Source organism: Cololabis saira, chromosome 23 (genome assembly GCF_033807715.1).
Source record: "Cololabis saira isolate AMF1-May2022 chromosome 23, fColSai1.1, whole genome shotgun sequence".
NCBI classification, from domain to species: domain Eukaryota; kingdom Metazoa; phylum Chordata; class Actinopteri; order Beloniformes; family Belonidae; genus Cololabis; species Cololabis saira.
In genome coordinates, this window is record NC_084609.1 from 23,697,261 (window position 1) to 23,769,349 (window position 72,089).

Here is a 72,089-nt window from a genome sequence, read left to right on the forward strand (position 1 = left end):
CCAATACAAAATGTTTACGCGCATTTTCAGCCCAAGATAAACTAAAATCAACAGCCACAAGGATTTCCTGGGGTGGAAAAAATGGAAAATAAAAGGTTTTGGTTTGACCGGTTAAAAACAAGGGATCGGTTCACATTATGAATGATTTTGGAGCAGCATGCAGATAATGAATGGAGTTATTTACTAAACGGAGGCCACTGTAGAGCAGTAAGAGGAAATAGCAGAGAAGCTGGCAGGTATGTGTGTGTAAGGATGGGTTTGTTTAGCTCAGGGCCACAGCGACACTCGTGCAGAGAATGAGAGAGGGAGAAAGTACTGCTTGACATAACACCTCCCGGGCACATGGAATTGCGCACACACACACGCGCACACACACACACACACACACACACACACACACACACACACACACACACACACACACACACACACACACTCTCAGAAGCACACTCCTACGCAGCATCTGTCCTCTGCAGGATGAAGCAGCCCAGGAGCTGCAGCACTGATGAGTGACTCCAGCAGCAACTTACCTGAATTGACAGTAGAAAGTGTGCATCAACAGCTTTGTTCATGTTTTAAAATCTGTGTATGCACAAGAAAAATATGTAACAGGACCATCTTTCCTTGCTTTGGTTTAATGCAGCAAGTACTGTATCTTATTTGTGTTTCCAGGTCTGTTTGTTGTTGGCTTTTGCCCAGCAGTAGACCATTTGGATCCTGGAGCAAGACATGTTAAACGTTACAAGAATGGACGGCACAGTTGTACTGTTTTAGCTCTGTTTACTCCATTATTGAGGCTCACAGAAAAGACGCTGCCAGCTCGCCTGCGTTGCTGTACATGCACCATAGCAACCACAGAAGCACTTCAACTCTGTCTTCTAGTGTTTCAAATGAACATGCTGGTTTATGTGAAAGAGATGGGGAAGGTTGATAGGTCATGTGAAGATTGTTGTAAAGGTTTTTTTCTCCTTTACAGACATCATTCCAATATCTTTTTATCCATCTTATTTGAATGACAACATCCTTTGTTTCTTGGGTCAATCTCATCTTTAAAACCTTGCCCTCCACTTACAGTTGAATTTTGAAACTATTCTAGATGCGTTTAACCTCATACATCTACTATAATGGAACTCCAGCTTCATTAAAAAAAAAAAATGGTTTAAACACAAAACTTTTTCCCCTTGATGATTTTATGATGTTAATGCTTAATCTTATCTATCAAATCTGCCATAGGCCATGGACATCATAGTTCATTGCATGGCTGACTTCTTTCTGTGTGGAGTTTGCATACCATTTTGGTCATTAAAAATGACGACAATTCATTTTGAATGATTTGTTGTCAATCACTGACTCTTGAGATTCTGCCATCCTGATCGTTCTTGATCTTACAGCTGCATTTGACACTGTAGATCACGGCATATTAATCTCCCGTCTGGAATACTGTGTTGGCATCAGAGGCACTGCTCTGAAATGGTTTACATCCTACCTAACAGACAGAAGTTTTTCTGTCTGCCTGGAGGGATCGGTATCCCCCTCTGCTCCTCTCCCTTTTGGCATTCCTCAAGGGTCTATTCTGGGGCCTATACTCCTTTCCCTGTAAATGCTCCCCCTGGGATCCATTCTTAGAAAATATACATTAACATCTCTTTTCACTGCTATGCCGATGACACGCAAATTTACTTACCCATAAAATACAACGACCCCCACTCTTTTAAAAGTTTACTCCACTGTCTGGAGGACATCAAAGTCTGGATGGCTTTAAACTTTAATGAAAATTAAAGCTGCAAGCAGCGATGAACGGGCCCTCGCACTCACGGCCACCGCCCCCCATAAGCATATCAGAAAAGACACCACCCACGACTTCCTATGTCAAACCATTCAAAAGTTATAGCAGAAAAAAGGGACAACCAATCAGAAGAAGGGGCGGGGCTAATTCAGGCCAATGAAGGTCAAGGACTCCATACAGAATCTGATGACACCACCCACAACTCTCTATGTCAAACCATTCCAAAGTTATAGCAGAAAATCGGGACAACTAATCAGAAGAAGGGGCGGGGCTAATTAATGCCAACGAAGCTTAAGAACTCATTAAAGAGTCCCATGACACCACCCACGACTTCCTATGTCAAACCATTCAAAAGTTATAGCAGAAAAAAGGGACAACCAATCAGAAGAAGGGGCGGGGCTAATTCTGGCCAATGAAGGTCAAGGACTCCATAAAGAATCTGATGATACCACCCAGGACTCTCTATGTCAAACCATTCCAATGTTATAGCAGAAAATCGGGACAACCAATCAGAAAAAGGGGCGGGGCTAATTAAGGCCAACGAAGCTTAAGGACTCATTACCGAGTCCCATGACACCACCCACAACTTCCTATGTCAAACCATTCAAAAGTTATGGCAGATAAAAGTATTCTAGGGGGCGCTGTTGAGCCGTTAGGCCACGCCCATTAATGCAAACCATGAAATATCAAATTTATCGCCAGGCCTGGCTTGCATGCAAAATTTGGTGACTTTTGGAGAACTATCAAATATGGACCAGTCACATGAAGGGGGGGGCGCGCCTTTTGGCGTCTAGCGTCGCCACGGTAACACTTTTGAAAGAGAAAAGTAATGCGTGGTGTCGCAGGATGTAGACGCACATTTTGTTGTATAACACACCTGGGTGCACGTTACGGTTCGGGCTGAATTAACTGCCGAAGGAATGGCATAAATTTCGCCAAAATGACACAATTTATTCAAAATGGCCGACATCCTGTTCGGTTTCGGCCATGGCTCCAAGAGACTTTTCTTTAAGTTGTGCCATGATACAGGTGTGTAGCGATTTTCGTGCATGTACGTCAAACCGTATTGTGGGGCTTGAGGCACAAAGTTTTCCGGGGGGCGCTGTTGAGCCATTTTGCCACGCCCATGAATGCAAACCATGAAATATCAAATTTATCGCCAGGCCTGGCTTGCATGCCAAATTTGGTGCCTTTTGGGGAACTATCAAATATGGACCAATCAGATGAAGGGGGGGTGCGCTTGTTGGCTTCTAGCGTCGCCACGGTAACACTTTTGAAAGAGAAAAGTAATGCGTGTAGTCGCAGGATGGAGACGCACATTTTGATGTATAACACATCTGGGTTCACGATACGGTTCGGGCTGAATTAACTCTCGAAGGAATGGCATATATTGCTCCAAAATTACGCAATTAATTCAGAATGTTTAAAATGGCCGACTTCCTGTTCGGTTTCGGCCATGGCGCCAAGAGACTTTTCTTTTAGTTGCGACATGATACAGGTGTGTACCGATTTTCGTTCATGTACGTCAAACCGTATTATGGGGCTTGAGGCGCAAAGTTTTTTCTGTCTGAACCAACCAGATGAAGGGTGGGCGCGCTTTTTGGCGTCTAGCGTCGCCACGGTAACGCTTTTGAAAGAGAAAAGTAATGCGTGTTGTCGCAGGGTGGAGACGCACATTTTGATGTATAACACACCTGGGTGCACGTTACGGTTCGGGCCTTATTAACTGCCGAAGGAATGGCATAAATTGCGCCAAAGTGACACGATTAATTCAAAATGGCTGACTTCCTGTTCGGTTTCGGCCATGTCGCCAAGAGACTTTTCTTTAGGTTGTGTACTGATACAGGTGTGTAGCGATTTTCGTGCATGTACGTCAAACCGTATTGTGGGGCTTGAGGCACAAAGTTTTCCGGGGGGCGCTATTGAGCCATTTTGCCACGCCCATTAATGTAAACCATTAAATATCAAATTTTTCGCCAGGCCTGACTTGCATGCAAAATTTGGTGACTTTATGGGCACGTTTAGGGGGGCAAAAAGGCCCTCCTTTCGTCAGAAGAAAGAAAGAAAGAAAGAAAAATTCCTACAGATACAATAGGGCCTTCGCACTGAAGGTGCTCGGGCCCTAATAAAACTGAGGTGCTGCCTGTGACACATATGTAGATCTAGGACCCCTAGAGCCACATGTTAAAGATACTGCCAAAAACCTTGGTGTAATTTTGGACTCTAACTTTAAAATGGAGAAACAAATTAACTGTAAAAATATAGTTTTTCTAGTTGAGGCTCTTGTCCAAGGTTAAACCATTTTAAAGGGGACATATTATGAAAAACACGTTTTTTCTTGTTTTAACATATATAAAGTGGTCTCCCCTCACCCTGCCAGCAGAGGGGAGACAAAATACCATGAATTTCTGCAAGGTCTGTGACCCCCGCCTTACAAAATCCCCCAGTGTCACGTGATTTCTTTTGAGCTGATTAGAATCTGCGCCTAGGGCAGTGTTTCTCAATCCTGGTCCTCGTGGGCCCCTGTCCTGCATGTTTTAGATGCTACCCTGCTTCAGCACACCGTACCTGTGTCATCAACAGAGCTGTGCAGACCTTGGTGACAAGCTAATTAGGACCTTTAATTAGAATCAGGTGTGTTGATGCAAGGAAACATCTAAAACATGCAGGACAGGGGCCCACGAGGACCAGGATTGAGAAGCACTGGCCTAGGGTGACGTCACCCGAGGCGCAGACGTTCGGCCTCCGCTGCTGAAACCACGCCCACAACCAGCTCTCTCCGCCGGCTGGAGCGTCCGCCATTGTTTAGAAGCGGTGGCTGTTTCAACAGCGAGGGAGAGTTAAAATGAGGTTTTGCATTGACATTTACCTTCATAAAAGGATCAGTTCCACGGACCCGTCAACTGCACACGAGTCAGCGGTAAGTTCCTTTTTTTTAATGTTATTTATATTTGTATGATCTTTGCATGGGCTAAGTATTTAGCTTAGCTCCGGAGCCCCGGCGCCGCATACGGAGCTGCGGGGGCTGCTCACGGACCGGCCCGGCTCCAGTGTTCCCTAACGGAGCCACTCACTCGTTAGGTAAATTAGTAATACATTTTTTCTGTCTGGTTTCAGATCTTGCATAAATGTTATTTATATACAACTCATATTTTATTTTTTTAACAATAAAGTTGCCATTTGTGAAAATTCAGTGTTGTGATTTATTTACAGTTAACATGATTCATCTGTCTTGTAACATAAATGATGAGAAATCTTCCTCTGTGAAGACGAGGTGACTAAAGGCTGATTTATGGTTCCGCGTTACACCAACGCAGAGCCTACGGCGTAGGGTACGCGTCGATTTAACGCAGAACCGTAAATCAGGCTTTAAGATCCGTTTACAGCGTGTAACTGAATGAGAGTGTCCGCTATCAGGTCGAGCTGCGTGACATCGGACGCTCTCTGTCCACACTGAAACTGTTAAACTCGCGGCCAGTTAGGACAGTCTAATACAAAAAAAATAAAGCCATGGAATTGATTCTGTCGCAGAAGCTTCTCGCATGGGACACGTTTTGTGTACGCCGCAGCCGGCTGCTCTGGCCGGAGCCAGGCTTATTCTCCTCCCCTCCTACACGTCATTCAACCAGCCAATCAGCGCAGAGCCTCATTATCATAGCCCCCCCCCGCCCTGAAAATGAAGCACAGAAAAAGGCTTTAGAAGCGGAAAAAATAAAAACATGGCCCAGAGACTGAATTTCTGATTTATGTAGAAAAAACAAGCTTTAGATTGTTTTTAAGACATTCAAGGCCTGTTTAAAATATACATTAAATGCCATAATATGTCCCCTTTAATCTTTCGAAAACTTTGAGAAAGTTATACACGCCCATGTGTCATCCCTCCTAGACTACTGCAATGCACTGTATGCAGGTATTAGCTGTTCTTCCATGTCCTGTCTGCAGCTGGTTCAAAATGCTGCAGCTCGCCTCCTCCTCAGAACGCGAAGGCGGGACCATATTACGCCTGTGCTCGCAGCTATTCATTGGCTCCCCGTCCGTTATAGGAGCAATTTTAAAATTCCTTTATTTGTTTTTAAATCTATACATGGTCTTGCCCCTTCATATCTTATATCTCAGGTCTTTTAAATGTCCATAGACCTTCTCGGGCTCTTAGGTCAGCTGACCAACTCCGCCTAACAGTTCCCCCATCCTGGCTAAAGAGCAGGGGTGACCAGGCCTTTGCAGTAATTGGCCCCAAACTCTGGAACGAGCCGCCAATGTACATACGCCTGGCTCCTTCCATGACTGTTTTTAAATCTCATCTTAAAACTCATTTTTACTCACTAGCATTTAACTTACCATGATTGTTTTATTTTATGTATGTGTTTTACGTTGTCCTGTTTTGTTTTTATTTTCCTTTTGCTTGTCCAGCACTTATGTACGCTGTTGTTGTTTTTAAAGTGCTTTACAAGTAAACTTGAACATGAACTTGAACTTGCATGTTGCTTGTGTTTTCTTCGAATACTACGGCTTCTTCCCACAGTTTAAAATCATGTATGTTAGGTTGATCAAGACTGGCGACTTGTCCAGGGTGTACACCTGCCTTTCGCCTGTAATGAGCTGGGATAGGCTACAGCAGAGCCCTGTGACCCTGCAAAGGATAATGCAGAAAATGGATGGATGGATGGAGGGATGGATGGATGGATGAATGGATGGATGGATGGAAAGGTTGATCGGTAATGCTAAATCACTCATAGGTATGAGTGTGTATGGTTGTTTGACTCAATATGTGGCCTTGTGATCAACTTGCAACCTGTCCTATAATGAGCTGGGATAGGCTCCAGCAGACCCCTCTGATTAAGCGAGTAGGGTTATGTGGGTAAAGAGGATGGATGGTTGAGTGTATGCAAAAAACAAGGGTGGTTGGATTTTGTCAGCTAAAGAAACTTCCCAGGCCCATATTTCCCTTTTTGTTTGAGAAGATAAGCTAATCACACTTTAAGTGACTCCTGAAAGTTGTACCGGTGTTTCATAACACTTTGATTTACACTCTCAAAGTCTCCTTTTATTTTTTTTCAGTAGCCCCTCTCAGCCTCTGTTTGCTGACCTGCTCTTTCCCCCTCCCACACCCGAAATTTACAGAAGGGGAGGTGGTGCATTTTATCGACAGAGAGCTCCGCTTCTCAGCTTTTCAGAATCGGTTGAAATTACGTCGATAGTGCACATAGTTGAGAAAGTTCTGATAATTTGAAATGCACCGTTATCTCCTGTCGGTGCTGACACCTCTGGGGATAAAGGCGAACGACGGTCGATGTTAAATACAACCGCTGATCACATGTTGATAGTGAATGACACCCGTGTGACTTGCTGGAGCATATTTCCCAAGTAGGTAAATTAATTTTGATAACAGTAAATATGCATTTTATGAAGAATTGAGGAAGAAGGAATAATAGAAAGACCAGGAGGATCAGTGTTGAAGAGGGATGAAGATGAGAGGGGGACAAAAGCAAACAGTGCAGAGAAAGCTGATGATAGAGAGGACGAAAACTCAGAGTCAGGGAATCCGCCTTATTTTCAGGACTGAACCCCACTCTAGGTGCATATGTAAAAAGGTGTGTAAACGTGATAGCACATGCAAAAATGCATTGCAAATGATTTACTATTTGGAGGCACCAAGGATTGCGTCCCTGAAACTGATTGGACTCGCTATTTTTGTGTCATTTAGCACAGGGGTTCTTAACCTTTCTGACCTTGGGGCCCAATTTTTTCAGTACAGAGTGGCCCGGGGCCCATTAAATATTAACACTTTATAGCAGGGGTATTCAACTAAAACTTTAAGAGGTCCATTTAGAGAAAATGTACTCAAGCGAAGGTCCAGAACATCATTTTATATATATATATATATATTCAAGTAGCCTCATAGTTGTATCAACATCTGCATCTGACTGTTATATTAAAAAAAGGAGTCATTCCGATGCTTTTGAGAAAGCCCGAACAGTCCAGTCCAGCAGACACGACAGCCCACGCATTTACATGTACAATCCTTCAGCAGTAAACGACGGAGCCCGCAAGCCCGAGCGGCACTAACCGCCCGGCCGCGGGGACGCGTCAGGATAAATGATCACGCCGCGCTCGCTCGCTCTGGGCGTAGACCCAAGTAATCTATCCCTGATCCTGGCGGATCTAAACCTACTCTGTGCAAAATGAAGGATTTACTCTGTAAATACACACCATTTATCTTACTATTACACGTACAGCTAGCTGAGTGTCTTCTCCTCATTTGGTCGGGAGTTGCTATGCAGTCCTGCGGCCCCCGCAGCCCACATGTACAAAACTGAATTTTTTTTGCGGCCCACTAGGTGGCGCTTGCGGCCCAAGTGTGGGCCGCGGCCCTATGGTTAAGAATCACTGATTTAGCACATCTGAAAGGCAGAGTTAATCGGCACAACTTACATACAACTTGATGCAGTTATTGTTGCAAGGAGGACAGGTGACAGAGAGAGAGCATCTTTCCTGCTTGTGTAAACATTTTTGGAATGCCAGAGGCAAAGGCTATTGAGACATATCGCCTATTCAGGGTTGCAATGTTGGAGCTTCTGGATGAATTGTCATGCCATACCTTGATGGGCACATTCAATTCCCACACACTCATGATGCTTTAAATGACACCAAGCATGGCTTTTATGTGGTTGCTGGCTTTCCCAGACTCAACAGCAGTCCCCACCTCCCGGAAGTTCTCACTCTGCTTCGATGGTGACTCTGTCACTTCCTCCCCCCTGGTCAGAAACCTTGGCATCTACATGGACCCCCCACTCTCCTTCAAGTCACACATAAACCATCTCACCAAAACATCCTTCTTCCACCTTTGGAACATGCCTTCGACCCATTCTCACCTTCTCAGCTGCTGAAACACTAATTCATGCCTTTATCACCTCCAGACTCAACTACTGCAATAGCATCCTATATGGTCTACCCTCCACTGTTCTTCAAAAACCGCAATATGTTCAAAACCCCACTGCCCGACTGCTCACCCACACCCCGTCCAGAGAAGACATCATGCCCATCCTCTGTCGTCACTGGCTTCACATAAAATGACGCATACATTTCAAGATCCTCCTCACCACCTACAGAGCCCTAAGCAACCTTGCCCATCATACCTGACAGATCTCCTCCATCGCCCCATTCTGATGCCAACACCCTCACCCCCATCACCAGGACCAAATACTGCACCATAACGTACAGAGCCCCTACCCTCTAGAACTCTATCCTCCTAACCATCTGTGACTCTAGCCCTTTTACATTGGCAAATACCCCGCGATTAAGGCGGGGATCTAGCGTGTCATGTGCCCCTTTTACATTGACCGATGTGGGGTGGCGCATCGAGCTGCTCCGCGATTAACTCTACTCTGAGGGCAGGCTTAACCGCGGGTCAGGTCTAATGTAAACAGAACTAACCCGGGGTGGCGGGTCGTGGGGGGGGTTGTAGATCACGTAACCTGAGTACAACCCACCAAGGAATTTTTTTTTATTATTATTAATTTATTATTATTTTACAAAATAAGGAAACATCTGATGAGAATAACAGCAGCAGCAGGACATCTAAGGTAGGAGTAGTAAGATGACTAACTGAGAAAGGAAATCCGCGAAATACAAGGAACGGTCTGTTGTTTGAACAACTGGACACAAAAATGACAAGCTCAGGTCTCCTCCTTAACCTGAGGAGTGAGCAGGCCGCATCTTTTCACCAGACAGGGTGGGGTTTCTCTGTCTCTGGACGTAGCACGTGGAAGGATCATGTTATTCTGGCCAGATCGTCCCCACCCCATCTGGCTCCCTGGCTGGCCAGAGGGGGCATATATAGCCCAGGACTGTGTGCATGTTTTTGTGAGGGTAGCTCACATTGCTACCCAAGGGAACACGGGGAGAACATGCAAACTCCACACAGAAAGGCCCTTTCACCAACCCCACCCAGGGTGTGGGCGCTGAAGTCATGGGGGAACTTAACACGCATTCAGCGCCCACAGCGTCCCCGGCGGGAATTGAACCCAGGACCTTCTTGCTGTGAGACAGCTGCGCCACCGTGCCCCTTAACACGTCATTCTACACGCCCACACAGGTTCCGTTTTTTGCGGATAACGCCTCCCGACTCGCCTTTAGGCCTGAAGTGACAAATAATATTTGAGTATCTGTATTGTCAGGGTTTGACCAGCCCCCGGGTCTGGGGCTCAGAAGGCACGCCGATTTTTTCCAGTGGCCAGCCGCGGTACTGCAACATAAAATCCCATGGGGCCCAGAAAGCTTTTTTCCCATAGACCGCAATAGTAAAAGAGAAGCCTCTAAAACTGTTCACAGGACACCTCCAGCTGTAATCACCGGCAATTACTAATCTTTGTATTCTATATTTTTAAGTCATGGACTTTATATCCGTCAAAAATGTTTTATAACTGCCAGAAAAGTCTCTTTCTGGGCGTGACGTCACGGCTGACGTCACAGCCGTGTCTGTGCATTCCACGGACGTTTATATTAATATATATTATGTAATTATATTATATTAATACATTAATAATATATGTAATACTATACATGTAATAATATACATTAATTAATATATTATATTAATACACATTATATTAATACTCGCGTCATTGCCCCGGGGCATAATGGGAGGCCCCAGAGCATCATGGGAGGTGACTCAACTGCGCATGCTCTATGGGCCGCATAACGCGGAAGTAAACCCGGAAGTCAGAGATTTTTTCGGCGTATGCGCTAGCTGAGCAGAATGCATTGAAATGAATGGGCGGCCACTTTTGATATCCCATCCAGTTTTATAATAGATCCATGGGTTTGACACGTCCCCCCAGTTTGTGACTTTCAGTTTCTGTCTTGCCCCGCCTGTGTCCCATCTGCCCTGATTGTGTCTGCACCTGTGTCTCGTCATGTCTCGTTATCCATTCAGTATATCTTGTCTTGTCATTCCTTGGTTCCCTGTCGGTCCGTACTGTTCCCTCCTCCATGTGCTCCAAGTTTTTGATCCCTGTTCCTTGTGTTTTTGATCCTGCTCTGCAGCGCTTTGTTTTTACCTTTTGTTGGAATAAATCCTTTGTTTTTTGAGAACTCCTGCCTCTGGCCTCCCTCTCTCTCCTGCATTTGGGTCCTAGCAAACCAAACCACAACAGAACGGACCGACCAAATGGACCCAGCGGGAGAGCGCTTCACCCTAAGGGAATTTTTGCGCCGGGCCGAGGAGGGGGAGTATGGGGACCCCCTTCTGGGAACATGCCAGGCTCGCGGTGGGCCCAGGAGCCTGCAGGCTCAGGGGAGGCGACGACGAGGGCGTCAACGCCAGCGCCAGCACCAGCTTGTTCCGCCTCCAGCTCCTGCACCTGTCCCTGTTCCAGTGGTGGTCCCGGACGCACCTGTCCCTGTTCCAGTGGTGATCCCGGACGCACCTGTCCCTGTTCCAGTGGTGGTCCCGGACGCACCTGTCCCTGTTCCAGTGGTGGTCCCGGACGCACCTGTCCCTGTTCCAGTGGTAGTCCCGGATGCACCTGTCCCTGTTCCAGTGGTGGTCCCGGACGCACCTGTCCCTGTTCCAGTGGTGGTCCCGGACGCACCTGTCCCTGTTCCAGTGGTGGTCCCGGACGCACCTCCCCATGTTCCAGTGGTGGTCCCGGACGCACCTCCCCATGTTCCAGTGGTGGTCCCGGACGCACCTTCCTGTGGTGGTCCCGGACGCACCTCCCCATGTTCCAGTGGTGGTCCCGGTCGCACCTCCCCATATTCCTGTGGTGGTCCCGGACGCATCTCCCCATGTTCCTGTGGTGGTCCCGGACGCATCAGCCCCTGCTCCGGTGATGGTCCCGGACCCCCCTCAGCCAGCTCCGAGGACCCGTGTCCCCCCCCAGCCCGCCCTGGATGTGGACTGTGGGGACATCTGGGATCTGTCCCTTGAGGGGGGGCCAGCGCCCCGGACCCGGGTACCCCCGCAGCCGGCGCCCCGGACCCGGGTACCCCCGCAGCCGGCGCCTCGGACCCGGGTGCCCCCGCAGCCGGCGCCTCGGACCCGGGTACCCCCGCAGCCGGCGCCTCGGACCCGGGTATCCCCGGAGCCATGTCACGTTCCAGAGCCATGTCACGTTCCAGAGCCATGTCACGTTCCAGAGCCATGTCACATTCCAGAGCCATGTCAAGTTCCAGAGCCCCGTCAAGTTCCAGAGCCCCGTCAAGTTCCAGAGCCCCGTCAAGTTCCAGAGCCCCGTCAAGTTCCAGAGCCCCGTCAAGTCCCAGAGCCCCGTCAAGTCCCAGAGCCCCGTCAAGTCCCAGAGCCACGTCAAGTCCCCGAGCCCAGCCAAGAATCCCTGTCACGCCCCCCGCCAAGACCCACGCCAAGACCCAGGCCTAGGCCTCGGGGACGCCCCCCCGAGCTCTCTCGCTGGTCTGCTCGGTCCCGAGGGCGGCCCCCGGAGCTTTGGCTGTGTATGGCCTTTGGGTACCTAGAAAAGCGCTATATAAAATGTATGTATTATTAATAATAATTATAATATTATTAACTGTTATGACCGACTAAGTGTCTGCGGCAGAAACACTGTAAACACCACCTGTAACTGTTTAAAGGAGGTTGTCACCATTTTGCATTTCCTGCTGGAACAAGAAGTTAGAACTTTAATTTGTGATTATTCAGTGCTGATTGAATTAAGCACAGTCATTTGCTACTACATGTTTATCACTGCATGGGATATCATCAGCTTAGTAGTTTCCAGGCTACCAACAAAATACTACAAGTTGTTCATGGAAGTCTTGAAATTAGAGCTCCCCCCTCTCTGTTACACTGTAGAGAGAAACTTTGACAGTTTGACATGTGATTTTCATATTAATTTACTCTGCAACATTATAATTTCCTTTTGGGGATTAGTAAAGTCTTATTCATTTTAACTCTCATGTCATTGTCATTCCTCATGTCTTTGTCTCCCATTTCATCTGTACTCAAAATTGTCGGCTCTTCTGTCCCTCCCAGCTGCATTTTGCAAACCTCCAGCCACTCCTCGGTTCGTCTTTCCATTCACACCTGTTTTGTCTCCTAAAGTCATCCTCATTACTGTCTAAAGCTCTTGCTTCCCTGTGGCGAGGTCGTCCGTGCCCGTGAGCCACCGCTGCCTTATCTTCGCCTTGCCAACTCTAATGAAATAGTTGTATCTGCTGCCATCAGTGCTTGTGTGTGCGCTTGTCGTTCCGTGTGTGTATGCGTGTGTGAAAGAGACCACTACACACATCATTAACAGCATTACCTCAATTACAGAAACTGACACTGAGAACCAGCTGAGAGATGGGGAGGCAGAGAAAGGAGGGGAGGAGGAGGAAGTGACAGGGAGTGAGCAGGATGAGAATGGTTTCCCTCAGAAGAAATAAACTCAGCAGCTTAAGTGTAACCTGTCAAAAAAACAAAACAACTTTACACAAAACCATTCCTTTTCTTTGATCAAGTTCAGTTCATGTCAGTTCTTAAATATATTAATTTCCAACATATATCCGGATGTGACTGAATCCATGCTGACACTTCTAATAGGAAGTGAATTTGACTCCTGTCACCATTTTTCCGGCCTCTGTTCTTCCTCCTCTCGTTTTATAAGAAGAGTTGAAAAAAAAAAAACAAGAACAGTTTCTTGTCTTTTATTTATTGCTGAATTTCCTCTGGGAGCAGGAATCAAAACAACTAAAGGCTGGATAAAAAAAGAGTGAAAGGGGACATGATGGAGGTGGAGGAGCAGTTGGCGGAGGGAGAAACTGTTTCAGATCAATACTGTGAATCTACAGGGATTCGAGACGGGGCCCAGAGACACTTTAGGAGCAGCACATCCGCTGCCGATTGTGTGTCTCACCTAAGGGGTGAGGCCAGTCAGGCCTGCATGACCATAGCGCTCAACAAATCAATAGTCCTGCATTTTGTGGGGTTTGTGTGTATATATGTTCTTTCTGCCCACAAGCCCAAAATCCACTGAGACAGAGGGCTACGTGAAGTGTTTGGTGAGAAAACTGTGCAAACAAGAAGGCTGTTATGGGAGCCGGCGGTAAATAAATGCTGCTGTAAAGGGCCTGAGGCTGATGTAAAGTTTCAGTGCCCTGCTGGATGTGAATGTCTGAAAATACCATCATTAAGGAATATTGTTTCTACTAAAGTGAGCACACTATGAGTACATTTTGTAACATATTCTGTCTGTTAATATGGCAATTTTAAAGCAAAAGAGAGAGAGAGAGAGATTGAAATGTGTTTGAGGCAGATAAATGGGGAATATTACAGCATTGATTTGAAAATACTGACGTGAAAACCAGATCTGTTCAATGGGTTTGAACTGTAAAGTGAAATCTTCACAGCTACTACCTGTGGCAGATAATATTGTGACTTTTTTCTTTTTTGTACTGCTTGAAAATTGACCTATTATTCTAATTTTCAGCTATTCAGTCTTAATGTCCGGAAGGTTTGTACCCAGCATAACTCAAAAAGCCTGTAATTATTTCAGATTGGTTGAATTCCTGTTGGCTTGGTAGTGGGCAGAGTTAAAGGCTTATGAACATGCACACAACTCCTGTTTCCAGTCATACACACACATATTTCAAACATGTCAACTCTGACATGTGTATGATCATCAATGTGTTTTCAAAATTTTCAATTGCACAGATCTAACACCTCAAATTTGAGGTGTAATTTTCCTTTAAGGATTAATAAAGATAGAAGATGGATGGATGGATGGATGGATGGATGGATGGATGGATGGATGGATGGATGGATGGATGGATGGATGGATGGATGGATGGATGGATGGATGGATGGATGGATGGATGGATGGACAGTCGAAGGTCTGTTATGGTGTTCCGCAGGGTTCAGTGCTAGGGCCAATCTTGTTCAGTTTATACATGCAGCCATTGGGAAGTACAATCCAGAATCACGGCATACACTTTCATTGTTATGCTGATGATACACAGCTCAATTTGTCTATGAAGCCGATGAAACAGAGCCGTTAGTTAAACTTCAGGCATGTCTTAGGGACATCAAGGACTGGATGTCCGGAAATTTCTTGCTTCTAAATTCAGATAAAACAGAGGTTATCATTCTTGGTCCAGAGCATTTTAGGAAGGGATTAGATTGTGTTGTGATGGCTTCCATTGCAACTGTGATAAACCTTGGTGTTGTTTTCGATCAGGATTTGTCATTTAAACCATATCAGGTTTGTAAAATAGCATTTTTCCATCTCCGTAATATCGCAAAGATTAGGAAAATTCTCTCGCAGAGTGATGCAGAAAAATTAGTTCATGCATTAGTATCTTCTAGACTAGATTACTGTAATGTGTTATTAGCAGGATATCCAAGTAATTTGCTGAATAAGCTCCAGCTGATCCAAAATGGAGCAGCGCAAGTGCTGACAGGAATCAGCAGGAGAGACCACGTCTCTCCAGTGTTAGTCGCTCCATTGGCTACCCGTAAAATTCAGAATCCAATTTAAAATTGTATTACTTGCGTATAAAGCCCAAAACGGCTTAGCTCGGCATTATTTGCAAGACCTGATAGTGCCTTATGTTCCTGGCAGAGCTCTCCGTTCTCGGAGCGCAGGTTTACTCGTAGTTCCTAGAGTATCCAAATGTAGATTTGGAGGGCGGGCGTTCTGCTATCAGGCACCATTACTATGGAACCAACTTCCAATCTGGGTTAAGGAGGCTGACACCACCTCCACCTTTAAAACCAAACTTAAAACCTTTCTGTTTAGTAAAGCCTTTAGTTAGTGTTTAATAGACCTCTAGCTGGTGTTGGTAAATCTCTAGGTAGTGTAAACTCTAGTGTGTTAGAGTCAGTTGTCATAGTTGCATTTACTATAAGTATCTCATAGCCATAATTTTTGTCCATCGTTCCTGTAGTTTCTTGTGCTGGCCCCCTTTTTTCTCTTTTGTGCATGTTTGCAGGCCGGAGCTTCGGGAGCTGCGTGCTGGCCTGCGGTCCTCCCCCCACCCCCTCTGGTCATCCCGCTGCTGCTTTCACCTGCCTGTGTTCCCCCATCCCCCTCTGGTCATCACGCTGCAGCTTCCACCTGCCTGCGGTCCCCCCCGCCCCCTCTGGTCATCCCGCTGCTGCTTTCACCTGCCTGTGTTCCCCCATCCCCCTCTGGTCATCACGCTGCTGCTTCCACATGCCTGCTGCCCCCCCCCCCCCAGTCCGGCCTTCGGCAGGAGGGTCCCCCCTTATGATCCAGGTCCTGCTCAAGGTTTCTTCCCTCCTAAAGGGGAGTTCTTCCTTGCCACCGTTTGGCTTAAGGTTTTTCTCCCACTAGGGGAGTTTTTACCTGCCATTGTTTATGTAATAATTGCTCGGGGGTCATGTTCTGGGTCTCTGGAAAGCATCTAGAGACAACATCTGTTGTATTAGACGCTATATAAATAAAATTGAATTGAATGGATGGATGGATGGATGGATGGATGGATGGATGGATGGATGGATGGATGGATGGATGGATGGATGGATGGATGGATGGATGGATGGATGGATGGATGGATGGATGGATGTTAACTGAAATCCTTCCATATGTGTTCAAGCCAAGGCTATGCTCATTGACTACAAGGGAGTAACATTCCAGATTCATTACAGAAGAACTTTTCATTTTCAAGTACCTTTAAACCTTTGGTCTCTGTATCAGCGATGTTTGTATTACTTCACACAGACATCAATTCCCAACAAAACGCAGTTTTTTCACCAACTTCAGACTCACAAACTTCTTTGGAACATCTTTGGAACTTCTTCGTTGGAACATCGACTTCGGTCTTTCTAAACTCTTGCTCATAGATGTCCATGAACTGTTTTGAAATATCAAATGTATTTACAGTGCTGGCCTAGAAAAACAAACGGCATCTACTGATGGTTGGTCAGCACTCTTTGAAAACAATATGCTTAATAAGAAGTACTAGAAGAGCCGCTGAAATCGAAAACTTGCTGGTAAATCGATCATTGTTCTGCAGCTGTAAAGGTCTGCTTTTGAAATTATCCCCCACTCTCTTGTTCTTTAATCCCACTCTGGCTGAATGTGATCATACACAGAAATCCCTCCTTATGACATCATAGAGTTGATTTTATTTGAAAAAGACATAGACATCCAGAGAGAAACGTTCCAAGGACCTGAATATCCTTGTATGTATCTTTGATCGTAACAACACTAAAAGTGAGTCAGTAAACAAGGAAAAAACATAACATAGCCACTTAAAAAGTTCTGAATTCTGAAAAGAATTCTACTTACTAAACACTTAAAAGGTGCCTGTTATGAGGGACGGTTAAGAATTTCATGCAAAAGTTTGATACAGTTTTGTTACAGAATAGTTGGACTATAATGTAAAAAGTTCATGTGTTCATGTTGGGGAACAAATCCTAGCCTATTTAATATTTAATGCAACTTTTGAGAAAGTGAGAATCATCGAGTGTGACAAATCTGCTCTGCTGTAACTGTAGCACGGAAATCCACCCACAGTTGTGTTGTGCAATTTGATGCAAAAAAAAGGCATCGCAGCATGAATTTTGGCAGTTTCCGTGGTTGTAAGCCCTGTTATTTCACTGTACAGCAGACTTGTTAACTTGACTTTAAAAGCGGATATATGTGTTAATTTTTAATTTCAATTCAAGATGGTTAACCCTGTTTGTTTTAACTTGAATAAAAAAATGTGTATATAGTATATATGGGTAAAGAAAATGTCAGTACTTGTATTTTATACTAAATAAATAATTTCAAAACCAGATCACACATTAAACAAACTTTGTAATTTCAGTGTGACTTTAAACAAAACCTAAATTAGTTATTTGCCCACTCATCCAGGCTCCACACTAAAATGAAGCAATACTGTATGCATGTCTCTCAGAATGACATATTCTTACAAAACTATGGCAATTTGCATACTGTACTGCAGGGAACAGCTGGTGCTCCATAGTTGAGCGCATAATCTGTAAGCAAGGGAACAAACACGTGTACTTTGCTGTTGTTTTGCAAGTCAAATCATTATTACTTCAAAGCTAAAAAGGGATGGAAAACATGTGAGACAGCTCAGGATGCAACAAGAGGGAGCATTTCCATGTGCAGCTGTTTCTGTCAAGGTTTCAGTATTTTTTTTTTTTGCTTTCTGTTTCGTGAAATGCAACGACCTGCTTTGTTTCTGTGCATTTGTGTGTATTTACTACAACCACACTTCGACTGGATAGAGAATAACCAGGTATTAGGTCCAGCACGGCAGGCATTTTATGATGGACGTTAACTAGGAAATCAAATTCCACATTCATGTTAGTCATCAAGAAGCCTGTTAGAAAGAAGAAAAAAAAGTAAGTTTACTATCATATCATATGGAAGTGGCTCTTTATGGATGCTGTAATATCAGCTGAGTAAAACATTTAACTCAAATCATTAATCGCATTACTTTTGTAGCAGTAAGTGTATAATACACTGGAAATTACTCACCACACTATTCAATCTTGCTTCGTTAGCTTCAGCTCTGCAGGCGAGCCCACCTGACGTCTACACATTTGCTGGTGAATGGAAGCAGAAACAGCACTGGGCCTGGATACCTGTGTTAAACTGCAACGGGTCAATACACACTTGTGGAGAATAAAACTGTTGGGTCAGGAAATATTTTGGATGGTGTGTTGTTATGTTAGCTGTTCACTAAAATATAGTGGATAGAGGAAAGGACCCAATGAGAAGGCTGAGAGCAGCTGCAATCCCTCTGAGCACGTGGAGTTGCAGCTCATGTATGTCATGACTCCAGCCTGCTCTGCTTTGATCTAAATTAATTTACATACAACATAGGTGTCTGGGGTCATGCTATCCCCACATAAAAAGCATTTTTTTAAGCCCCTTGAATGACTATTTCTGGTTAGGTGTGGGGGAATAATGCATGAACAAATATAAGTCTCTCTCACACTGAAAACAGGTCAAAGGAACTTTTTCAGCTCAGCAGTTCCCATACAGGTGTCAAGGTTAAATTCATTTCCCCCTGTTTCATCCTCTGTTGGTCTCTCTGCCATCATTACTTTCTTGAGTCTCTTACGTCACGTTTCCACTGAGCAATACAGCTCAGTTAAGGTTGGTATAGTACAGTATGGAACATCAGGCCCTGATCTAGCTAGGATTTCTAGAGATAACTGTAGCTACCTCTCCTAGGGAACATGGGAAACAATGCAACATCATACCCATGCAACACAATAAACATCTGTAAAATCAAGGAAGAATGAAGGGCACCACTAAAGATAGCAGCACATTGTATCCTTTTTCCTTGGAAGAAAAAGCTAAGCTTTGTTTAAGAAAAGTCTAGAAAATGGTGTTCACCGCCATGTTGCAGGTGAATGGACAATTGTTTAATGACTGATCAACTGAGAGCAGAATTTCTAGCTCCGCCTTACGTCTATGGTACCACTGATTTTTAGTACCCCAGCAAAAGGGGGCTGAAAACCAGTACGGGATGCCGATTTTGTTACAGTTTGTAACTTTTAATGTTGGAAACATCAGGAATTGCTTGCTGGACAGACAAACAGTGGTTGCCTCTGCCATGATGTCAACTGTAGCTGTTAGCAAGTTCCATCATTGTTGTTGTGAGACATGGCGCCGTAAATAAACATGCAATCCTGGCAAGAGACGACTGACTGGAATCCAAAGTTGATTTGGCTGGATAATAGCGGCACAGGAGACTGCGAGACTTGGAAAGCCTTTCCTGAAAAGTAATCAAATATTTCCTCAGAGGTAACAAAAAATGATGTCATGACATTTAAAAAAACTAAAAACAAACTTGTTTGTTGCTTTTAGTACAACCCTAAATCACAAAGGGACGGTTCTTGTGCTTTCCTACCTCCTAATCCACTGTCTTTCATAGAAAAATATTGCACTCTTTAATTTGTTCAACTTTTCTTACAGTTTAAGATAGTTACTTATCTAAATAAGTTTTTTAAATAATAAAAGAAATCAATGATCATCATTGGATATCCTGAGTCATTCAGTTTAAAAATGTGCAATTGAAAGAATAAGTCCTACTAGTCATTTACAGTATTTTTCATTATATTCATAATATGATGAGATGAAAATTCAAAATAGGGAAAAATCCTCAAATCTAACTGATTAAGATCTAAACCTGAATGGGACTGCGGAGAGCGCTCACCATCTGCCGACTGACGCCACCTCTGAGTCTATACTCACCTGTCAACTCTTACCGGTGATTGTTTAGAGAGAATAGCAATTTAAACTTCCTGTCACTCGAACTCATGTTGCTGAGAGCAGCAGAATTGTTCAAATCTAGTTGTAATTGCAGGAAACTCTTCTGTTACACAAAATAAGCCAGCATGATGTTAAAGGCTAAAGAAGAAAGTTCTGAGTAAAATCAAGAACCTGGGAAGATGATTAATTATTAACAGGGAAGAATTATTTTTCCAATTAGCCTTGTTTGATAAGGTTTCAGATATAGTACTCCAGGATTATGATCTTGTTAAAATAAGGGCCCTACAACGAATGACAAACATTCAGCAAAGGTTTTCTGACAAGACTCGAAAACAAATTATTAACAAGGTACAGAAGGTGAAGAAGAATTGTCTACGATGACTGCTTCTTATCCGATTGCTCTTTATTGAGTTTTAGAGGGTAAAAAAATCATGGCGGGATAAAGTTTTATGCGAATTACCTTTAAACATTTGAAAAAATTGTTTGTTTTGTTCTATTTTTTCATTTACAGTTCATGTTCTCATATTAAAAACTGAAAATCTGTCCTTTAAGAAACTTTTCTACACTTTGGTAGATTACCTTGGTTAAAACTCTTATTGGTCTCCAAATATTTGAAAGGGACATAAAGACATTTTTAGCTTTTAGCTTTATGCAATTCGGAGCTCAGCGGGTCCCCCTATAGGTGCAGAGGTTTTTAGTGTTAGCCGCTTTTACATTGGCGGACACCCCATGTTTAACACCCGGACCTAGCGTGTCGCCTGTCCTTTTCACATTAACATTAACACTTAAAAGCAGGTCTGGCCGCATGTTAACAGAACTGACGTAGGCTGGCGGGTCCCGGGTGGGATTTTTCGATGACAAGACGAGGACGAGCTCTTCATCCTATAATCTGTAACTGGCTTCTGAAACTACCAGTGACAGACTGTAGCTTTGCAAGAAACGAAACTTGACTCTTTAACAAACTGAAAGGCCTCAGAGAGAAACTCTTTGCGGTCAACAAACACAGCAGGGTCCAATCTAAAAACGCCACCGAGATCTACTCTCTTCAGTTCAGTTATTCTAGTGTTGTCTCTTCTGTCGTTACTCTCAAGTATCTTGGTTGCTTCTGCTTTTATGTCCACCGTACCACTGTAGCTCCATCACTGTTGCTGTGTGGCACATTGCCGTAATGTGATTCCCAGTTTTCACAAGAGATGACTGGCACAGGAATCCAAAGTTAACATGAGTTTCACGACTGCATGAATGACTCTGAAAACTAAGTAACACCTCCTTAAGATACGCATACATTAATCCATATAAAACTGAAACTTATATTTTAACATGGGAAAGAAAAAAACACTTATTTTATACTTATTTTATTGCTGAGAATGTTAGAATTATAGGGTGAGTTATAGTATACCGTCCTTTTATATCAATGTACATGGGAAGACTTTTCTGCTGTAACATTTTACTCCACTCAAATCTTTTGCATTCATGGTCCTCCCGATACTCCATTTTACATGGATTTACCACTGACTGACATAAATTGCTGTAAGGTACCCATAATGTGCTCTGCTCATCTGTCTGTGGGTTCTAACAGCTGAAAAGAGACAATCACCTTTCCTGGTGAATACCAGCTTTGGCTCATTCAGCTGCAGAATGGCGTCATCCATTTAGAGTGCCTTCTTATGCTTCTTTGCCCCCTTTTAATTTCCTTTTGGGATTAATAGTGTCTGTCTGACCATCTAAAAAGGGGGGAAGAAAATATCTTTTGGAACACAGCGCCCTTCATACTTTTTCCTTCTTGGAACAGACTGGACTGTGAGCTTTAGCAAGGCAGAGCTTAATTTCTTTTTCTTCAGAGGATTGTTGTTCCACCAAAAACACAGTCAAGCTACACTGCAGCTCTCCTTGTATATGCCAAACACCTGCACAGAAGCATAAATCTATATTTCATACTACTGTTTTACAGAGAAGAGAAGTGATGCTTTCTACAAAATTCCCTCTTATGTCTGTCTCATTGGATAATTTATATTCTTTTTTATGTACACCTTTGCCAACCTGCATGTAGTTCAGGCTTGAAGCTGAATTTCCTTTGCCATTTTTCTTGCCCTTTTTCTACCCCACATTGTCATAGAATTACTTTTACTCTTTCAGCGGTGTCATAATTCCTGCTGACAGTGATGACATGATGCTACAGCGCTTGAAAAATCAAAGTTCAACGAGTGTACAGAGTCTACGTGGCTGCACACTGCTTTGGACTAAATGCCAGTGTCAGTGCACATGAATGTGGACAACAGAGATTTATATATGATGTGTGTCGCGTCAAACCCTTGCTGGGCAGGACTATGAAACCTTCACTGCCTTCAGTGGTACCTTGATTCACTGCCTCTGGGTTTTTATATGCAGTTAGGTTAAACGTAGTTGTACAATGACAACATTTGTATGGTTTTATAGCATCATATGGATTTAAAATGAAAGAATGAAGATGTGATCAAAGTGTATTTGTGTTTGGACACTTTAATGTCCATAGGCACCCATAGGCATCCACAAGTTTCCTCTCTGGTGTCAGGCCTGCTGTCAGGCTGGTGTGGTGAGGACCCAGATGCAGGAGAGCGAGGCAGGAGTTCAACAAAAAACAGGGTTTATTCCAGAAAAGGCAAGAACCAAGAACCAAGAACCAAAATCGCTGCTTGGCAGGATCAAAAAACAGAAACAGGGATCAAAACCTGGAGCAAAAACAGGAAACATGGAGGGAAGCACAGTACGGAACCACCAGGAGCAAGGGAATGACAAGACCAGATATACACAGGGGATAACGAGACACAGGTGCAGACAATCAGGGCAGATGGGACTCAGGCGGGGCAAAACAGAAACTCAAAGACTGGGGGGAAGTGTCAAACCCTGACATCTGGAGGTGCTTTTCCATGCCTTCACTGCAGTTGCTGCTTGTCTGTGGGCCTTTTCTGCTTTCAGTCTTGCTCTCACTGAATAAAAAGCATGTTCTTCATTTGACTGAGATCAATGAATTTTCCATTTCTGTGATTTCATAAAGTCTTGAGTTTTTTTTCACAGTTTAGGGTCATTACCCATCTGTTATGTGAACCAACATTCTGTCAGTTTTGGAGGGTCTGGCTGAATGTGAGTAGAGATTAAAACTACACAACTCAGAATTCATCTTTCTGGTTCTCTCATCAGTCACATCATCAGTAAACACGAGTCATCAACATCACCAATAAACACCAGTGCGCTTTGAATCCTTCTCCATGTTTTTTTTCATCGCATTGTTCTGATAAAAGTTCATACAAGTTTTCAGCTCATGGTACTTTTTTCACATGTTAAAATCATTTACACATCTATTTGAATTCTTTAAACATCTCAAAAATCTTTAAAGTGTTTAAAGTCTATCTGGCTCTCCTGTTCTTAAATGCAACCAGGGGTTTGCGCCTTGTAAACCCTCTTTCAGCAAGTATTGATGTTGAAAAAAGGTTTTTCTTCACCAAGGGAAGGATTCTGCGATCATCCACTTTAGCTGTCTTCCATCCTTTCAAGACCTTTTGATGTTGTTGAGCTCATCAGCGCTTTCCTTCTTTTTAAGTATGTACCACACTGTTGATATGGCCACACTGAAGATTTTTGCTCTCTCAACTGCATTGAGATCTTCTTGTTTCCAGCAAAAATGTTAATGCCCAAATTCTTCTGCACTTTACTATGTGAAATAAGCAAATGATAGAAAAAAAAAATTACAAAAAAAATGTATTCAAGCATTGGAAAAGTTTAAAAAAAATGGGGAAATATTGAAATAAAAAAAGAGGCAAAAAAGATGATAGGAAGCCTTCACCAAATTTTTAATATAAATATGCAGATACCTGTAGCTCCATGTGAATATGCACAATTTGCACCAGGCGCTCTCTGGTTTCCTTGGTGTTTGATTGTTGCCTTGCATGTACTTACCCGTCTCATTTCAGAAGCTTTCACTACATTAAGGTAAAATCCACTATGAGAGCAGACAAGGTGAAATGCATCTGTAGAAACCATGATCCAGATGTCCCTGGGCTAAACTGGGAGCCCCAAAACGTAGCCCGCTGGCCCCACAGATAACGGTCTTTACATTATAGTTGATGATTTTCAAGATAGCATCCTTACTGGACCATGGAAGGTCAGCGTGAATAGAAATCTCTCCAATCGTTGTATATTTCAGTCTAAAACTCTGCTAATAACCATACAGCTTATCATTCACTTCTTTCAAATAACTGTTAGGTTGACCAGTGCACAAAAGTCCCAAACCAGCACAGTCACAGTTTCTTCATTTCATCAAAAAAAAAAAAAAAAAAAAAAAAATAATGGTTCGTCTTATCTCCTCATGAGTTGATATTATGCTTCAAGAACTAAAATATTTGTATTTTGCTGCAATTTTATTCAATGAAGAATCCCAAAAAAGCGTTTGGTTGTTTGCCCACAAGGAGTAAAACTGGAAAAATGGTTTGGGTTATGTCACTCGCTCAAAAGTAAATTTTGCAGAACATCCTTTGAGGCCCCTCTAAGGTGAACAAGAGAAAGAGAGGCAGATTTCCTGTTGATAACAACCCACACGTTGTTATGTTATTCCAGATAATGATTTCTGATCAGCCAAAGCCAAAGGCCAGGTTTTGGGGAAAGTCTTGCAGATTCTCAGGTGAACTGAGACACCCTCAGTCACTGTCAGTGTGAGCACCACACACACACAAACCAAGTATGCATACTTACATGCATCTATCAAAAGATCAGGATCTACATTAAGAAATCACAAGTGGCCTTCTGACTCCTCTTGAGGCAATATTTGACAAAGCAGCGGGATCTTGATCTGTTCTCCACACACTGATGCTTCAGTTATTAGATCATAAGCCTTGTGGTTACAAATCTGAGGCAATCTCTTCATCCAACTTACAAGTTCTGTATTGTTGACTCAAGCCAATCAAGGTACCTTTCAATAATTTAAAAGAATTCCCAGAATGGTCCCAGACTAGTGGGAGCCTGTTGCAGAAATGGTACTCATACTGAGCCTTTTTGTATCTTCAGATTCTTTGAAACGCTGATGTTTGACACGTTTTTTCCATGCTAGTTTAGATGCTGTGCTGATATCAGGGACGCTTGGTTTTGGAAACAAGCTCATGTTTTCATGTAAATTTTAATAAAAGTGTTTGGTCCTGACTGTTACACAGAGGACTATTGTGATATATGCATGGATGTACCTCTGATCTGTATCAGAGGCAAAGGCCTGTGACTACGGTGAGCAATCTTCCATCTCAATATTCAAGTTAGATTTTCTCACTCCCTGTCTGAACTGTTGCAGTAAGAGCTGAAAATGATTCAAGGCCACTCTGAGTCAAGATATTCTTGAAATGGCATATTAGACTGCACTAACTTAAATACACCTTTGAAGTCATGTTGGAATAGTTTAAGTTGGAATCTGGTACTGGAGCCACAGCTATTACAAATGGCTGTGCATTTTTCTGTTTCCTGTGTAACTAAATTACCAGCTTTTTGACAGGAACTTGAGCTATAAAGGGCTAAGAGGGATGTTATGACACTGTAGCAGGGCGAGTGCTACCGGGGCCGACCGAAGGATGGAGAGACACGGAGTTTCGTGCAGACCCGTTTATTTGTCACAAAACACCACACACCAGAAACCCTCACACAGTGCAGAAGCACAGCATTAGACACCTCCTCCGACATCCCTCTTCTGCTGTCCAGCTCTGCCTTATAAGGCAGGCAGGGTGGAGGCGCGGCAGCCACTCAGGTTGATGGGACACAGGTGCGCGTGTCCCATCCACCTCTCCACCCTGCCACAGACACCAAAGCTAAACTGCATACTGCAGAGTCCCCAACTTCACCTCTGCTTCCACGTTTTTGACATCATTTCAACTGAAATACAGTTGTTATCATTATTTTCTTTGTGCTTTGTGTGTTCCTTGGAAATTCAAGTATCAAACTCAAATAGCATCAAATGCAAAAGAGTGTCAGTCTTTATATTGGCTCAAACCCAAAAGCTGAGGGAAAAGCAAACTTGTGGGATAAGTATGCCGAGAACATTGTTGGACAACTTGACACACTGCAAGCACAAAGTCCAAGGACATGGTGTACTGTTGGGTGGTAAGTGCATGACAGCAGGGCCCCAGATCAAAATCCACTTGGAAAGTTTGACTGCTCGCCGTTGCCCGCCTTACTCTGCCAGATGGCCTAAGTTTGTGGTCTGAGACTGCTGAGGCACAGTCCATACGGCAGCCGTCCCTCAAACCCATGTAAGAATCCCCGTGTGTGAGGTTGTTTTTTTTGTCTCCAGCAAATTTTCATTGTCAGAGTGTTGTTCTGCTGCTTTATTGCCTGAATAGAGAAGATGAGGATGAGGACAGAATGTTGTTGGTGGAGTTAAAGTAATTGATTCTATTAACATGATGAATGAGCGGAGTGTTATTATAGGGGTGAAGCAGTGAAACATACTCATAATCAGAATATGTTGAAGTGACAACTTCTAAGCCTCGTCTGTTTCCTTCTAGTCCTCCAGCCACAGCTGAGCCAGAACTCGGACCGTTTTGGACAGCTTTCCTGGAGTATGAACATGCATACTGACTCACTTTTATGAATGTAACACAAAGTAAAGCAGTTATGTGTAGTGGTTACAAGTAGTTACAACTTTGCCCAAAAAGGTTGTCACGATTTTGTTCATCGTGATCTTTCAACATTTACTGGAACGTGATATTGTAACACAGTCATTTCCTTTTGAGTCCCCTTTGGTTTAACGATCTTTTACTCATCAGTTGGTTTAAATTTTCAGCTTCCCCTTCTTTATCTCCACCCAATTTTATATCTTGATGGATTTTCTGGTCCTCAGATGTCAGTGGCACAAAGCTGTAACATGAAATTCAGAGGAAGAAGAGGTTGAGATACTGACTCCGCCCCCTTAAACCATCTATCATGGAGAGACATGGTTGAAAAGGATGCATTTGTAATGTATTTCTGTGGTATTTTCATAAGGAAATTATGCCTCTTAAAGGAGCATGAGGCTCCTTTTAAGAAATGAGACTCTCTAGCGCCACCCTTCGCCACGACGGCCGTCGGGGGTACTGCAGCCAACAGCGAAGCCGGCACGGGAGAACGGGGAGAACGTGCATGCAGCGTCATGTGACGTCACATCCGCAGGGCAGCGCGGGAAATTCGGAGTCCGAATTGCAGCACATTTTGCAGCACACAGCCTGTTCAAGGCAACAAAGAGATACACTAGAGGGCTCATTCTTTTTGGTTTGGAACGCTTCATCCGACATTATTACTAGAAAACTTAAAACATATACAAATTTTTTTCATAAATCCTGCCTCAAGCTCCTTTAATAAATCCTACGTTTTCCATTTAATTTTGTCAAATTAGCTTCTCTTTAACTTCTTGTAGATCTAAAGATTCAAAAAGGGTATACTGTCAAGCACCAATGTGTAGTAAAGCTCTATGTCAGAATCCCATCAACATGAAGCTGCAAATTAAAATATTGAGCTTCAGAGCACACTCAAGCTCTGTTGTACAAACAAGGCTCTTGCTGCTAGTAAAGCATAAAAGGTTTGCAAGAAAAGTAATTTGGAAATATTATATTATTCTTGGGTTTTATTTTATCCTTAAGAACCATAAAGAAAACCGTTAAGACTTTAGGGGGTCAGAGATTTTTTTTTTTAAATACAGTATCAAGGCAGTAAAAGCTTATCACAAAGAAGTGTTGCTACTTGAGCTTGTGAGGTGATACCTACACCTCACAGATCCAACACATGACAGCAGAGGGGTGTAGAACCACGGCAGCACAATCTCACATCAAAACAAACAGCCAAAAAAAACATGAAAGTGAAGCCAAACTTGAAGCTCTTCAAGCAGCTTATACGGCTTACTGTCCTTTATAAAAGGAGTGCAACATGGGCTCTGATTATGTTTGCTTTGTTGGAGGATTTTAGGATAACCTGAAAGTTTGCATGTGCTATTTGTGGTCGGGCCTTGAATGTGATGACGTGCACGTATTGTCAGAGTGGCTTTAAAAGCACTGAAGTATAGAAGGACAGTGAGCTTTTATGAGTTTGTCTTTATATACCAGCATTATGGATTTGGAGTAAAACAAGATTTGATCAAAGATTTACTTAAAGAGCTTCTCACAAAGAAAAGAGTCATTTTTAGCTCCACTTTCACAGGCTCAAAGGAATTTCGACGACTATACAGAAGGAGTGAACTGGCCCTTTTTAATTTAAGGCAAATGAAGAAGGTAAAATGTCTGGAGTTGATGTCAGGTATTAAGCAGGCATTCGGCAGCTGTTTCACTGCAGCTACCTACGTAAAGTCCAAGATCTCAATGCAAGTGAAGGAGACCATTATTAGGCTAGAGAGGGAAAAAAACCTAAAAGAAAAATCTGAAAAAATCTACATTTAAGACCCAACTTCATGAATACATAAGACCCCCATCAAACCCCTGATAATGGAGGGGCTTTACTTCAAATGGCTGTAATTCCCAAATTGCAAATGTGATATTTCTGTAAAACCTCCCAAATTAAAGCTGACAGTGTAGACTTTGATCACATCTCTACAGTTTTACTTCAGATCCACGTTGGATTCCATAAAGGGAAAATCAGTAAAACTGTCCTCGTGCAGATACTTCAGGATACTAACTGTACGTAGGAACGTAGTTAATAGTAGTTTGCTTTTGTAAAAAGGTTTAAAAAGTCTTAAATTGAACCTTCAGTACTATCTTAAGCTGCAGCTGCATTATTTTTCATTACCTTGCTCCAGACCTGGATGTCTCATCAGGACATTTGTCAATGCTAAAATGTATCTGCTTATCAAAATATTGAACTGTAACATTTATAGAAAAACAGGGAAATCACACCTGGTTTGTTCACATGCTGCATCAGCTACTGCCAGCTTGTAAGGAAAGAAACATCAGAGATTACACTAAATCTCATGAAGCCGGAAAATGATGGGTATTGACTTCCTGGTTAAACTTTGTCTCTTCTCGCTTTTTGTTTTTGCTTGCCACTTTTCCATCTCTCATATTATCCTGAATTTTACCTTCTTGTTTATTTTCTATTCTCTCTTCTGTCTTTCTGCCTCCTACACCAACCTACCATCTGTCTTTTCACTTGTCAACCCCTCCCCTCCCCTCCGTCCCCGTTCTCCCTCCCATGTGAACAGGCTGCTCTGACCTGTATCTGTCTGGAATGGATGAGTCCCAGGTTTGGTTTAAATGCCCCAATTATCCTCGTGAATTATGATGTCCTGCTCAGGGCCATATTGCTCCGTCTCCGTGACTCTCTTATGAAAGTTGGCACAGCACAACAGAACCATTTACAGAGGCCAAATTAAGAGCATGTTAACGCGAGGTGTTCTCTGAATCCACCAGGACGTAGAAAACTATGCACAGTTGTGTTGGCTTGTTTGGAGAGAACATTCTTGAATTTGTGTAAATCAAAAAGCAGCATTCATTCACCTCTTTGATACAAGGTCGGACATTAAATGAGTATTAGCCTTTTGGCATTTGTTAGCAGGATACACACACACACACATGTTTCAGGGCTAATTCGTCTGCAACTGTCTTCAGCAGCTTGTAGTACTAACAGTTGGAGCATTAAAAAAAAAAACATCTGTACCTGCAGTATAATGTCTAAAAGAAAGCTGTTTTTTCCATTAAATGAAAATTTAAACAGTCTTGTGTCAACTTTAGACGGCAGCTGCCTTAGCTCGGTGGATGGCAGATGTACACAGCCGGGAGACAGTTGCTTGAATCTCTGCTAACATATCATTTTATTGTAAAGATTTCCCTCACAAGGCTAGTGTGTGAGGCTTTGACGCCGTCTGTCTACAACATATAGGAAAGGCAGGGCAAGTTTATCTGTATATGACATTTATTTACAAAGGAAAGAGGAGGAAAAGACCAATAAACACTGAATTAATAAAGGAAAAAAATAGTATGAGAATGCAGATTAAAATATCAGAAGATAATAAATACATAAAATCCTAAAATGTATAATTACAAATTATCAAAATTACAATTAAAAAGTTATAGAAAGTTAGCATTTCTCTGTTCATCACCACTCAGTTATGTAGTACTCGGGTGGCGCTAATGGATGTTAGCTTATTATCCTATTATCCACTTTGATAACTGCCATTTTCATTTCACCAGTGCAATTTTTTTTTTTTTCAAATTTTGCAAAGATTGTTGTGTTAGTGTGCATTTATGTTCCGAATATTGCCTACTCTGGCAGACACACTTCTAAAGTACGCCTTGGAACTCGAATGGCCTTCCTCCTCCAACCTGTGTCTGTCCGGGTGTTTTTGGTAAATAAACAATTCACCAGCTGTACCACCAGCTGCTCCGTTCTGCAGAGCTGAGACACCTTCCAGGTTTATATTCAGTAAAACATGCCTCTGATATAATTTGTGTGCTGACCATTCAGAGAGTTATGGACAAAAGAAATCTATGTTTACCTGGTAGCCAGTGTAAGGATCTAAGTGTTGGAGCGAGGTGCTTGCTCTTCCAGGTGTTTGTCAGTATTTTTGCTGGAGCATTTTCAATGAGCTGTAGACATCCAATGCTCTTGTTGGGGAGGCCGGTAAGGAGTGTATCACAATAATCTGGCCTATATGATATAAAAACATGAAGGAGCTTTTCCAAGTTCTTCTTTGGCATTGTGTTTTTCCATTCAGCCCATCTTTGTAAGATGCCAGAAAGAAGACTTTCTGGCATCTTACAAAGGATATTTTGGGTTAGTAAAATCAAGATTCCTAACCTTGTATCTTTATTACTAAAATAATGGTTTTGGTCTTTGTTCCGTGGGAGGAAGTTTTCTATCATCTAGTTGTTTCCTTTTTTTATAGGACTACGGCCATTTGAATATCGTCTGCATAACTATGATAAGAAACCCAATAGTGTTCGAGAACATGGAAGAGAGGAATCATGCAGTCTGAAGAAAAGGCGCCCAAGAAATGATCCTTGTAGGACTCCGGATGTCAAAGTGGTTCTTTCAGATTAATAACTATCGATACTCACTATGTAGCTTTGGCCCTCTAAGGATGATCTAAGCCAGGGGTTCCCAACCTTTTTTGTGCCAAGGACCAGCAGAAGTATAAACAAAAAGCTCAGGGACCGGTTGACAATTTATGTCAATTTTAATAAACATTTCAGAAAAAAACAATGCATTTTAAAATGCAGGCTATCATCAGCGACGTTAGCTGATGTTGTGGCCTTTAAAACTTGTTTCTGCAAATCTAACTCACGTTTTTTCCTTTCGAAAAAATCCACTGGTTTGTCTTTGAGAGAAGGATGTTTTGTATTTAAGTGTCTTTGGAGCTTGGATGGCTTCATTGCTTCGTTGGCGAGCGTTTCTCCACATAAAATACATAGTGTGTTTGGCGTCTCCAAATCGCCCGTTGCAACAAATCCGCATTTTATATACATAATGTCGTACTTGCGATTAAAGCTTTTGCTTTTCTTTTTGGTAGGATTTTCCACTTGTTCATCACCATTTCTTTTACTCGAACAACCAGCAAAGAAACGGCTCATGGAGGTTTGCTGAGGTCCGCTCATCTCTGCAGCTGACTGTACCTAACCTAATTATATGACAAAAAAATGCAAAAATTGTTTTCTTAAATTTAGTATGAGGTTGCTTTAATTATGTGGCAAATGATAATAAACACGAGAAATATGGCTACTTCAATGAAAAATAAATATTTTATTCAACTTTGCTGCTGTTCATACAAAAAGTAAATAAAAAACAACAATTTTCACCTGTTTCAAGTAAATTTTCACTTGAAATAAGTAGGAAAATCTACCAGTGGGACAAGGTTTTTTTGCTTGTAATGAGAAAATAAATCTTGTCTCACTAGCAGATTTTTCTACTTATTTCAAGTGAAAATTTACTTGAAACAGGTGAAAATTGTCAAATAAGTTATTTTTCTGGTGTTATTTTTCTGGTGATGACTCTAAATGTTGAAATAGCAGTAAAACCACATTAATTGATGAAATTACATAAGAGATGGAAAGGAGGGATGGCAGTTTTACAGCAGGGATGATTTGGACCGTTTTTATTTCAGGGGGGATGATTTGGACCGTTTTTATTTCAGGGGGGATGATTTGGACCGTTTTTATTTCAGGGGGGGATGATTTGGACCGTTTTTATTTCAGGGGGGATGCCACCCCCCCTCATCCCCCCTCAACTCCAGTACTGTTTGTTGCTAGGCGACCGAAAAAAGTTTTTCCGATCTGGCGCCCTTTTCCCACTGGTTTGGACATACAGTATAACTACAGCTCAATTTGCAAAATGTATTTGTCCCTGCTTCAAAGAAAAGCCCTGGCTTTAGTTCTTCTGAGGAGGAGACGAGCAGCAGGAGCAAGGATTCCCCCAAATCCTGTCTTCTCATGAGGATTTCATGGACCCTCCATGAAATCCTCATGAAGACAGGATTTGGGGGAATCCAGGCTCGTTGGAGCTACAGCTCCATGATGACCAGGTCTACTTCAGATTGAACAGGGAGCAGTTTGACAGCCTGTTGGGGAGTGGGTCCTCAGCAGGATGACAACCATCTTCTCTCCTATTGGTCGCACCGAGATCGAGATGCCCTCACAGCGCGATGAAATTAAAAAATGTTCAATTCAGGCGCAGGCAGGTGAAACGCCCGTGGCAGGTGGCCTCTCGCGCGCCGCCAAGCTCGCCAGCAGAGCGGTCCACTCTTGCGCTGCGGTAGCACATACACGATGAATGGGAAAGCCGGCGGCGGTCGCCGCTTTGCGCCCTCCTGAAAGGGGCTTGATACTGTTGGCCCCTGAAGGTTACATTTGGCCCCATAATGGCCCCTGTTTCAGAAAAATCCTAGAACCGCCAGTGCCAAGTTTTGTCCGCAGCTGCGCTGAGACGCAAAAAAAAAGCTGCGCTGAGAGAGACCCTGTCATGCCACGCAGAGATTGTATGAGGTGAAGTGAAGTGTGATGCCTCACTCCATTGGGACCGACAATTTTGATTATCGCTTTTTGTCGACAACGTCAACGAATCGTTGCAGCCCTAATTATGATCGGAACACAAGCCATTCCACGGCCCGGTAGTAACGGCTCTACGGACCGGTACCGGTCCGGGGACCGGGGGTTGGGAATCACGGATCTAAGCCACATTATTACAATCCCTGAAAGCCCAACCCACTTTTCTTCTCTTTGTAAACGTATTTCATGAGCCACTGTATCAAATCCTGCACTGAGATCTAATAACACCAAGACTGTTAGATGTCCTGAATCACTGTACAACCGAATTCAAGGCATAATCTTTATGATATCAGTTTTAGCGCTTTGTTATGATGAGAAGCCTGAATGAAAGTTGCCATTGTTCTTTAATAAGTTATTGATTTAATTATATAAAGTAGTAAGCAAAATATAATGTTTGTGTTGTGAAGAAATAGTGTGGCACATTGTTTTTTTTTTTACACATATTTTAAAACAGGCAAAACAAGCCATAACACATTGATTAATAGGGGTTTGCAGGTCCTATGAAGCCAGTGTTATTCTTACCCTTTTGGACAGAAACAGTCTGGCTGTTTCTCTCCAATTAGAAGCTCTATGATTAGAAAGGTGACTCGTTGGAGCTTTCTATTGATCGTACTGACAGCACTCTAAGACTTTATCTTACGAGAAAGCAAGTAGATTTTTTCTAAAGGTATGAAATGATTCCTTAAAGTAAATTCACATGACAATGTAGCAATGTTGCTGTCTTTCTGCCCCCGTCTACGCAGTTACTAATCTAACACTCCTGGTTCAGTGCGAAAGAATCGGCATCAAAACCGAAACCCTGTGCTGATGAGGTGACGCTCCATACTGAAGGTGATGTGATACAATGCCATCAGTTCATTCACAAAAGTAAGAAAAATTCAGCTCACACTTGGATGATCCCAATAAAGCCTCACCCTCCCAGCTTTTCAAAGCGACTGTGTAATCCAGCCTCCATGGTTACATTCTTCTTTTTTTACCACTGGTGTAATCCTGCATTACAGCCGAACCCACTAAACCTCTGGTGACATATGTTTCACACTCTGAAAGGTAGTCTAATCATCCAGCTCTTTTTCTTCACCCTATAATTGATCATATCGCATGTGGCCGTGATTAGACACCCACTCGCACTTCAGAATTAATCATGCGTTGCATGAACTTCGCATTAATCACAGTATAGCCCCCGCTCCATCTCCATTCCTTAGTCGGACTGTAATGGGATATTCATCTCTTCAACAATTAATAACATCAGCATGGGGGCTCCTGCACACCAGCCCCATTCCCTCTGTTCCCACAGTGTTATTTTAAGCATGTCGCGGCCGATGATTGAGGGGTCGCAATGAGAGCTTAAATGGGATTTATTAGTGAAAATGCCAGAGGTGAATTGAGGAGAGAAGAAGTTAAGAAGCTGTTGGGAGAAAATGGAAGAGGCAGAGGAAGGGAAATAGAGAGTAGAGAGAGCAAGAAAGACAGAGGACTGAAAGGTGATAGAGTCATTGGCATGTTTTAACACAGGTCCCCGTTGGAGAGGCATCAATCTTCTTTATCTCTTTTAGATTTTTTTATATCACTGTGTTTTTCTCTCTGTAATAACCCCCTGCCACCTACCAGGTGATTCATCTGAGGCACTCTGCTGCAGAGCTCCTCTGGGGTTCATAGAAAACCTGCCACTGCAATCTATAACGGTACATAAGGACACATACACGCAAAAGGAATAATAGAGTTGGAAAATAGATCATTACACTCTTCTTGAAAATTCACTTGGCCATAACAAAATAAGAGCAGCCTCTCAAATACTTGTGGTGCTGTTTTCAGCAAAAAGAGATGATTGACAAATTCAGCAGCGACCAACCAGAATTTAGTCTTCAGTGTTGAACATGCAGCCTCTTAACAGTGTACAGGACTTTCAATTAAAGTTCCGCTATGTACAGTAACAATAGCTCTCCAGACCAGACCACACCACGAGAAAGTTCATACAGTATGTCAGCCCCTGGTCTAAGACATAATGCAGTGCACCTATAGTGAGCTGTTCTTACTCCTTAGAGCAGTATATCAAGTTGCTTTTTTTTTTTTTTTTTTTTAAATCAACACACTTGGTCTTTGGGTTTAACATGGCAACAAAATAGCTTTTTATACTGAATTAAGTTAAGGTGTTTTATTTCAGGAAAAAAAGAGATAGATGATAGCAAAATTAAACAAACAATTAAAACATAAAGAACCTTTAGATAATAAATCATGAAAATAGTCAGCTAAGCTTGTATAAGCGAATTCATGTAAAAAAAAAAAAAAAAAAGACAGCTTCCCGCATATAATGGTGTGTGGATCTCTTTTAACTGTGAGCATAATGCCAGCAGTGGTTGCAGGTGGTGAAGGCCGGGACACCGTCCAATCAGCTCAGGCAGGAGGTGGTAGCAAAGCAGGTGGAGCCAATTCTCAATATGCACTGAAACAGCAGATTTGCAGGACAGGCACCAGCAGCGTAACAGTAGAGACCGCCAATCCTTGAATGGTACTGAAAGAAAACACTTTGATTAAGGGAGAAAGGGGGAAAAAACATGATTACAGAGGCCCGGGATAGTAACATGATGTACTTTCATTTGGTTGATTCTTGAGTCTTGAAAGTGTACACTTTTACAGGTAGCCAGTTTTTGACACCAGTCTGTAACCCAGAAAAAACTAGAATGTGTGTAAGTAGCTATGAGGTCAGTTTGGTCTAGATTTTGGTCAATATTGGCACCAGTCAGTGAATGAGTATATTATAGTATATGATTTTACATTTTTAAAAGTCTGAGAAGAATTCTACAAAGTTATGGGCTACCTTACACGCTGTTGTAGACTTTCAGTCATCAAAGTCATGGCAACTCTCATAGGCTTGGAGCAAGACAACTTACTCACCACCTTGGCTTTCCTTTTATTACAATCCCAAATCAGATCAAAAGTTGGAAGTGTATAGAAAAAAATGCACAAACTGACTTTCTGTGTGCAGCCGGCTTTCAATGCTCACGCAATACACAATTTTCTCATGCACATGGGAGATTTTGTGATAAGCACCTTACATTGTACCCCGTTTTGGTGTCCCCTTATAGTCCTCATAGAAAACCCCTTAGGGGTGAAAATATGTATTGTGTCCCAAATGGCAAAATGTTTTTACCAAAGGTGCTTACATACTGGCGTTCTGTAACATTTCCGTAAATGTAGGCCACCAATTTTCCTCCATTGGCCTTAACATTACTGGCCCAAGGAAGAGAGGAAAATCCTGCAAACGTGTGTTATTACATACATGAAACCGGCATTCCGGAACTGAAGTGTGACTCCACGTGGTGTGTGAAACGAGATGGAAAGGGTCAATCACGTTCATTGCGCTCATATTATTAATAATTTAAAAAACACAGCAGAGGAGCGTGTGTAAAACAGGCACATGGATGAGAATGATAGTGTACTGTGTGTGTGTGTGTGTGTGTGTGTGTGTGTGTGTGTGTGTGTGTGTGTGTGTGTGTGTGTGTGTGTGTGTGTGTGTGTGTTTGTGTGTGTGTGTGTGTGTGTGTGTGTGTGTAGCATGCTGATATGTGGAGGAATTGACAAAGAGAGTTTGGACAGTGTAACCAGACATTTCCAGCTGCATTTACACCATCAGCGCAGTAAATAAAGTGTTTCAGCTCCTCCAACCGAAAGAGTCCAGGTCTTCCTCACCACCTGGAAGAGTTTGGGTCTTCCTCACCAGTTGGAATAGTTTGGGTCTTCCTCACCAGCTGGAAGAGTTCGGGTCTTCCTCACCAGCTGGAAGAGTTCGGGTCTTCCTCACCAGCTGGAATAGTTCGGGTCTTCCTCACTAGCTGGAAGTGTCCGGGTCGTCCTAACCAGCTGGAAAAGTTTGGGTCTTCCTCACCAGCTGGAATAGTTCGGGCCTTCCTCACCAGCTGGAAGAGTCCAAGTCTTCCTAACCAGCTGGAAGAGTCCGGGTCGTCCTAACCAGCTGGAAGAGTTTGGGTATTCCTCACCAGCTGGAATAGTTCGGGTCTTCCTCACCAGCTGGAAGAGTCCGGGTCATCCTAACCAGCTGGAAGAGTTCGGGTCTTCCTCACCAGCTGGAAGAGTTCGGGTCTTCCTCACCAGCTGGAATAGTTCGGGTCTTCCTCACCAGCTGGAAGAGTTCGGGTCTTCCTCACCAGCTGGAATAGTTCGGGTCTTCCTCACCAGCTGGAAGAGTTCGGGTCTTCCTCACTAGCTGGATGAGTCCGGGTCGTCCTAACCAGCTGGAAAAGTTTGGGTCTTCCTCACCAGCTGGAAGAGTTCGGGTCTTCCTCACCAGCTGGAATAGTCCAGGTCTTCCTCACCAGCTGGAAGAGTTCGGGCCTTCCTCACCAGCTTCCAAGTCCACCTAACCAGCTGGAAGAGTCCGGGTCGTCCTAACCAGCTGGAAGAGTCCTGGTTTTCCTCACCAGCTGGGAGAGTCTGGGTCTTCCTCACCAACTAGAAGTATCCACTGGGTCTTCCTCACTGGCTGGAAGAGTCCGGGGTCTAGCTGCCATTTGATTTGTGAGCATGTCTTAACTACGAGCACTACTCGTCCCTGTTTCTGAGTATGGTCGGCACACGTCCAACATGATTAGAAGGTTGTTAAAGCCTCACACTTCTCACTCAGTTACGGATGACCCTTACATTCACAACCATCTCTCCTTTTTCACGCCTTATGGTCTACTTTGGGAGGCGGAAAAAAGAGGTGATCAGATTTCCCCGCTTTCCAGACAGCAGCTTTTACATACAAGCACCGTGACTGGCAAAAGAGGAAAATGTTCTGCGAACGCAAGCCAGTACGTAAGTGCCTTAAGAGTGAAAAAGGCAACCTCTCTATACTTCAGAACCATGTTCTACATGCAAATCTATTCTCTGGCTGGTTTATGGCAGCAAGACCAGGGAGTTTACTGGCGGATGCAGACAATGAAACTGAGCATCAAAGTGTGGTAGGTTCTTTGAAGGTCCTTGGCAGTGGTCAGCCACTTTGTGCAGTAAAATATCCCCATGGCCATGCTGTGAAGCAGATAGACAGCGATTTTCCATCCATAAGGCTGGAGAGTTGGAATGTAGCAAAACTCTCATAACACATACGTGATTCCTTTAAAATAATAGTTTATTTAAAAGCTTATTTCTGTCATATTTAGTAAAAATTACCACTTTTCATGGCCCGAGCACTGACAGTGCGAAGGCCCTATTGTATCTGTAGGAAATGTTTTTATTTTCCTTCTTCTGACGAAAGGAGGGCCTTTTTGCCCCCTTAAACGTGCCCCAAAAGTAACCAAATTTTGCACGCAAGCCAGGCCTGGTGAAAAATTTTATATTTAATAGTTTAATAGCACCCCTTAGAAAACTTTGTGCCTCAAGCCCAACAATACGGTTTGACGTACATGCACGAAAATCGGTACACACCTGTATCATGTTGCAACTTAAAGAAAAGTCATGGCCAAAACCGAACAGGAAGTCGGCCATTTTTAATTAATCGTGTAATTTTGGCGCAATTTATTCCATTCCTTCGGCAGTTAATACGGCCCCGAATCGTAACGTGCACCCAGGTGTGTTATACATCAAAATGTGCGTCTCCATCCTGCGACAACAGATAGTCCCTATTGTCTGCCATAACTTTTGAACGGGTTGTGATAAAGACATGTGGGTGGTGTCATCTGACTCGGTTTTGAATACTTGACTTCATTGGCATGAATTAGCCCCGCCCCTTCTTCTGATTGGTCGATATTTGATAGATCCTATTTTCTGCCATAACTTTTGAATGGTTTGACATACAGAGTCGTGGGTGGTGTCATCGGATATGGTTTTTTAGTCCTTGAGCATCATTGGTGCAAATCAGCCCCGCTCCCTTTCATCTGGTTGGTCGATATCTGATATTTCCTACTTTCTGACAAAACTTTTTGAATGGTTTGATATAGAGAGTCGTGGCTGGTGTCATCCGCTAAATGTCCAGGCCTGAAGACATCTACTGTACATGCAAGTCATACAAGTGCTTCCACTGCAGCATGCCTGAACGTGCGAGGGCCCGTTCATCGTTGCTTGCAGCTTTAATTTCCATGAATATTGCATACACAAGGTAATTTCAAAAACCAATCCGCTCCTTTGGTACCACCTGCAGTGCATTTTACAAGTTTCCACCGCTCCCATTGCCGCTCATTTCTTCTTTGGTAGTTACTGCTTACCTTTTGGCATTTATAAGCAGACTAAAGCCTGAATTATGGTTCTGCGCTACACCAACGCAGAGCACACGCCGTCACCGTGACGCCATCGTGAACCCTTTGGACTTTTCCGTCACTCCATTTCGCCGCGGTGCAGTATCCCCCGCAACCGCTAGGGGGTCGCGATCTTTTCCTGAAGGGTTTATCCGACTTTTCCGGTCACAGTGAATCAAAGAGATAATGGCAACTATTGTGCAAAAAACCAAAACAAAAAAAATCACACACACACGAAGAAAAGAGCGCTTGAAGTTCACGACTGCTTCAAACCAGAAACTGGAAATGCGTTGCTACCAAGCGAACCAATCACAGCCCTCTCGGTCTGCGTTCGGTCTGCGTCGCCTCGACGCATAGTTACAATTTTTGGGAGGTACGCGCCAGCGACGGTGTGGGGTTTGCGACACGGCGCAACCTGCGACGTAGGCATGGCGTCGATTTGATGCAGAACCATAATTCAGCCTTAAGTGTATAACATAAGGCGTGCAGTAAAGCCTGCACCATGTAAGAGATCAAGACTGTGGTATAAGCTATGGCTAAGGTTAGTTTTTACTGAGAAGCTTGGTTGGCTTGCATTTGTTTACTTAAATATTATTTGAATGTTTGTATGTGTTGGTACAGTTTCCTCTAGTAAAGTACTTTGGTTGTACTATCAAAAGAAACAAGCATGTTTTGTGCAGATATCAGCCAAGCTGTCTGGGCCCGACTTCCACACCATGTAAAAGCTTGAGGGTAACGCACTCTCAAGAAAATATTAAAAGTCCCATTATGTAGCAGTAGATCCAGACCGTTAGTCATGCTGTAGTGAACCTGGGGTCTGGAGCTTTCAAATGACATTTATTTTTATAATTTTTAATTAACCTTTTTGACAACAAGATCCAGATGTTCAGAATTTTATGTTTTTCAGAACCAGCCTATGACTATGACCTCCTGCTAAACAAAGGATGCATTGAACCAAGAAGGAGGATTTATGGCGATTGCAGGGCTCCCTGAAAGCCAGGCCTAGCATTGCCATGGCAACCCAGCCATTGAGGCTGTAAAGAAACAGTCATAAAGTTTTGCCACATTCGTCTGTTGCAGACACACATTCTGCTGAAAAAATAACTTTGTTTAGTTGATCCAAGTTTGGGACTTCACTTTATTGTAATATGCAAATGTTTTGACAACTCATTGTTATTTCCGAGATGGGTTTCAAGAAGGTCAAATAAATATGAATTTGTATTATTTTCAGAAGCAGATGTAGTAATAATTTAACTGCATTTACCAGTTATCCATATAAACACTAACACATGGTTTAAATGTCATTATTACTTAGTTTAGACGTACGAATGCTTTATTCTGCGACTTTCTTTATTTGCTTTAAAAAGTAAGTTATAAACTTGTTTACTGGTATAATTTTAAAAGTTTCTTGACATTCTTTTACATAGTTTCACTAAAGTCTTTCTTCAGTTTCTTCTCGTCCATGTTTTCAGTTCAGCTTTTGGCTTAGTTCAGTCATGAGAGCACATGGAAGTCAACGAAGAATCATCCTCATTCTTAGGGCGTTCTCTCTTGCTGAAGACTGTACCTTCATAGCAATAACTGGCTTTTGCCTAGAAGTCTTTGACCAAGTTCGTTATGATATTTTGAAGCATTTTGGCTCAGCTCACCAATAATGTGCTATTGTTATTTTTCCCTTTTTATAGAAACATTCATTTACATGGCAAGCTGCTCTTCTTTTATCTGGAAACCAGCTCAGATCCAGAACGTTCTTTCAGCAAGATTCTCACCGTCATTTTTATTTTTGCATTTTTACCTACTGTCACTTTTCATAGGCTGCTTGATCAACCCAAAGCCTGCACGAAGCCTCTCAAAAGGAGTAAAGATTCCCTCTGAAGCTTCCTGAAGCAACAGCTGGGAGTCCTGGTACTAAGCACTTCTAGCACGTCTATCGCCTACCTGCAACCAGACAGTTCCCAGGGACACACCTGGGCTTTCATCTCCTTCAGCAGAGCCTCAGCTGCAACTCAACCAGACCACAGCCCTTCCGTAACTATGAAGATGTGCAGTTGAGTTGGAGTTGATGTCACAAATTAGCAGATTAAAAGTTGTTACTTCACTTTAGGTAATTTTTCGTCAATTGATATATTCTCAAATTTTCATTAGAGTTTTCAGTTTCATTAGAAATTTTCATTTCACCAAACTCCTGACTTCTGACATCTAGCAGAGTATTCTTGTCATTCTCTGCAGAACACATTTTTTCTGTTATTTGGGCCATTAATGCATCTGTAATTTGTATTTATCTATTTTGTTTGTTTAGTTTCCTTCTAGTTATTCCACTTATGTTTATCACCATTCTGTAATCCTTTTAGACCACTGAATGAATAACATTTATTTGCACATTTCACTATTATTGCGTACCGTTAATAAAAGTTAACAAGCATCATAAATGCTTTAAAAGTATCAATATTATCTCTTCTCTGACAGCCTGGTGGTACTTCCTTAAAATAACCAAAATCTTACTTTTTCCATGTGATTTCACACCCATCTGGAACAACCGAGACATTCTGAAAAATAATAAAAAGATGGTGAACTTCACTCAGTGAAGAGACCAGGGAATAGAGTATTTAGAACATATAATCATAAGCGGAAATGTTGTACCTTTTAACACACTCACTGTTCAATATGGGATTAGCAGTAACACATTTTTAGAATACCAACAACTCAAGTCAATAATAAGTAAAACATATAAACTCAATCTGGATCTGCAACTTCACATTAAGGTGACATAATTACTTAATCTAAACACCCCAAAATTACTATGTATGTATGTATGTATGTATGTATGTATGTATGTATGTATGTATGTATGTATGTATGTATGTATGTATGTATGTATGTATGTATGTATGTATGTATGTATGTATGTATGTATGTATGTATGTATGTATGTATGTATGTATGTTTTGTGTCAGTGGTTGACATTTCCCCCAGTTTGTGTTTGTTTTGCCCCGCCTGTCTTCCATCTGCCCTGATTGTTCACACCTGTGTCTGGTTACCCCCTTGTGTATATCTGCTCCTTGTCATTCCATCCTGTTTCTTTCCTCTATGTGTCCTGCCAAGTTTTTGCTCAAGTTTTTTTGATCCCTGTTTTGTGTGACTTTTGATCCTACCAAGCAGTGCTTTTGGTTTTTGTTTTTTGTAAAATAAACCCTTTTTTGTTGAACTCCTGCCTCTCGCTTTCCTGCATCTGGGTCCTCACCACACCAGCCCTGACAGAACGGAACGACCAGTATGGACCCAGCGGGAGAGAGTTTCGCCTTCTGGGACTACGTGTACCGGGAGGCGGAACTCACTATTCCTGGTTGGCGGCACCCGGATGAGCTGGAATCCCCCTTCTGGGGAACACGCCTGGCTCGGGGTGGGCCCAGGAGCATCCAGGGTCTGGAGCAACGCCGACGACGGCGTCAACGCCAGCCCCAGCTAGCCACTGTTCCGGGCGCATCATCGGCGGTGGTCCCGGACGCATCAGCCCCTGCTCCGGTGATGGTTCCGGACCCCCCTCAGCCAGCGCCACGGACCTGGGTTCCCCCTCAACCAGCTCCTGGTATCCTGGGTTCCCCGCCAAGTCGAGGTTCCCCGCCAAGTCGTCCAGGTTCCCCGCCAAGTCGTCCAAGTTCCCCGCCAAGTCGTCCAAGTTCCCCGCCAAGTCGTCCAAGTTCCCCGCCAAGTCGTCCAAGTTCCCCACCAAGTCGTCCAAGTTCCCCGCCAAGTCTTCCAGGCCCCACGCCAAGTCTTCCAGGCCCCACGCCAAGTCGTCCAGGCCCCACGCCAAGTCATCCAGGCCCCACGCCAAGTCGTCCAGGCCCCACGCCAAGTCGTCCAGGCCCCACGCCAAGTCGTCCAGGCCCCACGCCAAGGCCCAAGCCTAGGCCTCGTGGGCGAACCCAGGAACTGTCTCGCCGGCCTGCCCGGTCCCGAGGATGGCCCCCGGAACTTTGGCTGTTGGCCTGGCCTAATCTATAATCAATTTAAGAATTTTTTTGTCAGATCATATCTATAACGAGATAATGTCTGCTTCCAATAAACCTCATTTGGCAGAACTGCATTCTCTCTGGTCCCCGTTTATGGGCTTCATTACCTAGTGGGGTCGGATGGGTGGTGATCTGGTAACTCTTGGAATTGAAGGTTGACTTGGGGCGCTAGGATACGAGCTTCTAGTGGATAATCCCATGGAAGTTCTCATTGATGCAATGTGGGGATAACAAAAAGGAGCTATATATATATATATATATATATATATATGTAAATCAATGTCACTTCCCACAAAGAAACAGTCCAAAAAATCAGTGGTTAGCAATGCATTGCTTAAAAAAGTAGATCGATCTCATCATGCAGTTTTGGCAACCAGGATATCCAGTGGAAAAAAAGGTACCACAGCATATGGCCCTTGGGAGCGGGAGTGGGGGGGTGGGGGTCGTCGCGCTGGAGCTGTGTCCCTGGCCAGGTGGGGACTTTGGTGGTCTATGGGGGGTGTTACCTTGTGGCGGTGGGTGGGGTGTGGTAGTTGGGAATCGCCTGGGTGGCGGCCACTTGCCTTAAGCGGTTCTCTGGACCATTCCGGTGTGGGCTGGGGTGTGGTCCCTGTTTTAACCGCATTAGTCACTCCCACACACACTCATTACCAAAGGGCAGGAGTGAGGTCCTCCTCCACCCATGTTTCCCGCATTTGGTCTGGGGCGGAGGGACCATGGGAGGGACTAATAGCTGGACCCAGGTATGGGCTCGCCGTGCTGCGCTGTGCTGGGCCTCCGGGGGGGGATGGGAGTGGTGAGAGAATGATTGTCCGTGTATGTTAGTGTATCTCTGTGAATGGGTGTCCGTTGTCTAACCTGGGTTTGGGCCTCTTTGCTGTTGGGCTTGTCTGGATGGCTCCTTGTTGGGGGGTTTCTTGCGCTCCGTGCCCATCTCTGCTTCCCCCCACTGACCTTGCAGCTAGGCACGTCTTTGGCTGTGGAGTTCCCGCTTTCATCGGGGCGTGTGTCGGCCTGCCGGCGCCGGCTGTTGGGGTGGCCCCGTCTCTCTGGGTGGGCTGGCCTCTCGCCGGGTGGGGTTGTGGGCCTGGAGGACGTGGACCTCTTGGCCATGTGATCGGCCTATGCCGGGTGGCTGGTGCTCGGCTGGTCCGTCGACCGTGGGTTTCCTGGCTGCTTCCTCCAGGGGTCATGTTGGCATTGTTGTGCCCTCCCTCCTCCACTCAGACATATATATGCTCACTCACCTGCATAATCGCCCCACAGTTTTGGGGACTGTTTGTGTTGCTGCCTGTTCCCGTTTCTGTTTGTTTGTTTTCTGTCTTGCAGAGTCCAAAGGCTTGTGTGCCCATTGTGTGTTTTCATGTGTTTCTCTCATTTCAGACTTGCAGCGGATGCCCCCCGATCCATCCCCCTCATATATATGTTTAAAAAAATAAAAAGCTTCATACAATGGTGAGAAAACTGGCTAATAGGCTTCGGGCCTGTTATTGCTGGTACCTCTGAGTAGATAAAAAAAATAAATAAATAAATAAAATTAAGTTTACGACTAAGTCCGTTTTCATGTGTGTTTTTCCATACTGGTAAGCTCCCTTCAGTGACAATTTCCGACTTTAGATCAGATAGACTGAGTAATCATTATTATAACGTAACAAAGGTGGTGTCCTGAATGACACAATCGCCAACTATATAGGCCTATAAATGTGTACTAGGATATAAAACTTACTTCTCCCAAGTTTTCTCCATTAATGATTCATTTTCACTTATCTGTTCTGCGACGCATCCAGCATGAACGTTGTATGTGTTAAAATTTTCCAGCCTGTTGCTGGATTTTTGGAAAGTTCTGACTGCAGCTTTAATATGAGAGGAAATCCTTGAATGTAGAAGTCAACGTTTCCCTAAAGGACAGGTCACTCAGATTAATATTTGTGGAATACGTGCTAGTTTAAGACATTATTTTAAGCCTTCTTTTTTTTGGACCCTGCTCTTTTCCTTTCAGCAGCAGTTAAACGAAACACAGGAGCAGGACTTTGTCATATTGCTGCAAAAGGAAACCTTTACTAAGCACTTATTCCTGAGTATAAAGGATTCAAGCTTCAAATGTGCAAGGCAGACCTTTGACAGAGCCAGATATAATAATTACAGACAAAATGGAGCATGACAATGCACAACTGAGATGGACACTGAAGGAAAGTAAACAGTAAAGTGAAGAAAAAGAGAGCAATGGGAAGAATGTGTCTGGTGCTGCAGTTAAAGTCGTAAGGTTGAATCAATGATTGTATCAAGAACTATGCCTGTATACTGCATTCATGTGTGGAATGAGACTAAATCTGTTGGCCTTGCTATCCCTATTGAAACAAAATTAAACAAAGGCAGATGTATACAAGCTCAGTCCTCATGTGTAGTGCTGTCACCAGTGTCCCACAAGTTAATGTGAGTTGGTTACATATCAAAATGTTTAAACACTAAAGAAATGCCTCGGTCTCATCATTCCTGAAAGATAAAAGAAGCCATGAAACATAATAGATAAATTAGATATAAAAAATGTGTAAATCTAAAACTCTAAATAAAGTTCTCAGTGGGGTCTGAAATGTAAAAGGCATTACATTGAAAAGTATGTATCTTACTACAAAACCCAATAAAAAAGGGACAAAAATAATCCCATGGAAGTTCTCATTGATGCAATGTGGGGATAACAAAAATGAGCTATATATAAATAAATAAATATATATATATATATACAGTATGTATATATATGTAAATCAATGTCACTTCCCACAAAGAAACAATCCAAAAAATCAGTGGTTAGCAATGCATTGCTTAAAAAAGTAGATCGATCTCATCATCATGCAGTTTTGGCAACCAGGATATCCAGTGGAAAAAGGTCCCACGTAATAATCCACTCTGAGTTCAAGTTATGCAGTATCGGCTTATTATCTGGGCCCAGCTCTGGGTATTTCATTTTTCCCTCAGACTCCAAGCCAGCCAGACTTTATTAAAGTTATTTGGAGGTTTTCTTCTTCTGGTCACCTTTTTAAAGGATTCTCAGTTTTTCACATATTATTTCAGTTCATGTGTCCTATTGAATTTTTTTTTTTGTTTAAAAGACATTTAAGTTTCAGTAGCCCAATTCATAGAAAACAATCGACTGCTGTACCTTGGAAGGTTTTAAAAACTCTTTCTTTATAATGAAGCTACTCATTTCTCTAAACTGAAATCTTTATTTACATGTGGCAATGTCACAAACTGGTCACATATGATGTTGGATTCACATCGCCAGACTTACATTTTGTAAATGTTTTGTTTTTATTACTGAGCATTGTTTGTTAACATTTTCTGGGTATTTTCAGTTATACAACTATATATATATGTATATTTGTATATATGAGGCCCATGCCATTGTTCTGGAACCCCTTAAACGTTCCCTAGGTCACAGTATGCTTTGCATGGTTGGCATCGTAGACTGTGTTTTTCAGACCCTAATAAAGACTGCACTTGGTTTACGCCAAGCAGGAAAAGCATTGGCAACATCCTACGTAAAACTGCATAGGTCTGGTTAATTGGAGCATGAACAGAGGAACTCTGGGGATGTCCGGTGGTGTTTGGCACCAAGATACTGTCAGCCAAATGATGGCCCTTGAATTTTGAGGTGGAGCTGCTGTATCTTGGGGTTAGTCCAACAAATCCCACAGATGCCTCTAATGAATTGGGATCTTGGAAGTTTTGATGATGGGTCGAAACCTTAACCACTTATTTTTTAAGCAGATTTTTGTGGTCTAGCTCAGCTCACTGTTCTGCTGGAGGATTCTAACTCAGCGCCACAGTGGGGGGGCATGTTTTGCAACGTTGTTTGGTGAAGTTGCATTTTTCATAAGCCACTTTCAGACACGCTCTGTAGCTCTAAAAATGTCCTGCTTTTCCAGTCCAGGGGGGACTGCATGTGATAACATGAATGTACACAACATTTAGTCAGGACTTCTCCCAGAGTTTACTCAACCAATTTGAAATGTGTCCAAAAGATTATTGAGTGAGAACTTTAAGCGTATACAGCAGTTAACCCCCCAAACCAAGTGCTGACAGTTGCTACATGATAATCTTTTCAGCTGGCCTCTATGATGTTTTCCACTCTGTCAACAATACACATTCAAAGTGACTTGGTGTTGCTGCCAACACAGAACAGGCTGTCATCACAGAGAGGTACGTATCCTCATCTGCCGTTCTCAGAAAGCTGCCTCCTGTATGTTCTACTTAGGCGCCACTCTGGAATATTTCCCATTGTGACAATGTGTCTCCAACTGAGAATCTCCTGCTGTGAAGCGCATATGTGAGCAGGCAACTGTGAAGATCTTTTTCTCAGGTTCCCAGATGTTCGGGTGAATAAGGCTGAGACAAAACTCAGGCGAATACCAGGAGCGCAGGTTTCCCAGTATGCCACCACACTAACATTATCAATGCTATTAATATTTGAACCTGCCAGTGGCATTATCCCTGTAGCTGATCAGTGTCTTCAATTGACCTCAAGTTTTCATCTGAGTTCATGAATGGCACAGCTGAGTAAGGGTGAAAATAAACATACAAGTGCCATGAGTACTTCCTGCTCGCTGTTCGGTCGTGTTTAAAACAGAGCTCCTACTGCTCTTTGATGCATCAACTGCACTCAGAGCAGCAACATATGGTGAAAACACTCCACATTGATTTCCAAGCATGCTGCTATGCCACTTCGGGAGAATATGTTCAGGTTTCCCAGAAATAAATTTGCGACCGATCTAAATGACTTCAGCTATTTGAATTTAAGTATATATATATATATATATATATATATATATATATATATATATATATATATATGTGTGTGTGTGTGTGTGTGTGTGTGTGTGTGTGTGTGTGTGTGTGTGTGTGTGTGTGTGTGTGTGTGTGTGTGTGTGTGTAAACTTCTGTGCCATAGATCACTGCTGGTTAAATAAATGCATTAAATAAATCCAATTTGTCTGTTTGAGCTTTGCATAATACTTACTTTTCACAAGCCGGAGATTTAAACCTCTCTTAGCACTCTTGTATTATCTGACTAGACAGTTATTATAGAAAAATAACTGACTAGAAAATTATAGAAAAAAAGATATTTATTGTTATTTCAGGCACAGCAGTGGAGTGGTATTGTACTGTTCTGATCTCGCCACAAGTCTTGATTATATAACAATAGCAGAGCAATGCAGTAGCACAAAGCTGTCTTAGCTATCAAATTATATCACCTAAAAAGCCTCTATTGTCATGATTATTATTCTGCCTTTTTCTAAAGTGAACATCATGTACATAATTCTTCATTGGAGACTAGAAAGCCTCAAACAGGAAAAAAAACAAACAAACAGATCTGTGAATATTGACCAAGATAAAACATTTAACTGAGCTCTTTCAGTCTATGCCACCTCCTGTGGATGTTAACAGTTTTCTGAACTTCATATTCTAAAGGATTGTTTATTGTAGATAAGGATTAAATCTTTAAGGAAAACATTACATTTATTTGCCTTATGTAATATGATATTGCAATGATCAATAAACCCAATTCCTCTTTTTGCAAAACACTGCTGCGTTGGAACAGTTCAAGCGGAGTAACTCATGTGGAGCATCCACATGAGCAGCAAAGCTTTCACGTATACGATCGGCTTAAATGTTGTTGCTGACCGAAAAATTTTGGCATTTATACATTAAAGTCTCCAGCATTGTCACCCACATTAAGTTCTTGAATATTTCCTAATATTATTCTATTTTGACAGTTTTGATCTTTAGGGTCATATTAATTTTGGTAGCAACAAGACCCTCCCTTTCCAACTATTCAGCTAAATAAGTATTTCAGATGAAAATATACAACAGATGACATTATCAGACTTTACAAGCTATGCTCCAACTCTAACAAACCCATAAACTTACTGCTGGTTTTAGTCAAAGCAACAATTTCTTTCAAAAGAAAAAAATGTAGTGTCATCTCCTTCTAGTGCAGGGTGGGATTTCATGTAAAGGTTGAACTCTCTGTGCATCTCCCAGAGATCAACAGACCTGATCAGGAGTCTCTCAGAGAGACAACCAAACACCGAAACAACAAAGGAGCAACTGGAGTTCACTGATTACTTTCACAGGTTTTAATTGTGCAAACAGACTAATGTAATGCTGTGAATTCATTAGAGACAGGGATGTGATTTTTTTCTGGCTTGCCGCTTTGAGAAGCTCTAATGTGGTTGACGTTACGTAACCTTTCAGAAGAGTGACAGTTGACAAATTACTAGAATATAGGTAAAAGTAAAGCAACAGGGGATTTGTTTCCGTAGCACATGGATGTAAATGATGATTTTTTCAGTAAAAAAATAAATGAATAACTGCAAACTTATTTGCTTTCATGTATTAGCTCTAAAGGGGCATGCAGCTCATTAGTTCGCCGCGCTGGTACAGAGATTCCTCCAGTCACCCGTATGTCAGAGTTGGCAATTATTGTGCAACATGCAATGTGTGTTCAGGAGAGATTTTTTTTTTTAAGTCAGGCACACTGGTGTTTCACACAACCAACACGCTGAGGATTGAGTCTGCTTTTTCTGTGCTTGACTTAACAGTATTCTGTGTAAAAAATAAAATGTAAAAAGAAACATCCGTGTACCATTATAGAGGTAGCTTTGAAGGAAAAGGCTGGATGGCAAATTAATAATGGTACAGAGAAACAACTGTAGACTAACCACCTCATCAAATCAGCAACTTTCCAAATATTTCTTTCCTTTTAGATATGGCTTTTTCATGTCTCTTCATGTCAGGATGTAGGTATAGCAAACGAGACCATGCATCTGTACTTGCCTAGTAGCCTGCACAAGTTAAACAGGCCATATTATTTAAAAATTAAAAGAAAAAGAATTTCATTTTTTCCCTGTTTTTGAGTTCATATACATAATTGGATGTCTCAAGTAGGGTTGCCACCCGTCCCGTAAAATACGGAATTGTCCTTTATTTTAAAAAAAATGTTGTGTTCCGTATTGAACTAATACGGGACGCGATTTGTACCGTATTTTCATTAACTTTTACACCATATTCTAGTTGAATTATTGAAATAAATTAACCTTTACACCAAATTCTAGTTGAATTATTGAAATAAATAACTTTTACACCATATTCTAGTTGAATTATTGAAATAAATTTACTTTTACACCATATTCTGGTTGAATTATTGAAATAAATTAACCTTTTACACCATATTCTAGTTGAATTATTGAAATAAATTAACCTTTACACCATATTCTAGTTGAATTATTGAAATAAATTAACTTTTACACCATATTCTAGTTGAATTATTGAAATAAATTAACTTTTACACCATATTCTAGTTGAATTATTGAAATAAATTAACTTTTACACCATATTCTTCACCTGTAGGCTATATTATACATCTTGGCTGATGTGGACATACATAGCATAGGAGGATATTTCAGTTGCTAGTATGGCTGGCTGTCTGTACAGTCATGCAAGTTCAATGCTATTAAAGCACTTTAAACTTTAAATCAAAGCATTTTGTTTTTTCATATAAAATAAACACATTTTTATTCAGTTTAGGAGTTTAGGGGCTTTTTTTGGCTCCTGCGCTGCTGAAATCAGGGCGTCCTTTATTTCTATTTCTGAAAGGTGGCAACCCTAGTCTCAAGTGGCTACCAAATCAAAAACTGTTCGGATTTGTGGGTTTCTGCGACATCATAAACTGGATCAGAATAGAATTTGTCAAGGTTTGACATTCCCCCCAGCTTTCAGTTTCTGTTTTGCCCCGCCTGTGTCCCATCTGCCTTGATTGTGTCTGCTCCTGTGTCTCGTTATGTCTCGCTATCCCCTCAGTATATCTGGTCTTGTCATACCCTTGTTCCCTGTTGGACCGTACTGTTCTTCCCTCCATGTGCTCCTGATTTTTGATCCCTGTTTCTTCCTTTTTGTTTTGGAACCTGCTCAGCAGCGCTTTGATTTTTGTTGGAATAAATCCTTTTTGTTTTTTGAGAACTCCTGCCTCCGGCCTCTCTCTCTCTCTCCTGCGTTTGGGTCCACACCTTACCCCCAGACGTGACAGAATTATCCAGCTTCTCCACCTTGAGGTCCACCCAACTCTACGTCACATTACATATTCTGTACGTTGGAAGTGGTTAACACAAAGCTGGGTAACAGCTTTCAAAAGAGCAGTGCTCCTCAAAGAGGGGGGAGGAGTCACGTTTTTCACACCACCCCCCAAAACAGAGTTGTGAAGACAATGTTGAAAAAGGATGCCCTATAATTAAATCTCTGTAGTATTGTGATCAAATAATTAACAAAGAAATTATATAAAGACTTTAGTGAAATGAATATTTCTACTTTAAATAAACCAGTTTTCCCACTGAGTTTTAAGAAAGAATCCTGAAATCAAACAATCTTTCCTTTTTTAGTTTCTTAGTTTCATCTGGTCTTTCTTTTTCCCATCAAGTGGGATAAAATAATCTACTCATTAAGATAAAGCAACCAAACATTACATTTTTCTTAATGACTAGGTGGCAAGATCAGAAGGAAAACACAAAAAAGAACAATAAACTTTCCAACATGTGCAGTGTGGAAATCCAGTATGGACAATATTGATTGCACGATTACTTACTTTGTAATCTGATTACACAAACTCATCTTCAGATACAGAAGACCTCTCATTCTTTTCCTGGAGATTAAATTGGCATTAATAAACTCTGATCGGCCTAGTCATCAAAATGGACACCACATCACATATCTCATGCATTCGTAGTTTATCGTCCGTGACCCAATCTGGCAAATTGATTAATTGCACTGTGAGTTATTCATGCGAGCTACAATAAACCTTTCAAATCAGTAAGAATTATTACACACAGGCGTCATAAATGCAAAAAGGTTTTGTCTATAATAACCCACTGTTTTTTTCTTACAGATTTGTATTTATTCCAGAAGACTTAAATATAAACCCTTCTATTCATTTAGACTGGAATGCATAGAGTTTGTGAAAATATACTTTCTACATCATAATTTTATTATAGTACATCAAAAAAGTCCTGTGAAGTTGCCTTGTTCCTATCTCATATTGAAATTGGTTTGCTTTGCATTTTCAAAAGCTGCTGAATTCACCAAGAAATACAGTCTTATACAACATCTAATTCACACATCTGGTTAACAAAAGTAGGAGTTTTATTGATTTTGAAGGTTTAAACATCTGCGTGTGCCCAGTGGTTGGCCTAACAGCGGCTCATTGGTAGCTTTGGCGTCTCACTGGCTTTTAGACTGGAAAGCATGGGTATTTCAAAGACATCTTTAAGACACCTTAAGAGAACGTCTGATAAGCACAGGTTTGACTTTTTCAGGCGAGTTCTACATTTTAGCACATCCTGAAGATTCTGTTCCCTAACTGGTTCCCTACTTTCTGGAACAAACAGCTTTCCTTGGATTAACATGAGCTTGGTACTGCTCTCCCCCTGCACATTCAGCCCACAGGATGTAGTGTGCCTGCATGTGTGCAACAGCAATATAATGAAAGGGCCTTGGCTAAAGCTCCCGTTATTACCGAGAAAAGAACTCTGAAAAATATTGCATGTTAAATCATTTAAAAAATGTTATTCAATTAAATAGCCGCAAACGTATTTCTGTCCAAAAGTCACCAGAGGAAGACGTTGTCATTTCCTTTCTCAGTGCCACATTCAAGGGCGATGCAATTTATGCTTATCAGATAGCATTAACTGTTATCAGATTCCAGCAATTTCTTGTTCTCCAATGATTGGCCATATTCCAGTTGGGGCTGCAGTGCCGTCGCTGGTGTCAGCTCTGTTGTCAGCCAGCTCTCAGTGAGTCGCTCTGATAATGTCAGCAGCAGATAACTACGGAGGGATTCCCTGAGCTTGTGGCTCTCATGCCTTCCCAGTCCATTAGCCAGCCCTACTTCCAATGTGGATGACAAATGAGTGAATTAGATACAAGTGTCATTTGATAGGACAAAAAAAAATCCTCTCTCTCCTTCTAGATCCTTGACACGTGCCTTTTACCTCTCGGATGCATTCTCTGCTCCTGTGATGTCTGGGCTTCTGTGAAGTCTATTTCTTTCTCGCGTCTCTTCTCCCTTGCTGTTTCTATTCCAAGAATTTGACTTTTTTTCCCCCCTGCACAGCACCAAACCAGATCCCTTCACTCTTTATTTCCATTGAGGGAATGCATCACTTGTTCTTCCTTGCTTTTCAACTTATGAAATGTGGAAAGACATGTATGTACATATGGGATTATTTTTTTTTTTACTTTTATTGATATTTCTAACCATCTATGGTTAAAATATTGGAATGTGCTTCATAAGTTAACATAATATATAATCATCTGAAGCAGATTTATATTTCTTATTATTTATTTTATCCCGGTTTTTTTCCCATTTTTACCACCCCGTGCTCCTACCTACTGACAGTCCTGGGCATTGCCATCCTCTACCAACCCCGGGAGGGCCCTGCACTGAGCTCAGGTCTCCTCCTTAACCTGAGGAGTGAGCAGGCCGCATCTTTTCACCAGACAGGGTGGGGTTTCTCCGGCCGAACGTAGCGCGTGGAAGGATCACGTTATTCCGGCTGGATCCTCTCCACCCCATCTGGCGCCCCGGTTGGCCAGAGGGGGCATGTATAGCCCAGGACTGTGTGCATGTTTTGGTGGGGGTAGCTCACATTGCTACCCAGGGGAACACGGGGAGAACATACAAACTCCACACAGAAAGATCCTTTCGCCAACCCCACCCATGGTGTGGGCACCGAAGTCATGGGGGAACTAACACGCACTTCAGCACCCACAGCGTCCCCCGGCGGGAATCGAACCCAGGACCTTCTTGCTGTGAGACCGCTGCACTACCAGCTGCGCCACCGTGCCCCCTTATTTCTTATTATTTATAAAAAATATGTATTTAATCTGTTATTCATTTTTTATTTACCGTATATTTTATTTTATTTTAACATTATAACTATGTATTTGTTATTTTATTGTTCACCTTTACATGTTTTCTTTATAATGAAATGCTCAACCTGTAAGTTCTCATATCTGCATGTTACAATACAGCGATAATTGATTGATTATTGATGAGATGATTACTTCATAGAAACAGACTGTTTGTGTTACAATCCTCTAAAATGTGTTCATGATAACCTGTGCTGCTAACTAAAGTTATCTAACATTTATTCATATCAAATCAATGGATATTTCTTCATTTTTGAGGTCACTAACATGAAGACATTTGAAACGATATGCAATAAGACCATACACAAAACCAATTCAAGTCTGTCCAAGTTTAGGTTTTTGATCTGTTTGTTTTTTGTTTTAAGCCTTAGTGCACTATTTGAGTCCATTTCAGAGACACACACATGAACCACATGAACGTGTCATGTCTGTTCCCCTCGTCTTTAACTTCAAAGTGCAGAGCCATTATTGAAGATAAAAAACACCACAGAAGAGAAAAAAAACAAAGTCAGCATCTGTAATTTGCAGCTGGTTTTATTTTCTCCTCGTGAAAAGATGCAAACAGCAGAAATGTGCAACATTTTTCATGGAGAAGGTGTTCACCTCAGACGGCAACACAACAAACTGCTTCATGCACCTCAATGGACAGCTCAATAAAAAACACGCTGAAAGTCGAGCTTTGACGTCACCAACAATATTGAATGTAACAGAGTCAACAAACACACCAAAATAACCAAAAGAACAACACTTATCCAGGCATTTTATAAATGTGAAAATACTAACAAGTGCTGGACTGATAAAGGATTACTGCAATCAGTTCCCATTTTTATTTTTACATATTCATACAAAGCTATTTGTTTGCCTTTGAAACCAATGTTCATTTAAATTAACATTTAAATTAAATTAATTTAAAACTAAATATAAAGCCATTTCAAAAGGACTGCACAGTTTAATTTAAGTATTACCTGGTAGAAATGCATTCAAATAGTAAAAGAGTTGACATTTTCATTTACCTTGCTAAAAAAGGCTGTAGGGAATGTCGGAAAATAACCTCCTCCATCAGTGCCTTCATCTCATCATTTTTATACTACTGATGTTTACTCGATGCTAGTTCCATACGGAGTAATGCCTCAAACAACAAAGATAAGTGAATACATGTTTTATTGAAGATCTGCATCTGATATATCAGTTGATAATGTCAACCATGGCATGGCGCCGTTAGGTGTTGGAGAGCACTGCTGTCTGCTGGGAATGGTGGTGTTTACTTTCTGAATCAATTGTTCATTTTTGAGTTCTGATATTCTGGTACCCTCCAAATTTTTACTAAAAATGTAAACCTGTGCCAACATTTTAATGTATTGTAACATGCAGATGTGGCAAAATTACACTTAAAAAAAAACACATTTTTGATCTAATGCTCTATTATTAAAATCTTTTTTCTGGTTATGTTTTTGAAATGGAGAGAAATTATTGTTTGTTCTGGTCAGTATCTTGCTGAGTAGTGTCAAAAATATAAAATAAAGAAAAATAACTGATAAGATTGGGATCCTATAATAAAAAAATCATGATATGAAATAGTGATCAAGTTGGACCCCGAGATGCCGGGAGCCTTGCAGTCCCCTGATGCTTGGTCACAGTTGCTTCTAACGTGGTGACTTTTTCAGTTGAGCCACAGTTTAGGAGCTGCATTCCCCTCAGTGGAGGTCTGCAGCCAGACCTCCGGTTTCAAACCTTATTTCAGCGGCGACATCAACTGAGATTGACTTGCTTTAGGAGCCAGACCCCAGTGGTCAGTCGTCTTAATGAGCTCCCATCAAAATTACTTTTTCCCTTCTGCAGGCACCTTCTTATTGCTGTTTTTCAGGAAACGCGCATGCAATCTCAATATATCTTCAACCCGCCATCTCTGCACTTTTAGTGTGACTTGCCGACTGACCCTACTTTTACAGTTTAATCACACGCTCCCCTCGTATATGTGCTGTTCTACAATTAAGTTCCTGCATCTTTCCTTGCATCCCTCCATTCTTCACACAGCTCTCTCTTTGTCTCTCGGCCAGGAGGAAATATGGTTCATTACATTTTTAATGTTGTTTGTAATTGCTTAGCCCACTCAACATGTCAAGAGGAAATCAGTTTTGCAGAGCGTTTGTTTGGCATGCAGGGATCTCAATAGGCCATCTGCAAGTGTATTTGTATTTAATGTCAGTGCTGGGGTACTCCAGCAGCCTCATACCACACACGCTCAGGAAGTTTTGAAGTAAAACACTAGAATAAAGCTGGAGGTAGCCATGGAGTACAACATAATTTATAGCTCCACTATGTTTATAGGTGCTTTATGTTGCAGCACTTACTGTATGTACAGCTATGGCATGCAATGAAGAGTTAGACTCATTTCTCTACCTTTTATGAGTGGCCATTTCTTTCTTACCCACAGTTTCCATTTCCATAATTTCTTTTTGGTTTGCCAACTGGTTATCTATAAAACAGGTTACGATCTCAAGCACACTGAATGTTAAATCAGATCCTGAAAATTAGCCCATGAACAAGGAACTTTGAAATCTGTGATAAGAGAGCGTTATATCAACATTAGATCACATATACATATATCAACAAAACAAACTTTACAAACAAAATGTATATCAAAAATACACATATATATGCTTTAGGTTCTTACCAGCATGGTATTAACTATTAATATATATGCAGACAAGGTTTAAAAAAAAAAAAAAAAAAAAAAAACTTTTTCCCATGCAGTTATTCCCCCATAGTGCAGCCTGCCCAGGATGCACCTCAGTGGAACACGGCTCCTCCTACCTGTCAGAGCGCAAAGCTGCTCAGTGAGCACAAGATTTGGTACAGGAACAGGGAGCTCACTGCTTTGACAACACCAAACCCAAAACAAACAGACGAGAGCTGCACGAGGGTGGGAGTGGGGAAGTGACAACCCCACCAAAGCCAGAGAATTTGAACCACACATGCATACAGAGCATGCTAAAATCAGCTGCAGATCACACTCAGTAAAGCGAGAGATGAAAAGAAAAACCTTAAATCAAGACTGCAGTAAATGCCTACCATGTGTTGTTCCTCTTAATATTTGTAAGGGAATAAAAGTCCTATTACCTGAGTTTGCGTTTACACAGCAAGAAATTCCAGGATCTATACACCTTCCTGTGCTCTCATTGAATTATATAATGGTTCAACAGTTATTTATTGAAATGAGCACAAAGCGAGGCGGGAAGTTATTAAAGGGGGAAAGAAACAGATTCATTTCTTTCTTAAAAGAAAACACATGAGCATTCATAACCATCACAATACTGTTATTTCTTTGCGATGGGCTTCATTTAAAGTAGAGTGGTTTGTGTCAAAACATTAATATGAGCCTTTTAAATACCTAAATTTCACAAAGTTTTCCTTACTTCAATTTCAGCTCTATATAAGTGTATTAATGTGCTTAATGGAGTGCACAAAGAAATGTTGTTGGGAAATGACTGATATAGTTAATACCCCTGTCATCAGCACAACAAATGTAAACCTCGCTGAAGCTGCCTGTTGGCTTACTTGAGAGGAAAACTTGGGAACCGCGAGCTTGGCTCTGTCCAATTGATAAAAGCTGCCAACTTCTCTTGTTTACAACATCTGCTTACTTTTTAAATTGTCATGATTAATTATGGAACAACCCAGATGAACAATGCAAGTTCAGAAATCAAAAGATTATATAACTTAAAGTCCAAAAAGCAGGATACAGGATAGAAAGTAGTGTATAAAAGACAGAAAAAATGGCAAATACCAGAAAAACATGGGGCCAGTTGCCCTGTCACAACATCAGCTACTGTATTTATTGAAAGGAAGTTGCGTTCAGCAGCTTAAAGGTTAGCTTGATAGCAGGTGGGCTGACTTGAAACAGATGCCAACAACCTTTAGCAGTCGTTTTTCCTGTGTGTTGCTTAGGTTTTTAGACATGCAAAAGTAATTTCTATGATACAAGACTTCCCTCTTATTCCATGTTTAGACCGATTCTGAGTGCCAACCCTAAATTAAAGATGAAAAAGAAAAATACATATTCTCAGTTAGTTATTTAGTCAGGGGGGTCATTACACAGTGCAGAAAAATGTATGCACACACAATAATAGTAAAAACCAGCTGGATTTGACCTGCTAGGAGGAATCTATGAGTGTCCAGATTTGTCTCCTATTGCTGTCATCACTTGGCTCACCAGGTCCAGGTCCTGCACGGTGCACATTTGGTATCGGTAGCTTTTTATGTGTCAACTTCCACATGCTTCTGTAAAACCTTTAAATTTTTAACGCTACCGCATCTGCACTCATGGCATTATGTTAAATTTGACCGTAGGATGCACCTACGATGAGACACCTCATGCACCGGCAATATTGTGGCAGACACCAGTGTTACAGAATTACCGTCATTTCTGCACTATAAGGCGCACCTAAAAGCCTTTAATTCTCAAAAAAACCATGGATGTATTAAATTAACTGGATACCAGACCGGAAAATGGCGGCCGTTCATTTCAATGCAAGTTGCTCGCCTGGCACATACGCCGAAAAAGTTCCTGACTTCCGGGTTTACTTCCGCGTTGTGGGGCCCATAGAGCATGCGCCGTTGAGTCACCTCCCATGATGCTCTGGGGCCTTCCATCATGCCCCGGGGCAATGAGAACGAGTATTAATATAATATGTATTAATATATTAATTAATGTATATTATTACATGTATAGTATTACATATATTATTAATGTATTAATATAATATAATTATATAATATATATTAATATAAAACATCCGTGGAATGCACGGACACAGCCGTGACGTCAGCTGTGGCGTCACGCCCAGAAAGAGACTTTTCTTTGACTTTTCTGGCCGTTATAAAACATTTTTGACGGATATAAAGTCGATGTCTTAAAAATATAGAATACAAAGATTGGTAATTAACGGTGATTACAGCTGGAGCTGTCCTGTGAACAGTTTTAGAGACTTCTCTTTTACTATTGCGGTCTATGGGAAAAAAGCTTTCTGGTCCACATGGGATTTTTTGTTGCAGTACCGCGGCTGACCACTGGGAAAAATCGGCGTGCCTGCTGAGTGCGAGAGCGGGGGGGGGGGGCTTAGTTCTCAAATTCAATCTCAAGGCTATCAGCCACGCAGATTGCGTGGGAGCGGTGGATGGCGGAAGGGGAACACGTTCAGCAAGACGGGACGGCAGCGCCGCGCATGCGCCACATCTGGATCAGAGACGTGCAGAGACCTTTGGAGGGGCAGGTGCTGAAATTTAAAAGTTTTTTAACAACTTGTGCTTTTTATTATTTTACCTCTTTTCTTTTTCATTTTTTTAATTAGTTATTTACTGTCTTATTATGTCTTGCAGCTTTTAATGTTGATGTAAAGCACTTTGAATTACATTGTGTTGAATTGTGCTTTATAAATAAACTTGCCTTGCCTTAAAAAGGGAAACATGGAACACGACTTTAACATTTTACGACAATAACTTTGTTACATTTGTTACTTTGTTACATTACAATACAAAACACTGTTGTGTTTTGTATTTTAATACCTGCTCTGAACTTCTTATAACAAACTTAAACTAATACTGAAACTAATGGAAACTAATGGAAAAATACAAAACTATAATAAGTCTGGATACCCACTTATCAAAACTAAAGTAATGACGGAAAAACATTACAGATCTGAATCATAACATAAATATCATACATACAACATAAATAACTGGTACATACCTGCAGGGCACGTGATGAGGGCCTGCCAGGTGCATGTCAGGGAGAGGGATGTTCATCATATCATTTTATTTAGCTGAATTATTATTAATTGTTAGATGATATTGGTGAATGAATGGCACGATAGGTCCACACTTGAAAATGGAAATCTTTTTTTTTTTTTTAAGGCCTTTGACAGAGGGCACTTTGGCCATCTGAGCAAAGGGGGTGGGCTTGAGAACCCTCTGCTATATATATATATATATATATATATATATATATATATATATATATATATATATATATATATATATATATATATTAGAAATGGGATTGTAGGTGTTTCAAGGGCCACAGTAGCAGTCACTTTCTCTCTCAGAGACATGGTAAAAACAATAACATGTCACTATGCCAGTTGGTTATAACATACAAAAAAAAGATGTCCTTAGTTTCTTCAAAATCCTCTTTGTCTTACAGTCTGCAGGTCATGTCCCTTCCACTGTGTTGCACTTGCACATGTTCTTAATGTTACACAGAAACACAGTGGCCCAGTGGGAGTGTGGAGGCCAGTGCAGTGATCGCGGAACGCGGGAACGCGGGAACGCGGAACACCATGCAGATGGTGTGTGAGACCTGTTTACCCGCCCTGTCAAAACTGAGGGACAGCATTGTGAGCCTGAAAGCTGACCTAAGAGAGAAGGACAAAATCCTTATGGATTTCTCCACAGTTGCCACGACGCAGTCAAAATTTATTGCTCACCTGAGAGCATCCGGTACCGGTGATCGGAGCATGACGGCCATCGCCATGGACAACACCACCCTGCCATGGACCGGATCTCCCACCCCCGGATCTCCAGCAGCAGCACCCGCTGGGCTCCGCTGGCTCCAGCAGGGAGCCAAGCCGAAATCCTCGGCACCCTCCACCTCCTGTCTCCGTCCCGCGGAGTGGCAGTACTCCGTCAGGGAGGAAGAAGCGGCGGCTCCGGCGCCGGTGAGCTCGACGCCGCTCAGGGCGGAGAAATCCTGGGCCGTGGTGACCAGAGGCACCAGGCGTCCATCTCCCCCTGCCCCGCCACCTGATCTCCCACTGGGGACCAGGTTCGATGTCCTCAGCATGCAGGATTTCCCGCCGATGGGAGCGCGCCCCGGCTCTCCGCCGGGACCGGTCCATCCAGCTGATCGTGGCTCTCGCCAGCCCAGGAACCGGGATCTGCGGGCCCAGCCTGGCTCGGCCTCTCCGTCTCGGCCAGGAGCAACTGCAGGCCGGCATCACCAACCCCGGGTCCCCTCCCGCCAGAGGCGCAGCTCCAGGCGGACTGCGGAGCAGCGCACCCCACCTGTGCTGGTCCCCGGGACCACGGAGCAGCGCACCCCACCCGTGCCGGTCCCCGGGACCGCGGAGCAACGCACCCCAGCTGTCCTGGTCGTCGGGACCTCGATGGTCCGCCATGTGAGGGTGCAGGGCGGCCGGACCTTCTGCCACCCCGGAGCCCGGGTGAAAGATGTGGAGTCCGCCGCCCTGCGCCTGTGTGATCAGCACAGCTCGGCCTCCACGCTGGTCCTGGAGGCCGGAATCAACGACCTGAGAAATCGGCAGTCGGAGGTCCTGAAGCAGGAATTCAGGGCCATGGTGGATCGCCTGCTGGACACGGGGAAGCGGCTGGTCATTTCCGGGCCGCTTCCCCCGCCGCGCTACGGGGACGTCACCACCAGTCGCCTCCGCCAGCTGCACCGGTGGCTGAAGGGATACTGCCTGGACCAAGGTATCCCATATGTGGACAATTTTATGGCTTTTTTAAACAGACCCCACCTTTTTAAACATGACGGCCTCCACCCAAACCAGGTGGGGTCACGGATTTTATCAGTAAACATTGACCTGACAGTCCAGTCCTGCACCACCACCTCATGACTCACCGCTAACACACAGACACATAGGAGCACATCTCACTCACCCCCACCCACTACATACACCAACACCACACACACCTGTACAGCACCACCACCACCCCTGTCACCAGAATCTCTGGACACCCACATTATCAAAACCATAATTTCACACAGAAAAACAAAGCACAGCAATGTTTTTAGATCCAGCTATGTTTTTAATGTTCCATTAAAACGTCATGATGAGCGCGCGTTCGGCACAGACATCAAGATGGCTGTGCTGAACGTGCGCTCTCTTTTAAACAAATCTTTTATTATAAATGACTTGATTTTAGACAGGAAATTGGACTGTATTCTCCTTACAGAGACATGGCTTGGCACAGATGCACCTGTTGTTCTCACTGAGGCCTCCCCACCAGATTTTAACTTTCTATTTTCTACCAGGGGGGACAGGAGAGGGGGCGGAACTGCATCAATAACAAAAATCACTATGTCATCCAATGCAGTTCCTTTTAACAGCTACTCATCATTTGAATATCATGCTTTTGTTTTTAGCAACCCCCCAATTCTTTGCATAACAGTCTACAGACCCCCCCAGTATTCCACCTGTTTTATCAGCCAATTCTCTGAACTTTTATCAATTATTCACACCTCCTACAACAGGATCTTAATAACTGGTGATTTTAATCTGCACTTAGACAACATCTCAGACCCAGTATCTAGAGAATTTTTAAACCTTTTAAACTGTCTAGATTTTAAGCAACATGTCACACAGCCGACCCACAGCAGAGGGCGCACCCTGGACCTGGTCATAACCTACGGCCTGTCCCTGGGTGCGTGCTCTGTTGTGGACCTGGCTGTGTCTGACCATTTCTGCGTGTTTTTTAACATCACCAGTTTTAACCAGCGGGAGGCCCCGGTGAGAACGGTGAGGAAACGTAACCTAACTCCTGAAGTGGCTGCAAATTTTATTCAGATTTTACAGAACACTCCTGCAGAGATTTTACCAGCACCCTGTGATTTTATCGTTGACAATTTTAACAAAATACTCAAAACAACGCTGGACTCAGTGGCTCCGATTTTAACCAAAAGGATTAGCAGAAAACCTACACCCCCATGGAGAACTGAGGAAATAAAGAAACTAAAAAGAAACTGCAGGAGTGCTGAAAGGAGATGGAGGAAATCAAAATTAACCATACACTATGAAATTTTATGCCAACTCCTTAAAAACTACAATAATACTATTAAAAAAGCAAGAACTTCACATTTCAAAAACTTAATTTTAAATAACAAAAACAATTCCAAATTCTTATTCTCCACAATAGATTTTTTAACAAATGGAAACCCTGACAGATCCCATAAAACAGCAACAGACCATTACTGTGAGGATTTTGCAGACCACTTCAGGGGTAAAATTGATGACATTAGATCCAGTCTTTTATCTCAACAGATTTTAACTCTTAACACACCTGGATCAGTGCTTTTACCTGAGGAAACACTGGAGAGTTTTGCCTTGGTTGATGCGGGGACACTTTGTAGAGTTTTCTCCAAGGTAAAGCCCACAACCTGCCTTTTAGACCCCATTCCCACACCGTTTTTTAAAACACTCTATGGGTTCTTTGAGGAACAGCTTTTATATTTGGTCAACTGTTCTCTTCAGACGGGTGTCTTCCCCACCGCCTTTAAAACGGCGGTGGTGAAGCCCCTTCTGAAGAAGAGTGGGTTGGACCCCAATGTTTTAAATAACTACCGGCCTGTATCCAACTTACCGTTTTTAAGTAAAATTTTAGAAAAACTTGTTTTTAATCAAGTGAATGAATTTTTAAACTCAACACACATTTTAGAGGCTCATCAGTCCGGTTTTAGGATGAACCACAGTACAGAGACAGCACTTTTAAAGATTTTAAATGACATCAGGTGCAATTTAGATAACCAAAAACTCACAGTCTTGGTTCTGCTGGATCTAACCGCCGCCTTCGATACAGTAGACCATCACATTTTATTAAACAGACTGAAGCACCTGGTCGGCCTCTCTGGTACTGTTCTTAAATGGTTCACGTCCTACCTCACTGATCGTAGTTTCTTCGTAAGTATGGATACATGTTCCTCAGGAATCTATAAGATAAGGTGTGGGGTTCCCCAAGGGTCAATTTTAGGTCCAACTCTTTTTAATCTGTACATGCTGCCCCTTGGGGACGTCATCAGGAGACACGGCATCAGCTTCCACAGCTATGCTGACGATACGCAACTGTACATCGCCGTGTCTCCTGATGACACAGGGCCAATTGATGCCCTTTTTAACTGTATTTTAGACATCAAGTCATGGATGGCAGCAAACTTCCTACAGCTCAACCAGGGCAAAACAGAGATTTTACTCATCGGTCCTGAAGGCCAGAGAGAGAAACTTTTACCAAAGTTACAGGATTTTAAACCCTCAAAATCAGTTAAAAATCTGGGCGTGATTTTTGACTCTGAGCTCACTTTTATTCCACATATTAAAAACATAACAAAGATCGGTTTTTACCATCTTAAGAACATAGCCAGAGTCCGCCCGTTTCTCTCTCAGGCCAGCACGGAGGTGCTAATGCATGCTTTTATCTCATGTCGTTTAGATTATTGTAACGCCCTGCTCTCTGGTCTTCCCAAAAAGAACATGTACAATCTACAATTACTACAGAACTCAGCCGCACGCGTGCTGACGAGGACCAGAGGGCGGGAGCACATTACACCTGTTTTAAAATCGCTGCATTGGCTCCCTGTGCGCTTCAGGGTTGATTTTAAGGTTCTTTTACTAGTTTTTAAGTGTCTTAATGGTCTTGGGCCTTCTTATTTGTCTGCACTACTTTTACCCTATCAACCCTCACGGACCCTGAGGTCCTCCGGTGCTGGCCTTTTAACCATACCAAAAGTTAGAACTAGGACACACGGGGAGGCGGCATTCAGTTTTTATGGTCCCCGATTGTGGAACAGCCTCCCGGAGAACCTCAGGGCCGCAGAGACTGTTGATGTTTTTAAAAAGAGGCTCAAGACTCATCTCTTTAATCAGGCTTTTAACTGACTCATTTAACTCTTTTACATTTTTTATGCTCACCCTTATTTTTATTGGATCTTACTACTCTGTTTTATAGTTAGTTTATCCTTTTTTATTATCATAATTTATTCTCATTGTTTTATCTTAATGTTTTATCTAAATATTTTAGTCGTTATTTATGGTCTATTTTATACATTTTACTGTCTTAGTCCTTTAGTTTTTAATGTCTTGCTTTTTAGACATACTTTTAGGATTTTACGTTATGTTATACTTTTTAAACTCTATTAGTGTATTTTATCCTGTTTTCTTGTAGCTTTTATCTCCAGTGTTTCCTCATGGGGAGCCTCCATGCTGGGAGTGACTCTGGCCTGCAGGGGGTCATCCTGGGGATGGTTCTGGCCTGGATGGTGGTGGAGTTCTGCACCACGGCTTCACCGCTGTGGTGTGGACTTCTCTATCCGTCCGGGCCGGGATGGTCTCTGTGGCCCCCCCCCCCCCCTTCTAGCTGCGGGCAATGAGACCTCCTGGCGTGGACGGCTCCCTGTTACCGTTTCGTCACCTGGATCCTCTGTGCCTAGCCATGTCTGCACCATGTGTCTGCGTGTGTCTATCTGTGTGTGTGCGGGGAGGGGGAGGGGGGGGGGCACTAATACATTTTATGTTTATGTTTTATGAAAAGCACTTTGTGTTACATTTTTTTTTGTATGAAAGGTGCTTTAAAAATAAAGTTTGATTTGATTTGATTTTGATTAAACTGGAAGAAAATATATTTTACAGTTCTGATTTCCAAAGCAAGACAGATATGATGTTGTTGCTATATCATTTCCCAAGTCTAGCTTTCCAGACAAGTGTTTTGTTTGGCCTAAACACTGAAATATGTTTCCTTCAGTCAGAAACCGAGAGGTAAGACCCACTTCGGAGCTACAGTTCACACAAGCCTTCTTCCCTATGCTGGCCGAGCTCCTCGGGTGTAAAGACACTAATAGATGGAGAAAGAAGAAAAAGACAAAAAGGTGGAGGGGTTACAAGGTCCCCAAATAGCCACTTAAGTGTCATGAAAAATAAAATTGTTCAAAGCACTTGGAGAACCTATACCTCACACATCTTTCACTGCTGTCTTTCAGCTCTGACAGTGACTCAAAGCTGGATTGCCCGTCATTTTTTTCTTGCCCTGGATCCCAGACGTCAGAGGCAGTCGCTTGATGATCACTGACATTGAGAGCCCTGCTCAGTGACCCCTGTGACCCACCGCCTTAAATCTCCAGATGAGGAAAAAAAAGAAGAGGAGGTACAGTTTATGATATTGCACTTCAGTGAGCACTGCAGAAGAGAAAAATAAGTATCAATTTTACGAGGGGCTCTAAATCAGGATGGGTTTGCAGAGACGACTTTATCGTTCAATCTCGCTGCCTGCTCTTGGGGCGTTAGTGAGGTTAGACAAGCGAGCGATGAGCACACCCGCCTCGCCGTGACAATAATCATCGAGCTGAGCCCGCAGCTCACGACCTGTAAATTGATTAAGGAGAGGATAGTTATCGAAAGATTCTCCGCGAGGTTCTCCGAGGCGCTGTGCAATGAATTTTCAGACCTTCATTAGATGGACTGTCCGGCTGAGTGTGCCGATTCCAGGGTGGAGATGATGAGAGGGTGTGAGGGGGTAATGGGAAAACTCCAAACCCATTGGCGGTGTTTATACAAGCTGTCAAGCATGAAAGAAGGGCCACGGCCCTCTCTGTCCTGAAATGAATAAAAAAATCATCTTCCCTGTCTGTTTCATTACAGAGAATCATTTCTTTCAATTCAGAGCAGATAAATCATTTAGAGAAAACAACGGAGGGGGTGTGTGTGGGGGCATGTGTAAAACACTCTTTTTTGTGCATGTCTGCTATTGTGTCTGTCCACCAATGTGTGTGTTGTGTTTAGGTGCCTCAGAACACCCACGTCTGTCTCTTATTGTTACCGTCAACTCGAGAGTCAGCAGAAGGCATAAAGAAGCTGATGGTAACTTCTGGTTTGGGGGGAGGGGTGTGCCGGAGGAAACATGATTAAGACGCTGAATCAGATGGCCTCTTAAAACATCACAGCAGATTCATGCAACTTTAACTTCTTCCGACCAGTTGACACAAACAAGTTAGACATGAATCCATCCAACATTAATCACGCCCTCCAGGAAACTAGAGGAAGCTGCAGCGGAGGACTTTATTTATGCGAGACAAACAGTTTCCATGCTGTGATTGTGAGGTCTTTCAAATTCAGACAGTTTTTAAGGGCATGAATCACAGTTGTTTAACAAAGGCTGTAACATTTCAGGAAATCTACTGCACTTTTTGATCCACTTTTTAGAGATCATTAATTTCTAAACATCACCCATTACACAAATGCAACAAGGGGGTAGCATGATTTTATGTCAAAATTTAAGATCTGTTTCAAAGTAAGATGAAAGTAACCTGAAAAAAGTGATGACAGCAGCAATTTGACAATATAAAATAGATAGATAGACTGTAGATTCAAACTTATGCAAACAGATGATAATGATGGTTGGGTACAAAAGCAGTTTCAGCAAAAGGTAAAGTCACTAGGCGATCCTTTCACTACCTACAAAACTGTCTCTGGACTAAAAAAACTAGGGTTTAGGACGTGCTGGGCAGTGTCAATATAAGAGGTGTTGTTGCCTCTCTATTGCTGAAAGGGAAGAGGAGTCAGGAGGCATTCATGAGTGGTGCTCCGTAACACACGGGCGTGTAGAATGACGTATTACCCCTTCATCAGAAGTTACAGTACTAGGTGCAGGAGATGGAGCAGGTGCCGGATCTATGCCACTCAAAAAGCAATGGGATTTGCGGTGAGCCTTACCTCCCAGTTTGTGTAGCACAAATTGAAATGTGTTCATTCCAGTCTCCATCTGCTGGTACTGTCTTGTGGTTATTGAACGCATCTTTCTAAGGCTTTTCAATTTGTTATTGACCTGAGGTTTGTTTCTTGCAAACCGCGGTCAGTCATTCTAGTAGGATTTAGGGACGGACCGTTTATGCAGGAGCTTACGGACCTTCTTGTCTCCCAACTTGCTCATTTTGCAGTTGCACTTGTCATCTCTTGATGTCGTTACTGTGATCACTTATTTCCTGTTTTTAAAACTCCCCCCTGGTGAGCTGCACTCTCTAAAAATCCCACTTGGGTCCCACTGTTCCACGTCAACCAATTTACATCTGACCAGGCCTGTATTTAGCAGTACCTTTGGAGTAGTGTCAGCTCAACACCCAATTATGCAATTCTTTTTTTTGTCAAAAATCCCCAGGTTTGTGTATGAAACACCACAGATAGTTGGCTCTTCTGCAAGAAATTGTTGGCCCCTTTCCTCCTAGATCCATCATTGGCCCTGGGGACACACAGTACAGTATGTGTTGGTTATGGGAAGGTTGCCAACCAACCGACTCTTTACCAGCACCAAAGGAAACCCCCTAGGAAGACTGGAATTAATTTGCGCATTTCTGCCACTGCTGTGCATCATAAATATGGATAATTAAAGGGATCTGGAGAAATCTTCATTTGTAAAAAGTAAGGGACACTCATTATCTCCTATTTATCATTCAGCACTGCATCAAGGACCGACATTCCTCAACAGCCGAAATGGGATCTGATCTTCGGCCTTATGTCTTGAACACTCGGGTAAAGACAGGGGCTGAGCGGTCAACTGATCACAGCTGGTGGTGAGTTGGATATGCTGGAAGAGGAGGAGGTTGGACAGACCTGGCAGGACCAAACATATTGTAAGGGTCTGTTGGGAACATCTGGCTGAGCCCTCTGTCAGGAAGGTCTTCAACTCCCACCTCCGGGAGTACTTCTCCCAGATTCTGAGGGAGGCTTGGAACATTGAGTACGAATGGACCATGTTCTCTTCAGGCAGTCTACGCTCCCAGCGTAGACTGACCGAAGTCAGTCTAGGCTCCCACCCTCACCTATGGTCATGAACTTTGGCTAATGACCGAAAGGACAAGATCACAAATACGAGATGAGTTTCCTCCCCAGGGTGGCTGGACGCTCCCTTAGAGAGAGGGTGAGAAACTCAGTCACTTAGGAGGAGTTCAGAGTAGAGCTGCTGCTCCTTATCATCGAAAGGAGTCAGCTGAGGTGGCTTGGGCATCTGTATCGGATCCTCCTGGACGCCTCCCTATAAAAGTGTTCCACGCATGTCCCACAGGGAAGAGACCGTGGGGAAGACCCAGGACACCCTGGAGAGATTATGTCTCTTGGCTGGCCTGGAAACACCTCGGAATTCCTCCAGAGTAAGTGGCTGGGGTGAGGGAAGTCTTTGCTTAGACTGCTTAGACAGCAGTCAAAGCAACCCGGTCCTGGATAAGCAGAGGAAAATAGATGGAATGTTGGGTTTCCACTGAGAGTTTTATTACATTGTCCTATAATTTCACCTAGTGTTTGCAATCACATAAAATAACTTTGCAGATGCAGAAATGGCACACATTTGTCAAATATGAGGCTCTTAGTTTATCCACACATTCACATCCCTACATTCAATGGGATATATCCTTTTTGAGCTACAAAGATGTGCTATAAACATCATTAAGTACACAGATTCCACTGTATACAAAAATGTTGTATTATTTTCTTTTTTTCACTAACATTTTCATGCACAGGAATAACAACTTCCACACAAAATCCTTCACAGCTGCTCTCACCAGGGTGATAGAAGAAATTTCAATATAGATTCATGACTTTTTTTTAGATGTCTCCAGAGGTTATATTGCCCTCAGGCAAGCAAAATCTCTCTTATTTCATATTTTACCTGAGGAAATGTTTTCTTTTACCTATAGTCATGTCCTGCGTGGATAACAAAAAGACACATTTCTCCTTGTTGCTGTTTAAAAAGAAAGAGCACCTGTATTTGTTACAGTAGATGTAGTCATGTGCTGTTAATTTGATTCTGGGTGACATCAAGCCACATGAGAAAAGAAAAAAAGTTAATGGAGTGGAATACAGAAAATAACAATAGAAAATAAGAAATACTTATCAAACACAGCCCAACAATGTTGTATTTGTTGCTTTTCATAAATTGTCCAGCAATAAGTTCCATAGGTGGGGACAAAGGTGACAGGAAATTACACAAAATTCCCTGTTAATGGATTCCAGAAAACTTTATTGTGATATTGTTTAATTAGATCAAGAAGAAACACGGAGATGATCCCTTAAGAAACAGAAGCAAAACTACATAGTAAACCTACAACTGTACAAGTACAATTATTCAGTTAATTAAAAGAACACAAAACCATACCAAATAAGAACACCATATACAAATGAATTAATAAATTATTTCTGCAGTGAACACAACAGACTTTTCTTTCCTTATTTTTTTTGTATTATACTGAATGTACACACTTACCCTACACACACACAGGATTCACACAAAAGCTGCTTAATTGGCCCATTTAGAGAAAAAAAAATTGCTAGATCAAAAATAATGAAACAACTACTCGCCCACATATTAAACAATTAATAAACAGCTATGCCAAACTCTAGTTATATATTCAACCTTTTATGGCCCCTTGCAAAGTATCAATACATACACCTACAACCATACACCTTAAATACTTACTGAGGCATTATAAAAGTATAAAAGTAATGTGTAATGTACAGAAAATAGCAGCTGTCTTTGACATGAACTTAACCTGTTGATGAGGATGTAAACGGTAAACAAACAAAGATATTAACTGGGAAAGCACCAAAAAGCTTTCATCAAGTCCAGTTGTCTTCCGTTTTTACCGTAAGTAAGGAGTATCGAGTACTGTGAAAGCTGAAACGAGACCAGCTGAAATTCTGATGAAACTTCACCAGGACCATCACCTAACCGACCACAACCTAGAGACCCCTGGGACTCCATTAGAGGTTGGGCAAAGTTCATGCAAAGTTATGATGCTAACTAATGTCAACTTATATTCTAACTGAATATGTCCATCCGTTGTCATTTCTGGCATGTCTACAGAAACGTTTGAAACCAGTACTGCTGGATTTTAAACAAGGCCAGCCGGATCTCTGATCGAACCCTGCAGGGACCTTCAATTCTAACTGATCAGGGCCTTGTGGTTCCCGGGGCTCCATCAAGGATCAATCCCATCAGAGGTCCAGGCAAAAGTCACAGCTCAGAAGTTCACCAGAAGAACTGCTAAGTAGTGATCCCAGCTCATTATTACCACAGTAGAATTCAATACACCCAACATAAAAAACAAAACACCAAATTATGTATACATTTCTGGCTTTTTATAATTTTACCTAATCAGGTACAGAAAAATGTACTTTTTTCAAACAATTAAAGGAGCTTGAGGCTGGATTGAGGCAGAATTTATGAAAAAAATTCATATACGTTTTAAGTTTTCTAGTAATAATATCGGATGAAGCGTTCCAAACCAAAAAGAATGAGCCCTCTAGTGTATCTCTCCGTTGCCTTGAACAGGCTGTGTGCTGCAAAATGTGCTGCAATTCCGGGCCGGAATTTCCCGCGCTGTCCTGCAGATGTGACGTCACATGACGCTGCATGCGCGTTCTCCCCATTCTCCCGTGCCGGCTTCGCTGTTGGCTGCAGTACCCCCGACGGCCGTCGTGGCGAAGGGTGGCGCTAGAGAGTCTCATTTCTTAAAAGGAGCCTCATGCTCCTTTAAAGCCATGTTGACTTGCTTTTGGTGCCAGCCCCTAGTGGTCAGCTGTAGAATTGCAACTCTCTGTAATTGTGGCCGTGCGATCGACTGGCAAACTGTCCAGGGTGTACTCTGCATTTCACTTGTAGTGCGTTGGATTAGGTTCCAGCAGACTGCTGTCACGCTATATAGGATTAAGTGGGTATTGAAAATGAATGAATGGATAGAAAATAGATGGATGGATGGTTGGTGGGTTCACATCCATGGGGCAAGCTGGTTCCTCCTTCCACCAAGAGCAACAACTACAGTTAAAGATTAACTATTAAAAAAGGTTACAAATATGAACCATAGCAATTCAAATTATTGATGGAGTCTGCAACTCCATCCTGCAGCTATGACATTTGTAAAAACTGCTATTGGGTGAGAAAAAAGTCAAGTATTGTATAGAAAAATCCTTACCTAAAAATCCTTGATAACGCTAAATAATGCTAGAAACCCAGGACTACTTTGTTTAACTTGTGTACAGTATGATGGAAGTGCAGATACAGTCTTATAAGCTATAGTAGATGGCTGCATTTTGATGCGAAGATACAAG